This window comes from Eumetopias jubatus, unplaced genomic scaffold, assembly GCF_037043125.1.
Source record: "Eumetopias jubatus isolate StellerSeaLion01/CBP00866 unplaced genomic scaffold, mEumJub1_p1.0 scaffold_3, whole genome shotgun sequence".
Taxonomy (NCBI): domain Eukaryota; kingdom Metazoa; phylum Chordata; class Mammalia; order Carnivora; family Otariidae; genus Eumetopias; species Eumetopias jubatus.
Genome location: NW_028274809.1, coordinates 136,121,042 through 136,192,766, shown reverse-complemented (window position 1 = coordinate 136,192,766; position 71,725 = coordinate 136,121,042). Strand labels below are relative to the sequence as shown.

Below are 71,725 nucleotides of genomic sequence, written 5' to 3'. Positions count from 1 at the left end.
CTATTGGGACTTCATCAAGATAAAAAGCTTTTGCACAGCAAAGGAAATAGTCAACAAAACCAAAAGACATCCAACAGAATGGGGGAAGATATTTGCAAATGACATATCAGATAAAGGGCTAGTATCCGAAATCTATAAAGAACTTATCAAACTCAACACCCAAAGAACAAATAGTCCAGTCAAGAAATGGGCAGAAGACATGAACAAAAACATTTTTCCAAAGAAGACATCCAAATGGCTAACAGACACATGAAAAAGTGCTCAACATCACTCGGCATCAGGGAAATCCAAATCAAAACCTCAATGAGATACCACCTCACACCAGTCAGAATGGCTAAAATTACCAAGTCAGGAAATGACAGATGTTGGTGAGGATGCAGAGAAAGGGGAACTCTCCTACACTGTTGGTGGGAATGCAAGCTGGTGCAGCCACTCTGGAGTTTCCTCAAAAAGTTGAAAATAGAGCTACCCTATGACCCAGCAATTGCACTACTGGGTATTTACCCCCAAAATACAAATGTAGTGATCCAAAGGGGTATGTACACCCCAAGGTTTAAAGCAGAAATGTCCACAATAGCCAAACTATGGAAAGAGCCAAGCTGTCCATCAACAGATGAATGGATAATGAAGATGTGGTACACACACACACACACACACACACACACACACACACACACACAATGGAATATTATGCAGCCATCAAAAAAACCCACAATGAAATCTTGCTATTTGTAAGACTGTGGATGGAACTAGAGGGTATTATGCTAAGCCAAATAAGTCAATCAGAGAAAGACAAGTATCATATGATCTCACTGATAGGAGGAATTCTTTTTTTTTTAAAATATTTTATTTATTTATTTGACAGAGAGAGAGTGAGAGCAGGAAAACAAGCAGAGGAGTGGGAGAGGGAGAAGCAGGCTTCCTGCCGAGCAGGGAGCCCGATGTGGGTCTCGATCCCAGGACCCTGCGATCATGACCTGAGCCCCAGGAGGAATTCTTAATCTCAGGAAACAAACAGCGTTGCTAGAGTGGTGGGGGGTGGGAAGGTTGGGGTGGCTGGGTGATGAACACTGGGGACATTAAAAAAAAAAAAAGAACAGCTTCAACATTAGTACGAAGACAGATGGTGCAAAACATGCTTAGCATTGGAATAATACCTCCACATAATACTTAATACATAATACTTCCACATACCTCCCAAGGAATTCTCATAAGAGATTACATTCCTTCCGATTCCAGATAGATTGTGGGAAAGTTAAAATAAAACTTCTAGGAAAAGAAAATGACAGAAGAGACACTTATTCCCAAGCCAGCTACAAGTCCACAGTGGCTTACTCTAGTTCCTTTGGGATCACTAGGGAAAGCATTATGGAATCGGAATGCTGCCATCAGAATCGAGGTTGAGTTCTGGCTCTGCCAGCTCTTTGTGACTATAGCAGGCTGACTTGTATTATCCCCAAAAGATATGTCCAAGTCTTAAACCCTCGTATCTGTGAATGTGACCTTATTTGGAAATAGAGTCTTTGCAGATGTAATTAAGTTAAAGATCTAGAGATGGCATCAGCCTGGACTTAAGGTGGGACGCAAATCCAATGACTGTCATCCTAATAAGAGAAAGGAGAGGGAGATTTAACACACAAAGAGACATGCAGAGGAAGAGGCCGTACGGCGATGGAGGCAGAGATTGGAGCACTGCAGCTTCAAACCAGACAAGGCCAGGATGGATGCCGTCACCAGGAGCTAGGAAGGAGCAAGGAAGGATTCTCCCCCAAGACGCTCCAGAAGCAGCTAAGTCTGCTGATAATATTATTTCAGATTTCTGGCTTCAAAGACTGAGAGGATGCATTTTTGTTGTTTCAAACTACCAAGTTTGTGGCAATGTTTTATCGCAGTGCCAGGGAGCGAAGACAGTGACCTTGTGCCACTTTCTGAACTTACCTAGTCTGTATCATCTATACGACAGCCATACCTAAATCTTGAGAGGATTAAACAAGATAATGTATAAATAACAGTGAGAAGTCATTCTAATTTGAAATTTCTATCTTCCTAGTAATTCTCAAATGCTTCATGAAGATGCTGCTTTGGGGATTTTGTGGTATAGTTTTATACTTTTTTGGCATTACGATTGTGAACTCAATGGAAGATGTACTTCAGAGCAAGATTCTATGAAATCTCATATGATTTCAGTGCAAAAGAGTGAGAAAAGAGAAACAGGAATTGAAACAAGTGTCAGCTACCCAGGCTGTCCTTTAAGAGATATACATCTCAGGCGCCTGGGTGGCTCAGTTGGTTAAGTGACTGCCTTCCGCTCGGGTCATGATCCTGGAGTTTGCTTCTCCTTCTGACCCTCCCCCATCTCATGTGCTTTCTCTCGCATTCTCTCTCTCTCAAATAAATAAATAAAATCTTTTAAAAAAAAAAGAGAGAGAGATACACATCTCCTAACAATAATGACAGCCATTGCGGAGTGACTTCATCACTTGGAAAGTTAAGTCCTGAGGGCTGGGGGTCCTAGACTGGGAGGCTGCGTCAAGCTACATTCACTGTGTCAGCACAGGGTGGTGAACACGACCACTGCTTCTTTCCTCTGGTTGATGCTGTGCTTTAGCACAAAGTACCAGAGGGCGATGTGGGGCAAGGGCTACATCCTTAATAGGAAAAATTATTCCCAAGTGGACTGAAAAGGCTTATCCCTACAGAAGCCCAGAATCACCATACCTTCCTTCTGTGGGTTTGCCTCTTCATCGTGTTGGCATGGTGGCATGTCATCGCTTACCCACAAGTCTGGAAGAGCAGTCTCTGGTGCAGGTGCTACTGTAGACCTAGATCATTTGTCCCTGTCAGGAGAAGGACTTATGTTAAAGAAGCCCCCCCACCACCACTCCTTCAGGATAATCAAATCCTATACTCATTTGCATCGGTGGTGGGAGGAGTGGATAGAAACTTAATTTATTAGGCACTTATTCTGTGCCAGGAGCATTGTCAGCTGCATTTACATACATTTTTTTCTCATTTAATCCTCATTTGATTAATTTGGAAAGATCCTAGCTTCAATTAGAAATGGGGGATGTGGCCTGCAGATAAACTGAACACAGAATTCAGTCTTCACAATCTATTGGGAGGATTATCTGCCCTTATAAGATATCTTTTGTTAAGGAACCACAGTTTTGTCCCAGCACAATCATTCATTCATTTTCATTCATTATTTCAACAAATATTTACTAAATGCCTTTTATGTGTTAGAAATCTCCACCTTGTGAAGCTTATATTCTAGCTTGGGAAGAAGACAATAAATTGGTAAAATATATGCTATGTGAAAAGGTACTTTGCGAGATGGAAAAAATAGGGAAGAGTAATAAGGTTTGGAAGTGCAGGGGTAAACAGGGTGGTCAAGGTACATCTCACTAAGAAGGTAACACCTGAGCAAAGACTTGAAGCAGGTAAGGGAGGAGCCATGTGGGTGTCTGGGGAAGAGCCTTCTTCTAGGCAGAGGCAGAGGCCCTGCTGTAGGAGCATGCTTGGTTTGTATAAGGAAAAACAGGAACAGCAGCTAGGATAGAGTAAACCAGGGGACATCACGGGGGGTGGGGGGAGGTAGAAGAGCTGAGGATAGGAAGATATCATAGAAGACCTCATCAGCAACTGCAAGGACTGACAGACAGGGTGTTGGAGGGTTTCGACTGAAGGAGTGATCAGATTAGAACTACCCTTTAAAGGGATCACTCTTGGGTCTATGTTGATATCGACTGTAGAGGGGTGTGTCAGTTTCCTAGGACTGCTGTAACAAGTACCACAAATTGGGTGGCTTAAAACAACAAAAATCTATTTTCTAACCATTTTGGAGACTAGAAGTTTGAAATCAAGGTATCGGCAGGGCCACACTCCCTCTAAAGGCTCTGGGGGAGAATCCTTCCTGGCTTCTTCCAATTTCTGATGGTTGAGGGCATTCCTTGGTGTTCCTTGACTTGTGGTAGCATATCTCCAACCCCTGCCTTCATCTCCACATGGCCTTCTTCCCTTTATCTCTGTGTCTCTAAATCATTCTCTCATAAGGACACCAGTCATTAGATTAGGACCCACTCCAATCTGACCTCATCTTAACTTGAAAATGTTTGCCAAGAACTTATATACAAATAAGGTCATACTTACAGATACTGGTGTTAGGACTATGACATCTTTTCTTAGGACACAGTTCAACCCACAGAAAGAATCGAGGGTGGAAGCAAGAAACCCAGCTAAGAAGCAATGACAGCAACCCAGGTAAGAGAGATATTTTTAGCTCGGATCTAAGTTGTAGTAGAAGGGTGGTGAGAAGTGGTCTGACATATTTAGAAATCTGAGTGAAAAGCATTTCTGACATATTGGAAGTCAAAAAGAGAGACATCAAGGATGTCTCAAGGTTTTTCACATGAGTACTTGGAAGATTCGAGATGTTGTTAATTGAAGTGGCAAAGGCTCCAGGAAGAACAGACTTGGGGTATGAAGATCGGGTGTTTGATTTTGAACATGTTTAATTTAAGACGTCCTTTAGACATCCAGTAAAAATGTTGAGAAGGAAATTGAATAATGGAATCTATAGTAGTTCAGGGAGAGGTCCAAGCTAGAGATATAATTGGGAATCATGGGCATGTAGATGGTAAACTCCTTATCTTGGCCGTTCCGTAGACACAGTATTGGGAAAATATTTACATGAAAGCTATAGCTGGATATCTGGAAGTTATTCTGATGTTGAAAAAGGCTGTGAAAGAGTAAAGCATTTGCCCAGCTTCTTAGCAAAACCCTCAAAGTCACTTATTCTTTTGTGGGAAAGGAATATGACAAACTTGGTCACTTAAGACAATAGCTAACATTGAGCTCCTAATATATGCCAGATTTATTTTGTAAGTTCTTTCATTCAATACTTATAATAACCCTTTGAGATTGATTGGTACTGCCAACAGCCTCAATTACAAAGGAGAAAACCTAATTTTAAGGTGGTTAAGTAACTCACTTAGAGATATCCATCTTCCAAGTGGCACAATGGAGAGTCAAACCCAGGTTTGCCTGAAAGTGGAGCTGAACATGTTGAGCACTGTGTTACTTAACCTCACAGTGTTTGTGTGCCTTTTGTAGAGCTGTCTAAGGAAAGCACTTCTTTGGAATACATTTCTCAAATTGCCTCCAATTTCCTATTCTTAATAAGACTTTTGTTTACCCTCAACCCCTAATTTCTACTTTCTTTTTCTTTCTTTCTCTCTCTTTTTTTTTTTTTTTTTTTTTTTTTAAGTAAGGGGCTTGAACTCAACATGGGGCTTGAGATCGAGAGTCGCATGCTCTACTGACTGAGCCCGTTTAGGGCCCCTCAACTCCTCATTTCTGACAGTGTTTCTGAATTTCCCATGGGTGAGGTTAAATAATTTTGTGTTCAGAAAGGAATACTTACTAAGCTGTCACATCAAGGCCCATCGCCTTCCAGCGGGAGATGACTATGGCTGCTAGGACCCAAATAGCTGGAGAGGGGTGGCAGCCTCCAGCCTGCTCACGCTGCCTGCCCGTCCTCAAGGTGTTTCCACAACCTCGCGGCAAGTGTCTGAGCTGCAGGCCAAGTCAGAGTCTCTTGGTCTGGGGCGTGCCTCCATATTCTCTGGAGACAATAAAATGCAGCTGTAAGAGTTCATCAGGCACCTCCTGGTCTACCCACTCCTGACACCCCAGTTCTGGGTCAGGCTAGACACTGCCTTTGCCCTCCATCAACTCCAGGACCTCTTATGGGGAGGCTCAGTTGAATTCCTCAGGCTGACCTTGGCCGCTGGTTCAACTTCGTTCTAGTACTGGTTGTTCCCTCAGTGCTGATTGCCGCCAGCCCCTCCTTTCCCACCACTCTCCTTCCCACTCCCACTCGGTGCCCCTCTACTTTTTAAGGTGATAAAATTATAATTATTATGATAACAATAGCTAAAAGGTATTGTTTATGATGTGCTAGACACTGTGCTCAGGGGTTCACATATGATAACATTCCTAAGTCTCAGAACAATGGAGTGGGTTACATATGACCTTTTTATGATAAGGAATTTGAAGCATAGAGAGAGAAAATAATTTTCCCCTGGTCATAACGCTAGTGGATGGGATTGCTGGCATGTGAACCCAGGCACTCTCCTTCCATCCCCTGTCCCGTGCGGTGTCTTCTTTGGAAATAATACGTATAATGGTAATCAGAATTGTAACCAGGAAATATGTCAAAACTGTCTTAACCACCCCACTCAAATTCAAATAAGGAGGCCCAAGGCAAATGAAATCATATTCTGACTGTTGCTAGATTTAGCTTACTTTTTCTTTCCTTCCTTCCTTTTCCCCCAATAATAGACTTGAGTAATATGGTGGCCCTATGACAGGGATCATGTCACACAGGGGACAGAATGTCAGCTTTGGTGTCATCTCACTGACCAACTCCTGATCGGGGCGACTTGGCAGAGTGGCAGACCCTGGAGAACACATCCTCAGAGGCCACTTGATGTTGATTTTATGACTTCACTCCCTTGAAATTTCCTAGGAAAGTTGGCTGTCCTTCTGTTAACGTAGTAGCTGGAAGGGTCGCTGCTGGTTGGTCAACTACAAGGACAGGGCCAATGAGAGGGAGGAGTGTGAGGTACAGCTGCACAGATTATGCCTCAGGACCAATGTTTTATCCTATTTTTAAATGTTTCTATATATAACCAGTTTATTTAGGCTTCTAAACTCATGTGATTAAAGCAGAAAATGTTTCAAATTTTTATTTAATAATTTTGTCCAACCGGCCTTGTCAAACTTTACCAATGAGTAGCTCATTCATTATTGATATCTTTGTCAAATTTTATAATTCTTTAGGCATTCTTATTTTAGAACAGTCTCATTTTGATATTTAAGGCTCATCCCTGTTCATTTCCAAACTTCTACCTCAAAAGTTGTTCTAAGCTTTTTCCCCCTCACCCTCCTAGTACTAACTAGACCTGTTTTGGTTCTTGGTGTTTATGAGGTTAAATGTGGTTTGTACAAGTGTGGTTGAGAGCAGGTTTGATTCCCCTGAGAAGATCAGATTTGATTTAATAGGCAACATTCCAGACCACATGGCTCTGTAAATTGTACTGGTTTCTCCTTCCCCCCATCTTACTGCCCCTGTCCATACCAAAGATGCTCCATCCCATACCTCTTGATCCTGGCATTATTATTCCCTTCAGGTTAACTGTCTTTGATCTGGTATCAGCAATGTGACCTAAACCTAGTTCTTTTCACCGGAGTCTGCTTGACCTATTGGAAACATACATATCTTTGTTTTGTCAAATGGAATATGAGCTATTCCACTGCGGAGAACTTCCCTCCAGCTTGCCATTATCCTGAAGTTTCTCTTCCTCTTGCTCAACTAACAGGCTCAACATCCTGAAGTTTCTCTTCCTCTTGCTCAACTAACAGGCAATTTAGACCACTACTAGATAAGCAGATGTTCAACCAGGGAATAAAATACAATTCTCCCCCTCTTGTAGTCTTCCCCAACCTTTATTGCTGATTCTCTTGGGGTCTTACACTTGGTTTTAGAGAATGAAAGGAAATAGCTTCTTTTCATAAACACTGTATTAGTTAAAAAGCCAAGGACTCCTTTACCTGTTAAACTTTTTCTTATGGTCACTGGGTGTGGGGTGGAGTGGGAAAGTAGGATTGGCTCTGAACTGGTGCCTCTCATAGGCCCTGAGGTGAAGAGATAACCCCACCTGATGGCAGTTCTCTGAATGTGGGGTGCTTAATGCCTCTGGTTAATTCCAGGACATGGGAAACATTTCACTTCATGTTCTGTTTCGTATAATTGCATGTTTTAATAGTTTAGGGTAGAATTTGCCCAAGTGATTTTTCAGCAATAAAAGCCCACCTTATTAAGATCTGTGTGCTTATTTTGAGGTCCAACATCCATTCTTCCCATTCTCCTTGCGAGCAGAACCTTGATTTTGTTCATGAAGAAAGCCTCCTCTTTCTTCTTTCTCTCTCATTATTTTTGTGGATCATTTAAGAGTAAGACACAGACATGGTGTCTCTTCATTCTTAAATATTTCAGTGTATATTTTCTCAGCTCAAGGAATTTTCTTACAAAAGCACAGGACAATTGTCAAAACCAGGAAATTAACCTTGATAAAATATTCCCTAATGTATAAACCTTATACATATTTTGTCAATGGACCCAAAAATATACTTACAATGAAAGAAAATCCAAGGCATTTGTCCCATTTCTTTAGTTTCCTTTTAATCTACAACTGTTCCTGAGTCTGTCTTTGTATTTCATGACATTGACCTTTTTTAGGAGTTCAGGACAGTGAGTTTGTAGACTGTCCCCAGTTTGAGTTTGGCTGATGTTTCCTGGTGATGAAATTCAGGATTTCACTTTAGGAGGCACCTGTTGATTAGGCCACATGGGCCGAGAATTCTATTTCTTTTTTTTAAGATTTATTTATTTGAGAGAGAGAGAGAGAGAGAGAGAGAGAGAATGATGGGGGGAGGGGCAGAGGGAGAGGGAGAGAGAGAATCTCAAGCCGACTCCATGCCAAGCACGGAGCCCCATACGGGGATCATTCCCACCACCCTGAGATCATGACCTGAGCCAAAATCAAGAGTCGGCTGCTTATCCCACTGAGTCACCCACATGCCCTGAGAATTTGATTTCTAACAGGAACATTTCTGACTCACTGGCCCCTTCTGTCTGTTACTTTGTTACCACACTCAGAATTTGCCATATTCATGGTTTTGTACCACCACACTGACTCCCGCTGCCCTTTCTGTAGCAAGCTGTTAATCATCATCAGAGGACTGACGGAAGGAACTGATCTAGTAAACTCGATCTATTTCTACTCATTTAATCTGGGGGGAAACTTCCTGCAAATATGGTTGGTCCTCCCATGCACTATTCCTGGTACCCACAGCCCTGTTCACAGTTCAGAAGATGACCCAAGATTAGTTTGCTTGATAAACCTCGGGCTTCCAGTGATTGCTTCTGGATAGATTCAAAATGGCATTTTAGTGCCTACTTTTCACTTTTAGGTAGTGAAGAGCTGCAGTCGATTGGCTGATTTTTATTTTTAAAGAACACAGTCTTCTGACCAGGTGCTGTTTGTCCTAGATCTGGCAAAAATAGACTTTATGAGTGTGTACTCAGAAGTCAGCTGCAGTTTACTAGGCTAAGCCTTGCTCCTCTTCAGAGGCAATATTCCTAATACCTTGCTTGCACTTGGTTTTCCCAGGGGAGGAAGGGGCTCCAGTGTGATCCACTGTACTTTCTTCTGAAATTCACAGTGAAAGGAGCAGATACCCCAAGCATATGCGGCCTTCTGTGTGGGTGTGAGATGTGGTCTAGCACCCTCTTTGCAGAGTAACCCTCTCGCCCTTCACCAGGATCTCCCTAAGAGTAGGCAGGTGACTCTGGGGTGTGAGGTGCTGATGGCCTCTTTTGCGGGTTGCCCCAGCACCCAGGAGAGTGTCTCCCACTCAGTGTATCTTCAACAACAGACACACTACCACAGAGCGGTGTCCGCGACGGAAGTGAAACCAGAAGTAGCCAGAGCACATGGCTGAGAGGGTGGTTACAAGAAGGGACTCTGGCTTTTGTGGTTGAGATTGGACTCATGATGAATGACTGTCTACAGCACTCCTCCAGGAAGCTGACATATGGGGAGTTTCATTTTATTTTTTATGGCAGCCAAAAGTATCATTTCATACTAGCCATGTTTGACACTGCAGGTACTAAATAGTGGGGTTTCTTTTTTTTAAAGATTTTTAATTATTTATTTGACAGAGAGAGATATAGCAAGAGAAGAAACACAAGCAGGGGGAGTGGGAGAGGGAGAAGCAGGCTCCCCACTGAGCAGGGAGCCCAATGTGGGACTCGATCCCAGGACCCTGGGATCATGACCTGAGCCGAAGGCAGACGCTCAACCAACTGGGCCACCCAGGCGTCCCTAAATAGTGGGTTTTGACACATGGTTTTGAAAGGGGCTACGTCTCCAGGTTCTTAAATAATGGCAGAGTTTTAAGAATGATAAATCACCTACAAGCATATTTACATGCCAGAAAGAAAAATAGAGAACAGTATTAATATTACTATCCTTATGATTATAAATATGACCCTCATTTAACGATGTCCTTGCTCACACAGTGCAGGTTCTCAGGGGAGTGGTTGGAATGCTGTATGCTCCTCTCAGCTTGAGGCTGCAATCTGCACCATTGCTAGCCCATGAGAGCTCACTTCTTGAGAGCATTTTTTTTGCATTAAAAAAAATAAATATATATAATTTACATACCATAAAGCTCACCACTTAGAAGTGTACAATTCAGTGGCCTTTAGTGTGTATACAAGGTTGTGCAACTATCATCACTAACTGCAGAACACTTTTATCACCCCCAAAAGAATCCCCATACTCATTAGCAGTCACTTACCATTTCCCCATACCCCCAGCTCCTGGCAACCACTAATCTACTTTCTGTCTCTATGGATTTGCCTATTATGGGCCTTTCATGGAAACAGAACATAGAATAAGTGGCCTCATGTGTCTGGCTTCCTTCACCAGCATAATATTTTCAAGGTTCATCGGCATCATAACATGTATTAGTATTTCATCCCTTTCAGTTACCAGATAATACCCTATTGTATGGACATACTATTTTGCTTATCCATTCATCAGCTGATGGACATCTGGGTGACTTCCCACTTTTGACCATTAAGAATAGTGTTGCTATGAAGTTTGGTGCAGAAGTTTTATTGGGGACAGGTTTTCATTTCTCTTCACTTTCCCTTCTCTTCACTTTTAGAAGTGAAATTCTTGGGTCATAGGGTAACTCTACATTTAATTTGCTAAGGGATTGTGAAATTGTTTTTCACAGTAGCTGCACTGTTCCTGCCAGCAAAGTATGAGAGTTCTTACCTTTCCACATCCTTGCCAAATCTTGTTATTGTCTGTTTTTGTGTGTGTGTGCTTCTAGCCCTCCTAGTGGGTGTCTTATTGTGGTTGTGAGCATTTTTAACACAATGTTCTCACACACGTTAGAACTGCAGTTTGCATACAGGAGTGCCCCAGCCCATAGTCTATTGGAGAACCTTAGCCATTCTGTCATTTAACCAAGATTTACTAGCATCTACTACGTGCCCAGTGCTTCTCAGACACAGGGAAAACAAGGCCCATCTGCCCGGCCCTCATGGAATTTATATTCAGTAAAGACACTATAGAAATAGGTGAAATAAGGAATTAAATGGCTGTACGTTGGAACGAGCCTCTGAAGGACATGAACAAAGACTGAGGAAAGGGATAATGATGTGTACGTGCATGGTGTATTAGTCAGGGCTCTCCAGAGAGACAAATGTTTATATAGAGAGACAGAGATTTATTTTAAGGAATTGGCTCACAACTGTGAAGGCTTGGTGAGTCCAACATCTGATGGGGGAGGCCAGCCGGCTGGACACTCAAGTAAGAACTACAGTTTGAGTTCCAAGGCAGTCGGCTGTAGAACCAGAAAGAGCTGATGTTGCAGGCGAAGTCCGAAGGCTGTCTGCCGGCAGAATGCCCTCTTGCCCAGGAGAGGTCAGCCTTTTGTTCTATTCATGCCTTTAATTGATTGGATGAGGCCCACCCACATTAGCGAGGGCAATGTGCTTTACTCAAAGCCTATTGATATAAATGTAAATCTCATTCAAAAACACCTTCAGAAGAACATTGGGAATAGTGTTTGACTACATCTGCGGACCATGGCCCAGCCATTACCCGTCACAGGAGGTATCCACAGTAAACAGGTGATTGGGAAGGCTCTCTGGGAAGGTGATATTTAAACTGAGGTCTAAAGGATGAGAAAAAAATCAGGTATGCAATGAGGAGAATATTCCAGGCAGACGATACTGGCCTCAGTGTCACCTTCTCTAAAGTTCAATCATTCTTTCTTCTATCACCTGCCATCAAAGTCAGTAAATAACAAAAAAGGAATAATGGCTGGAACCAACGTTGTGGCATCAAGTGCCAAAGCTATTTTTCTATTCCAAAGTTAATCCACTAGGCTCCAAAATAGAGAATTTTGTTCACTTCCCGAGCTGGACACCAAGGCAGGTTTCTAAGGAAAGCAGTATAAAAAAGACAAATCTCAAAAGTTCCAGAGAAGACGATTGAGACCTCGAGGAGTAGTCACTTCTTTGGAAGTCTACAATGACAAATTATACTAGATAGGGAGGGATCCCACCCCCTTTTTTTTTTTTTTTTTTTTTGGAGAGAGAGAGAGAGGGGCAGGGACGGGCAGAGGGAGAGGGAGAAGGAAAATCTCAAGCAGCCTCCACGCCCAGCACAGACTCCTATGCAGGGCTCAATCTCACGACCCTGAGACCATAACCTGAACCAAAATCAAGAGTCAGACATTTAACTGACTGAGCCACCCAGGTGCCACCCCAACCTATTTTGAAAAGGCAGAGCCTATTCTCATAGCGAGGAGTCCCCAGATCCAGACCCATTCTTGCTGAAAGGACCCTAGCCTTTGGTGCTACCTTCCACAACTCCCAGAGCCTCTGGCCATGGATTTGCCTTATTGAGGTTTCAGAGTACAAGGCCACACAAAACAAAACAAAAACCCTACCGAACACATTTCTCTTATGCCATGCAATTTGGATTTGAATGTGGACAGTTCTTTCCATCGTGTGGTAGAGACCAGGGTGCAGGGCTTGTGGGCTTTTTCTCCTCAGCTGACTCCCTAGGCTTCAGGCAGGATGTGATGGCCTCTCCAGGACTGACTTTGTATTTTGTAGTCTTCGGGTTTCCTTCTCTCTTGCGGGGAGGGCTGACTGGCCGCTTCCATGCCAACCAATGTGGGCTCATTGTTTGCCTTCTGGTATACTTATGTAGCAAGAATGTGTGTCTTTTTCCTTTGGCTTCCTGCTCTAAGGTCTCTTATTCTCTTTCTCTTCCTGTCAAGGAAGACACAAACCTCCGCTCTGCAAGGAAGTATAAAATGCTCCGCATTGTTTTTCCCTAGTCAGAGTGGGCTCCTTTTGTGCTTTCCTCTATGGAAGGAGTTAAGGCTCCCTTCTCTCCCTTTCCTTGGGCTACGAGTTGACTATTTGATTCTAGTAACTCAACTTTTACATGCAAATGTATTCACCAGCCAGTTTGGAACAGCTTCAGAAACTGGCCCTAAAGCCAGAGAAGCGTGTACGGTTTGAAAAAACTTGTATGAATAATTTAAAGTCTGGCAAAAATTTTAGGTATGTAAATGGATCATAGGGAATAAATTCTCTGGTTGAATGTTAACTCCTATGGATAAGAGAAAGCCAAAGAGGAGGTCATAGGACCTCTTTTACCTTTCCTGAAGTAATAATAATAGTAAGAGCCAACTTACTATGTGCCAGACATTGTTCTCACACTCTGTGAAGGCTGACCCACCCAATCTTCACACAGCCTCAGGAGACAGACTATCAGCGCCCCCTTCCCGTGAGAACACGGAGCCAGAAAGAGCTTGACATCTCCCCCACTCCCCACAAGGAAGTGGTGGAAAGTCTCTCAGAGTCCACTACACAGATATTAAATGTAAGTGTCAAAATACTAACCAGTCTGCCCTCCCAAGTCAGGAAACACACTGGAGAGGGTCGCTGCCACCTTTGTGACGGTAGCCCTGGCTGAGGCCTTCCTTGGCCTGTTCCCGCTGGTGGCCAGGCCGCTCGGTCCCTTTTCTGCATCAGGATGCAGGCAGAGCCACTGAGGCACGTGGACCCAGCCCCTCTCATCTGCAGCAAGCAAATTTTCTTACTTCAAGTAGTGCCTAGAGTGGCGTGTCTCCACGTGTGATGGCAAAAGATCAGCTGGGATGTGGCGACGGGGCAGGGACTGACTCTGGGGGCAGCGGGGAGCTTCCAGGTGATGCTCCCAGGTGATGACCTGCTGCTGGCCCACGGGACTAAGAAGCAAGGGCCTAGAACGCCTGCCTCTTGATTACACTTGCTAACTGCGGGTTTCCGCTGGAACTTTTCTACTAAGTTAGTCCTTCCGTATTTGAACACACATTCGTTATCTCTGTTTTTATTCACTGGGGTCGACATTTTCCATTTGGGAGAATGCTCTGGGCTCAGTTGTGCCCCCCTGCCCCACCATATGTTGAAGCTCTAACCCTCAGGATGTGATGTATTTGGAGAAAGGGCCTTTAAAGAGGTGATTAAGTTACAAGGAGACCTTAAGGGTGTGTCCTAATCCAATTTAACTGGTGCCCTTTTGAATGTGAGGAAATTTGGACGCACAAAGAGACAGCCAGGCACGTACCTCACAAAAGAAAGACCACCTGAGGACAGGCTGACTTGAAGGTGAGAGGCCTCAGGAGAAACAAGCCCGCCCACACTTGGGTCTTGGACTTCCAACTTCCAGAACTGTGAGAAAATAAATTTCTGTAGCTTTGGCCTGCCAGTCTGTGGTATTTTGCTGTGACAGCCCAAGCAGACTGGTACGGAGGGTTCCTATTATCGGAAACCACCCACCACTGGGTGAGTTTGCTGGGCATCAGGCAAGCTGAAAAGACAGGTGATTGTTTTTCCTGGCCCTCAGCAGCCTCAGAAGGGGCGTGAGGCCCGTGGTGGGCTCTTTCAAGGGCTTCCATTTTGGAGTGAGGTGTGAGCGCAAGCGAGGACAGCTCAGAATCAGTGGCCCCTTTTGTCCAAGGGCCCCATGGCCGCGGTGGCAGTGCAGGAGGCCAGTGTCCAGCAATGACGAGGCCACTGCTAGGGTCCGGGGCAGTGTTGTCCGTGCGGGGGCAGCAGCAACAGCGCCCCCACTAGGCTGTCTTGAGGCATGACCCCGCAGGGCTCGGGCCTGGTTCCCTTCGTTCTTTGCCTTCTTCCAAACCTGGGCCTTCAGCCTCCCCAACCGTTTCCCCAGCTCCCCAGCAGCTTTCTAGCAGATTCCCCTTCTGCTTAAGCTTGTAAAGCTGGTTTTTATTATTTGCAATCAACACGTTTGACTAGTATAGTCACGAAGATTTTGAATAATTGACCTTGCTTTGTGGCTTGAACATTCTTCATCTGGAGGGTTTTGTTTTGTTTTGTTTTGCTTTTTTTTCACTCATCTATGTTTCATTGCCTTCCCATCAGCAGCAGACTGATGAGGTTTGCTCCGTTTCCCATGCTATTATATCCAAGAAGAGCCTGGAACCGTGGACTGCTTTGGCCCTCACAGGCTGCCTGAGAGCAATCACGTCCTTTGTTCCAGCCAGGATATGGGGAGGTGTGCTTCAATGCCAAGTGTACATCCTAATCTTCAGCGCCAAACCAGATGTCTCATGCTATCCCTTATAGCAGTGGGTTTGTGCTGAAAATGAAGAGAAAAACAGCAGTTTATGTAAGTATCTTCATAGTATCTTTGAGCATGGCAGAGGTTTGGAGTCAACAGAAGACTACCTGTGTGATTCTGGCAATTATAATTACACCAATCCCCAGATCTCTTTAATTCCCACCCAGTACTTCAATGTCCCAAGTGACCGGTTTTCAAATCTTTTACTACAAAACTGTATGTATTAATTAACAAATTTATTTTTAAAATTAATCAAGGCATCACTGTGGGGCCTTGGGAAAAATCTCTTAGTCCACCCAACCCTCAGTTTTATTATGAGGAGAGAGCAATAGGACCAACCAAAGAAGAGAGCAGGGTCCCATCCGTCACTGAGGGTCCGAACATGTTGAGTGTGTTTGGAGGCCTGGTGGGACAGGCCCATTCCAGGTTTGATTTGCAAGGGGGCTCAGTGAGCCTCCTCAGATAGAACGGCCCTGAGAACCAGGCAGGGTAAGCCTGCACCCAGTCACAAAGACTCTGTCCCAGGGAATGAGACAAAATTCCCATTACAGTGCTGTGTTGTCCCCTGACTTTGCCTCCTATGTCTGGGTCTGATGGAATGATAGGGATGAAGGCAGGACTGGAGGGGAAATGGACATTAAGTTCCAACAGGAGGCAATTTCACTGAAAAACTTGAAGATATTGGGGTATGAACAGTGTCATCTGGTATCCCTCTAATAGAGGATGGAGACAGACATGTTCTCTGAATCTTTGCCAAAGCCCACCACACTGCTCAGCACCTCCAAGCCTCCAGTGCCTGGTAGCTGTTTCTGAAGGGAAGTGGGAAGTGACAGAAGAGTCCACGGGGACAGCTGGCCCTGAGGATGTGACAGTGACCAGCAAAGGGAGCAGGGCGCAGGTAAAGAGACTGGAAATGGCAGCTAATGAGACTTGAATCTCTGTGAGACACACCCTGGGGAATCAGGAAATACCTTGGGGGCCCTTTACTCAGGACTGTGGCCCTGCATTAATAGGTGGGAACAGGGCTCAGTGAAACTTGTATCACATAAGGATTAGGAACAATATAGGGAAAGCTTTGAGCTGGTGCTCAAATTATGGCAGCCACTAGTCTGCACAATATCCACAGAGATCGTGGCTAACCATTAACTTTACTTGTTTGGTGAGGTGAGGGACGTTTTATCTTACGAGGCCCAAGTGTTATAGTTTCCATTTGCCTTTTGGAAATATGAAAAATTTCTCCAGGACTCTTGTTTCTATCTTGATGGGGTCCTGGGGAGGAAGTCTTCCGGTCAGAGACCGTGAAGGATGTGAACAGAGGAAAGCTGTGAATGGGATACGGCATTGACCTCCATGTTTTTTGCTGCAGGCCAATCAGTGATTCCTGAAGAATGCCAGACCCAAGTGTGATGGCTTGCTGGCCCGGCCACATGGACTTTGCTAGTGGTTTTTCATTTGCTTGGTGATGGAACCAGAGATTCTGTAAGGCCTTAGGAGACCTTGGAATAAATAAAAAGGTCCAGGAACTTCTGGGTTAGGGACATAAAACCAAGAAAAGAAAATAAGATTGAATGTTGGGAAAATATCTGAGCCACCCAGGTGCCCCTGCCTTACTGCTTAGATAAACCCCTCTGTACACACTTACTCGAGCCTTCAGTCCTCAAACTTAGCCAAATCTGCGGTTCATGATGTTCTTAAGGATTCTATAAGAGAAGCTTACATGCCCTGTGCATTGTTAATGAATAAATCTAAGGGATTTGACAGCTATATTGGGAGTAAGGAGGGTTGGAAAGGAAAAGGAGGTAGGAAAGAACCGAGCTGGAAGGGACAGCTTCAATGTCTATTGGCAAGATGTAGTATTTCAATTAATCTCAGGGCTTGATGGAATTAGGCAGAGATCATTTATTCTTACTCCCACCCAATACTCTTTCTTGTCTTGTTCCTCAATATGTAATTCAATTAAAAAAAAAAAAAAGGAAGGGGTGCCTGGGTGGCTCAGTCAGTTAAGCATCTGCCTTCGGCTCAGGTCATGATCCCAGGGTCCTGGGCTCAAGCCCCACATCGGGCTCCCTGCTCAGCGGAGAGCCTGCTTCTCCCTCTGCCACTCCCCCTGTTTGTGTTCCCTCTCTCGCTTTCTCTCTCTCAAATAAATAAATAAAATCTTTTTTTAAAAAGTGAAGATTTTCATCCATCTTCCTCAGCAAACGGGATGCTTACCCCCCTACTTTACTGAAAAGTCAAAGAAGACTTTTAAGGGGAATTGGAGGCAACCAAGATGGCAACCTAGAAGGCTTCTGAGCGTCCTCTCCTGTGCATACACTGAATGTTCAGTTACTCACAGAGTGTCCCTCTGAGAGAGATCTAGACACTAGCCGAGTGACTTGTACACATCAGAAGAATGAGAAAATACCCACATCAAAATGGGTACGAAAGGCTGAGACACACCCTTACCATAAACACTACTCCCAACACACATCATACAACTGGGAGGGAAGTCATAACTTTCTGCTTTTCGGGGAAGAGTGAGGGGTTTGGATTCCACATCTAGTGCCCCAACTGTGAAGACTCTCAGTATAGGAACTGGATCTTGAAATACTTGACTTTGAAATCCAGTGCGTTTGTGTCTGAGACCCGCAAAATTATGGCAGACAAAGAGGCAGATCTTAAGGGCCCTGGGAACACTTGCCACAGCTATATACCCCAGGGCTCAATGCAGAGAAAGCAGGCAAAATGGCCATCTCTGTCTTTTCCTGAAAGAGAGGTTTATCTGCATACTTTCAAAGCTGCTGCCAGGCTTCTAATTTATCAGAACCCCCCCCCCCCCAGAAAAAGTTGAACTCAGAGAAACAGAGTAGGAAATTGGTTGCCAGGGGCTGGGGGTGAGATAGAAACAGGGAGAGGTTGGTAAAGGGATGCTAAAAATAGAGACAGAGACAGACAGAGATATGAAAATAACAATTTACATTTTAATCCAGAATTATTGGACATTCTCCCCCCACCCACCCGCATCCCCATGCCTCCATACAGTTTTATATTTGGGAAAGTGGACATCCCACTCTTGGATTGCCAAGTTTATTTAACTCCATAATTGTTTTTCTCATTTTGTCAAAATACCTGGCAATAAGAGTAATAATAATAGTTGGTTTGAGTTTATGATGTGACATTATACTATAAATTATAAATACTTTATATACATTATTTAACTTAATGATCATAACAATTTCATAAAGTAGACATTATTATACCCATTTTTCAGATGAGGCAACTGAGCCTCTCTATCAGATAGGATACTTTCAGCTTAAAGTTCAAAGTGGCTTTGTTGCGGAAAATAAAAATCAGACTGATGAGAAAGCAAGCGACACTTGGTGAACTCGGGTTTATTTTATACCAAAGGACCCAGAAGAGGTTGCCCTCGAGAAATTCTGGCCCTGGGCGGTGCGGTTATAGTGCTTTTATAGGGGAGTGCAGGGGTTCAGGTTCCAAGAGCTATGCTGACTGCTAGTAGGTGGGTTTAAATTTGGCGGGGAGGTTGCTTTAGGTGGGAACAGCGGTTAGTGCGGGGAGCTTGTGGTGGGAAGCCTGTTTACAGAAGCAGAAAAGGCTGGTTATTTCTTGCTCCTAGTGGGGCTTCTGGTTATCCCTTGCTATTTCTAGCAACTTTCCATCTTCTGGGGCCTGCTGGCCTGGGCCTGCTCTGGGAAATTCTCCTCTTCAGCTTGAACAATATAGATTCAGTAACTCATGCTACTGAAAAAGACCAGAAGTTGGTGGGACCAAGCACAATTCAATCAGTGTTCTTGTTCCCTTTCTCTGAGATTCTCTTGGCTTTTTCTTCCTCCAGATGTCAGATTCATCCTCAACCTGGTATCATGATGGCTAGGAGAACTGTGTGTCTTACAGCCACCTAGGACAATATCCAGGATCTCTTCCTGTGGTCCTCTGTGAAGAGTGAGGAAACTTTCCCAGAATCCTTTGACCAACTTCCTCTCACATCTCATGAACCTGAGGTTTTTATCACCTGTCCATGTGTGAACCAGTACCTGTGACTATTTGAATGCCTTGTGTTGACTGGCTTGGGCCTGAGTTTCTAAACGAATCTCTGGCAAGGAGCATGGGGTTACTTTTAGACCAATTGGAGTCAGTTGTGTAAAACAGTTCAGCAATCTAAAAGACACTTTGCAAATAAAAGAAAAATATGAGTGAAAATGCACAGGCTCTAGTCCCGATTCTGCCTCATTGTCAGGGAGTCCGTTGACATTTCATATTCCTCAGGTGTAAAATGATGACTTCCGGGGCACTTGGGTGGCTTAGTGGGTTAAGCGTCTGCCCTCACTCAGGTCATGATCTCAGGGTCCTGGGATCGAGTCCCACATAGCTTGCTTGGTTTCACTGGTTCACAGTGGAGAGGAATTTTGCCTCAGAATGAATCATACCTTGGGTCTCACTTATGCCTGATTTGGATGCTGTTTAGAGCAGACTCTGAACTTGGAGTTGAGGCTGAAATGGGTTAAGACTGTGGGGGCTGTTAGGATGGGAGCAATGTATTTTGCATGTGAGAAAGACATACATTTGGGGGTCCAAATGGTAGAGAGTTTTGGACTGAATTGTGTTCTCCCCAGATTCATATGTTGAAACCCCCAACCCCCAATATGACTATATTTGGAGACAAGGCTTTTAAAGAGGTAAGTTAAGTGAGGTCATAATTGTGGAGCTCTCATGCAATATGACTGATATCTTTAGAAGTGAGAAGACATCAGCGGACACATGTGTGCGTGCAGAGAGAAAAGGCCACATGAGGACACAGCAAGAAGGGGACCATCTGCAAGCCAACGAGAAGCCTCAGGAGAAAGCAAATCTGCTGACTTCTTCTTTTTTTTTTTTTTGACACTGAATATGTTTTTATTGAGCCTTTTAGTTTACAACATGAGGTAAAAGGAAAGTCATTTCTCCTTAACCAATATTTTACACAGCTGTAGTAAAATATTTCAAACTTTAGGGAATTATAATGGAATAGATATATTAAAAGTTGGGGAGTGGGTAAATAATATCGGAGTTCTTGATTTTTCCAGTTGACTCTTCCCTTACGATAGTAACCAGCTCTAATTAGTTACATAAGTTTCTTCAAGGCCATGTTTTGTTGTTGCTGATGTCTTTATATCCGAAGCATTGCTATTTCAGTCAATATCCACTAACTCCACTTCAAAAATGAGTTTTGCAAAAATGAGTGGAATTTTGGCATCAGGCTGTCCTTTCTTTCCCATAAGCCCGTTCTGGTTCAATCTCTAGTCGAGCCTTTTCTCCTTTACTCATAGTTAAGAGTGCTTCATCCCATCCTCTGATAACTTTGCCTATTCCAACCTTAAAACTTAAAGGCTTGGCATTTTTCTTCTTCTTTGAACTCGTTTGAATATTAGTTTCAAACACAGTCCCATCCTGTAGTGTTCCTGTATATCAGCAGTGAACAACACCTCCCTTTTTGGGAGAGTTGGTTTTATCTCCTTCTTTAAGACCAGATTTTATATATTTTGGTGGACCCTCATCCAGAGTCTCTTCAGACTTGGTTTCTTTGGGTTTATCTTCATTAAACTTCACATTTTTCACCTGCTCAGACACTTTATTTATACTTTCAGTACCCTTGAAACGTTTACTTTCAAAAAGATGGTTGTTGGCTGTAACCAAACGGTCCTTGTTAGCTGTCTTGGCCACATTTTTAATGTTTCCTAATAACTTATGTTCTGCAAGAAACGAATCTGAACCGTAGTCCTGTAGAAACTTGATAATGTCCTTCTTGGGTAGCTGCTCCCTGCGCAGCTGCTTCACGGTCCAGGCCCGCTGTGGTACCGCCGCCGCCATCTTTCCCCGCTGCCCACAAATCTGCTGACTTCTTGATCTTGGAATTCTAGCTTCCAGTACTGTGAGAAAATAAATGTCTGTTGATTAAGCCCCCTGGTCTCTGTTGTGGCAGCCTAGCAAACCAATACAGATTTTGCTTCTTCACTCCAGTTCCATTCTTCATTGCCTTGTGGCACTGGAGCTGTAAATTTTGTAAACATTTTTCCTTTGCTGGTTGGCCTGATGTTAGCTTTGTCAGTAGATGGTACTATAGGGATATGAGAGGAAAAAGGAGCTTCTCTTCTTGGTTATGGTTCCCTTTCTCTTCCTCTTGCGCGTACAAGTAACTTCCCAGTAGCATGCATATGGGGCATCCCATGGCCATCACTGTCCAGTTTTGGCCCACAGTTTCCCATCTGCTAGTTTTAATCCACTGGCTGGAATCTCCTCTAAGGTAACTGGCCTAAGCAAACTTCTCCATCTCTAGTGGGATTTGGCATACCTTTTCTAACAACTTCTGAGCCCGTCCCCCTCCCTTTTTTTTTTTTAAAGATTTTATTTATTTGTTTTGAGAGAGAGAGAGAGAGAGAGAGAGAAACAGCATGAGAGGGGAGAGAGGGTCAGAGGGAGAAGCAGGATCCCCGCTGAGCCAGGAGCCCGATGTGGGACTCGATCCCAGGATTCCGGGATCATGACCTGAGCCGAAGGCAGTCACTTAACCAACTGAACCACCCAGGTGCCCTGCCCGTCCCCCCTTTTGAATTTGTTCCTTCCTTGGCTACTCTTGCTTAGCCCTCAAGTATTCTTTAGAGTTTTCTTTTATCCCCTTTTAGTACCCAATTTCCTACAGATAGTTATTAATTCCTTATATTAAATTTTGCCTATTTAAATTCTATCTCCAGAGACGACTGGGTGGCTCAGTCATTAAGCATCTGCCTTCAGCTCAGGTCTGATCCCAGGGTCCTGGTATCAAGCCCCTCATCAGGCTCCCTTTTCAGCAGGGAGCCTGCTTCTTCCTCTCCCTCTGCCCTTCCCCCTCCTTGCTCGCTCACTCTCACACACTCTCTTTCTCAAATAAATAAATACAATCTTAAAAAAAAAAAAATTCTATCTCCAGACTAGACCCTGAATGATCCACATACTAACAACTCACTATTAGGGCATCCTAGGGTGTGAACCTCATCCCCAAAGCAGCCTCTTCCTTCAAGACATCAAAATAGAGAAAGTGATAAAGGAGAGACAAAAAGTGGTCCCTTGACACTTCCATTTACATCCAATTGGTCAGAACCAAGTCCTAGGGCCACAATTAGGTGCAAGGGAAGTGGAGAAGTGCCATCTTTATTCTGGGTGCATGAGTGCCGGGCAAAAGTTCTATACTGTGGAAGAAGAGAAAACACTGGAGCCAAATAGTAGACCCTACATCAGTTAGAAGTGAAATCAAGCAATCAAGGATAACTGCCAGATTCTTAACTGAGCAAAAAATATAGATGGTAGTGTCATTTATTAGGATGGGTAAAGCTGGAAGTTGAGAAGGTTTTGGGGTAGGGGTGGGTGGAGAAAGAATCAAAGATCCTGTTCTGTCACATCAAAATTGATGTTCTCATTAGAAATTTAAGTTAAGCCATCAACCACGGAAAACTGGAACTCAGGAGAGTCATAAACATATAGCTGACATTCAAAGCTCTATGCCTGGATGAGATCACCTAGGGAAGGAGTATAAAAAGAGAAAAGAACAGAGGACACAGCCTGAGACTCCAACATTTAGAGGTCAGGTAGAGGAGGGGAGCCAGCAAAGGAAGCTAAAAGGGAGTAGCCATTGATATTTGATGATATTAAGGATTGTTACTTTTTTTTAGGGGTGACAAGAAAGTGTAGTTATTTTTTTTTAAATAAGAGTCCTTGTTTCGAGAAACAGAAATATTTACGAATGAAGTAATATATCTGGAACTTGTAAATGATTTGGGAGGGGGAAGTGGGTAGACGATAAATGAAACAAGATTGGTCATGAATTGAAGCTGAGATAAGAACATGAGAGTTGATTATATTATACTGTTTACTTTTGTACATATTTAAGACTTTCCATATTAAAGAAAAAAAAAAGGAGTAGCCAATCAAGTAGGATGACAACCAGAATCTTGTGGCATCATGAAACCTGGGGATGAATGTGTTTCATGGACATAGTGGTTAATGGCCAGTGCTTCTGAGGACAGAGAAGATGTGGACAAGAACTGACCACTGGAGTTGACAAAATAGCTGTCACTGGTGGTCTTGTTAAGAGTCTTTGGGCGGGTTGATGAGAACGAAAGCCTGGTTGGGAGGGGGAGTTGTGTAGAGAATGGAGGATGAGGGAGTAGAATGAAAAAGACAATTTCTTTGCTTTAAAGGCAAACAAAGAAATGGAGAACTAGCTAGAGGGGCATGGGGTCAAGGAATCTATTTGAATGGGTCATAATAAGGCATATTAATATGTTGATTGGAATGATCCAGCAAGGAAGAAATTTATGCTGTGGGAACAAGAGCTTGAGTAAGGAGAGATGGTTGGCTGGAGAGCACAGGAGAGCACCTGGCTTTGGAGAAGAGCAGGAATCTATTCCTTTGTATCAGTTGAGAAGGCAAAGAATCCGTGTGGGTCTCCACATAGGTTCTGAGTTTGTTAGTGGGAAGATGAGATAGTTCTCATCTAATTGTATTTTCTCGGTGAAGTCTGAAATGAGATCACAAGCTGAAAGTGCGGGAAGAAGTTTCTTGTAGGTTTGAGGAGGGCGGAGAAGTGGCCAAATAATCTCCTTGAGATGAGGGGACTTGATTTACCAGGGAAATGTGACCATTTAAAACCTGTCATTTAAATCTTTAAAGAAAAAAACAAGCAGCAGGATTGTTTGATTTTCTTCACCCCTTTTCTGGTGCTGGAGTGCAGCCATAGAGTGGGCAGATAGTTGGGTTTAATTAGGGTTGGGGTTTTGCCAGGTGAGTTCAATGGCGGGAGAGGTAGGGGGGCCAAGGGTGTTTGGAAGAGTGAGGCTGGAATGCTGGACCGTGGGCTCTAAGCCTGGGAAGTGTCTGATGTGTGTGTATGCACGTGTGTGAATGCATGCACGTGTGTTCTGGGGGTTAGAGGGCCGGCCGTGTGATTTTGAAGGGTAGCTTGAAGGAGTGAATCAGGAGGTGAGGAGGTGGCAGCCAAGAATGAACAGGATATTGAAATAGAGAATTTGGAGATGGCATGCTTAACAGTGAAGACAAAGTCAAGGCTATGCCAGTGGGGGCAGATGGCAGAGGTGGGCTGCAGAAAGAGACCACTGGAGTTAGAGGCTGAGAAACCAAGAGGCTAGAGTTCTGCTCCTTTCTTTTTCCACCAGGCATCATGCACGGGGCTCTCTATCCTATTGGTTGTTGGTAATTGTTGACCACATGTTGGGCATGAGGCCAGATACAGGTAAACAAGGAGCAGGAATTGCGTAGGTAAGATGGAGGGAGGAGAAGCAAGAGAGGTTAAGAGTAGTTTCTAAATGATCACCTATCCCCCTGGATCTGCCTAGAATGCTGTCACTTGTGGGAGTTTAAGAGACTCTAATGGAGTAATCTGAGGCCCATGGGAGGACATATTCGACTCAATTTAATCCAAGCAATGTTTATTGAGAACCTGTGTGTTTAGAATGGCAGGCTACATGCTGAGAATACCTAGAAAAGCTTATAATCGAGTTGGAGAGAGGACATAAACCATGCATAAAAATGCCAGGCAGCTCCTGCTAAGTGCCAAACAGCGAAAGTAAATTGCTTTGTCTATTCTTTTCAGGTAAGTGAATCCCTTAAGAGGTTTGTGTGGAACTGTAGAGTCTCAAGAAGACCTGCTTTAATACAATGCAGAACTGAGACTGAGGGGGCCACAAAACAGAAACTTGCCAATAGAGAGAGGTAGATGGTTTGTTTTGTAATTATCCCTTTCCCCCCAAGTGCTATGAATCTGTATTCCCCAAAAAGAACAGTTACTAACCGAATCTTTCTCCTTGTGTATAATCCTACTCATTTCTCATAAAATTATGTCCTGTGTTGCAATTTTCCAGCACCATCTCTATTAGAGTTTTCCAGAGAAACAACAAATAGGGTATGCACACACACGCACACCCATATACACTTACACAAATTTATTTTAAGGAATTGGCTCATGCAAATGTGGGGGCCAAGTTCAAAACCCATGGGACAGAAATTCTGGTAAGAATTAATGTTGTCTTGAGTCCAAATTTCATAGGGTAGCAGGCCAGAAACTCAGACAGGGTTTCTATATTGTAGTCTTGAGAATTTCTCCTATTTTGGGGAAACTCACTTAGTCTTTCCCTTAGGACTTCATCTGACTATATGGGGCCTACCTGCATGGACAGAGAACACCCTGCTTTACTGAAAGTCTGCTGATTTAAGTGTTAATCTCATCTAAAAAATACCTTCCTGCAACCTCTAGACTGGTGTTTGACCAAATAACTGACCACCATCACCTAGCCAAATTGACATTGACATAAAATTGACTATTATACCTGCCTAGAAGATAACACTAAAGGAGTTTAATTCATCTGTTTTTTCTGCCGAATGTTTATACTCTATATCGAATGTATAATTTTTGTGAAAGTGTCTCCTCTGAACTAGGATTCTTTCAGCTCCTTAATAGTAGGCTCTATTTTCAATTCATCTTCCCATCCTCTCCCAAAACCTAGCACAATACTGTGTATTACCAGGTCCTGTGCTGAGCACTGCACACGCATTAACTTGGTCATCCTGAAGAACAATCCCATTTAGCTGCTACACTATTATTATCATTTCCTGGGGAGCAAAGAGGCTCAGAGAGGGTAAGTCACGTGCACCCACACACACAGAGCAGGAAAGGGCGAGGCAGGGTGGAGCCGGTGCTGGCCAGCTGCTCCCGACAGAGTCCCTGCTGTTTCTCCCAAGATTCCTTCCACCATGAAGGCCCTCCTTCCACCTGGGGCAGCTGCTTCTGTCCCAGAGCCAGTTCCTGCCCCACAGCCTCTAAGAAGACTTTTTCTGCTGGGCTCTGCCAGAGAAGAAGAGCCTGCCAGAGCCAGTTAGGGCAGCAGCTCCAGCTGTGCCCTGGACCGAGAGGGAGTCGGATGGAAATCCAACCTCTGCTCCCTGGCAACTCTGTAGAGAGTCCTCGGTTGCGGGTAACTGATGGAGCTACGCCTTATTATAATTCTCATATTCAGAAGGGTTGTCACTCATACAGAGGCACCTGTAGTGTTAGCTGGGCCCTAGAACTAACCATTCCTTTCCCCAGGGCCCCACCAGCACAAGTACTGAGGAATGTTCGCTTTCTGCCTCTCTCTACTAGGCAGTGACCCTCCTGAGGGCAGGACCACGTCTTAGGTATCTTTGTGTACTTCCATCCAGCGTGGGGACTGATACAGCTCTGCTTAGTGTCTGCTGAACGAATGGATAAACAAACAACAAAGACTAGATGTATTTTTTGAGGTTGCCAAGATTATTTCATTTCTTTCTTCATCCACACACATATATTTATTGAGCATTTACTATGTGTCAGTCAAAGTATAGACAGTGGGGCTACAAACACATGTGAGATGTTCTAGTTCTGGCCCATTGGAGAAGCACATTTATTCTTTCCTGCTATTTCATACAGAGAGGAAAAACAACAGCCTTACAGCAAGATGGTTCCTTAATGTATCCTACTAGGTTTCCTGGGGTTTCATCCTTCCAGGCTCCTAATTACCTAACATGTTCAAAACAGAAGAGCCTTTTTATATATACCAGGGGAAGGGATTTATAAACACTGACATTCCCGGAGTGTGGAAAATTTGGATTTCAGAATGCCTTCTTCACTGCATGTTTCCCATCTGTTTGTTTTTCTACAGCATCTACTCCTCTCCAAACCCACGTCTCTCCACTCCACTGGGCAAAGCCCAGGCTGGACTGCCAGGCAGAGGTCCTTTCCTTCTGGGGGGATCTCTCCCTCCCTGTTGGAGCAGAGGGTAGTGCTAATTGGGCCCAGAGAAGTCATCAATAGGAGCCTCATGGCTCATCTGCAAAAAGCAAAGTGAATTGGTTTGTACAGTTCCTAAGTGTCTTGGTTCTTTGTCCTCCCTAATGACTCAGATGAAATAATGCAATTTTCTGGGCCCTGTGCAATTCTGAGGTCTCCAGCTATTAAATCAACTGCAAAGTACTCTTTATTTTTTTTGTTTTTTTAATTTAATTTAATTTAATTTTATTATGTTATGTTAGTCACCATACAATACATCATTAGTTTTTTGATGTAGTGATCCACGATTCATTGTTTTTATATAACACCCAGTGCTCCATGCAGTACGTGCCCTCCTTAATACCCATCACCGGCCTAACCCATCCCCCCACCCCCATCCCCTCTAGAACCCTCCGTTTGTTTCTCGGAGTCCAGAGTCTCTCATGGTTCATCTCCCCCTCCGGTCCCCCCCCGCCTTCCTTTTTCCCTTCCTTCTCCTAATGTCCTCCATTCTATTCCTTATGTTCCACAAATAAGTGAAACATATCATATGATAATTGACTTTCTCTGCTTGACCTATTTCACTTAGTACAATCTCCTCCAGTCCCATCCATGTTGTTGTAAAAGTTGGGTCTTCATCCTTTCTGATGGCTGAGTCATATTCCATTGTATATATGGACCACATCTTCTTTATCCATTCATCTGTTGAAGGGCATCTCAGCTCTTTGCACCGGTATAGCTATTCATTGCTGCTATGAACATTGGGGTGCATATGGCCCTTCTTTTCACTACATCTGTGTCTTTGTGCTAAATACCCAGGCGTGCAATTGCTGGATCATAGGGTAGCTCTATTTTTAATTTTTTGAGGAACCTCCACACTGTTTTCCAAAGTGGCTGTAACAACTTGCATTCCCACCAACAGTGTAAGAGGGTTCCCCTTTCTCCACAACCTCTCCAACATTTGTTGCAAAGTACTCTTTAGATACTTGAATATATGACGCATTTTGTGTTAATGTTTTCATGGGCCATCCACTTTGTTCATTCTACTGAGCATACCCAATTGAAGAGGAACACGCTGCCCCCCCTTTTCAGGGCTGTTGAGACAGAGAGAAGCCTGATAAATTAAGAAAGCTGTAATGCCAAATGAATGAGTGCCATGGAAAAGCTCAGTAATGCTAAGAGGAGCCCATCCTTTCTGTAGGTAGAAATCCTCTAATACCGATGGATGGTTTATAATGTCAAAGGGATCTCTGGTGTGTGTCCCAGGCATTTGCTAATGGTAAGAGGATGCATAATTACTTGGCATCTCTGAAATGTGGGCACCTCATTATTTAGGTGATGGCTCATCTGACAATATCTCAAAGGGTCATTACAATGACTACGTGGATATGTGTGGGGCGTGCCTGCATGGGCCAGGCACACGGAGGGTGCCCAGGAGCTGACTGTGGGGGCCTCTGAGTGTGGTGAGCACATGCCCCTCATGGAGCGAGGAGCTTGTCAGAGAAACCCATCCATCCGCTCACATGGGCAGGAGTGGTATAGTTGCCAGAGACCAACCAGGAACACAAAGCCCGCTCTGAGCACTTAAAACACGGAACGTTTAGGCTGTGCTGGAGGAGCTGAGACCAGAGGCAGATACGGTAACACAGAGATTCGCACAGTGGGAAGCTAGTACCATGGAGGCTGCAGGGACAGAGGGAGGACATGGCCTTCCCCAAGCTCAGGGGTCGCTGCGCAGAAGCTGGGGCCATGGTAGGCAGGAGCTGGAGCCACAGAAGAGACACAACTGCCACCGGAAACACCCCCTGAAGAGCAAATGGGGAGAGATACCCTGGCTCCTCACTCCCTTCTTCCACACCCCACCTTCCACGAGCACCAAATCCAGCCCAAAGCTGGGCTGACCTGAGGGACTGAGGTGTGTTGCCTCCAGGGCTGAGCCTGCTGCCCCACCACAGAGAAAGCAGAGCAGAAGGTGGGGTGGTAGTGAGGAACGGGGCTGAGGGTAAGCAAGCCCAGGCTCCAGTTGCCCAGTGGGCTTCAGAGCCTGCCTCAGTGGTAAAGGGACCAGGTGAATGGTCTGGCTCGGAGGTCTTCCTCTGGGGCGACAGTCTATTTCCCACTAGCTCTTGCCCTCTTCTTCTTGTCCCCAACCTTCCCATGCCTCTCTATTTCCTGCTCAAGCTGGGCCGTCCTTCTGTCTGTGGGTGAAGGGAGGAGAGACCACAGGCCCAGGGTGACATCAGACCATCACCATGCTGCCATTGTGCCTATTGTTTAAATGCCTGAACACAGGCAGGACCTGGGGTGGCCAAGCGGAGAGGGGAATCAGGTAACGCCACCACTTCTGCCACTCTGCCCGGAACTGGGCAGAAATTGCTCACAGGACCTCTGGGGGAACCCCAGGTGCTCTAGCACAGAGCCTGGCCATAGGGTGAGAGATCAAGAGAGTCCCCCAGGTAGCCTTAGCTACCTGCATTAATTCTTAAAGCTCTGGCTTCAGACTCAAACTCAACTCAGGGAAGGCAGAGAACAGAACATTCCTTAGGGTTTTCTGGTAGCACATTTGCTATTTTTCTCAAGAGTCTTTCTTCCATCATCCACCACGTTAAACTTCATGTTACAAAATCCCCCCTTACATTCTATTATTGAAACGAACCCAGAGCATCCACAGTGGTCTATCACCCTGAATTTGGGAAAAGTTTATGCATCAGGGGAACAAAAATAACCCTGACAGCAGTTTAATCTCCCAACTACGGTGCATCCTGTTGACGGAATAGAATTCAATCATTAAAATATTTAATCTGAAGTGGGAAAATGCTTTAAGGTGTTAGTGGGAAAAAGCAGGATGCAAATTTACGTCAAACAAAGGAAAAAACAAACGTGCAAATAACAGCACAGAAAAATGCCTAGAAGGGAATGTACTACAATATTGTCTTTTAGGGGATGGCACTATGATTGTTTTTTGTGCAAAGAAACTAAGTTTAGCCCAGAAATTCCTTGTATTACTTATCTTTGTGCCCTCCTTCCTTCCCTCCACTATGGAGAGGGTCTCAGTGTGTTTCTAAGACCATATAACTAACCTGCCAAGATTGGACCAGACTATCTCTTGACTCTCTTCAGGATTCTTGCTTGGCCACCTGCCACCTCAGGCCAAGGTGGGAATGAAGAAGGCCCTCACTGCCTGGACCAAAACCATGGAGGGTAGGGAGGGAGTGTTGAGATCCCATTAAGCAGGGCTCATGACACCTGTTGTGATTTGGAAGAAACCAGAAGGGACTGATGAGCAATTACAGATTTGAAACTAAACTAGCAAGTTTCATCGAATTCTCTTCTATACCATGCATTTTGTTGAGGCTCTAATTCTCTGTTGTTGGTGTTTTTTTTTTTTTCTTTTAGGATGCTACATTGGTAGGCACTAATTTATCCCAAGTGACTTGATTATTTGTGATTTCTTCTGAAAGGCATAGGATAAACAGCAAGAGACTTTACGGGTCTTGGTGAAGGGTAGCCGAAAAGGAGAAGAAGGGGTCTGATGGGGGAATGAGGGTGTAAAGATAACTTTGCCTCCCTCCACACAGAAAGCTCAGCCTGAACCCAGTTGTAAGAGCTGTACCATGGGAAATGGACCTGCTCCTTCCCAAAGGCTGTTGACTGGATCTCTGAAAGTTGGAGTCTATTGACTCTCATTCTTATGGAAATTCTGCAAGGGAAATTCACCTCCTGTTAGAATTTCTAACTTGGCAACTCATCACCAAAGTGTTCAAAAGCACTTTGCAAAGGGGAGGTGTGAGGGTTGGAGGCTGTGCGTCACATGACCAACACACAGCACATTTCTCTCCATCTCCTCCCTGCCCCTCTGATTAAACTGGACTGGAGTGGCCATTAACGCTCACTCCAGCCCAACTGCCTCTCCAGAGAGCTGATCCCACTCCGGAAGCTAAGTTGTTCCTTTGAAGGGAGAATCAAATATGAGAGGTTAAAAATCAAAACATTAAAATAGAAGGATTTTTATTTTAGTAAAAAAAAAATCCACTGTGAATTAGTTAAACCTATTGGTCAACTGATCCCTTTCTCCTTGCATTTCAGGTCTTCATGGTTGGGGAAGGTTAGGTGTATGAGTTCCCCAGGGCTGCCGGAACAAATTACCATCACCTTGGTGGTTTAAAACAACAGAAATTAATTCTCTCACAGTTCTGGAGGCTAGAAGTCTGAAATCAAGGTGCTCCGTCTAGAGGCTCTGGGGAAATCGTTCCTCACCTTTTCCAGTTTCAGGTGGCTTCAGGAACTCCTTGGTGGTGGTTGCACATCTGTAACCACTTTACATGGCCTTCTCCTCTGGGTGGCTCTGTCACATGTCCTTCAGCCTCTCTGTTACCGGCATAACTGCAACTGCATTTTGGGCCCATCTGGATAATCCAGGAGAGCCCCTCGGGATTTTTTTCTTTTTTTTTTTAACAATCTGCCTTTTTTAAAAAAAAAAGATTTTATTTATTAATTTGACAGAGAGAGACACACAGAGAGAGGGAACACAAGCAGGGGGAGTGGGAGAGGGAGAAGCAGGCTTCCTGCCAAGCAGGGAGTCTGATACGGGGCTCAAAGCCCAGCAGGGAGCCCAATGCAGGGCTCAATCCCAGGACCCTGGGATCATGACCTGAGCTGAAGGCAGATGCTTAATGACTGAGCCACCCAGGCATCCATCTTCTCAGGATTCTTCACTTAGTCACAGCTTTTGCCATACAAGGGCCATATTTGTTAATTTTTCCAAGTACCAGAGAGCCCACACTGGGGAAGGGCAGTACTTTAACTCTCATGGATGCTCTGTGGGTGTTTTGGTTTGGTTTGGGTTGGGTTTTTAAACTTTGAAAACATGAATGCTAGGGAGCAGCCAAGTAATTAGTAATTGCAATAGTAAACTAGTAAAGTCCCGGGTAGGCTTTGTTTCACTCAACATCAAGCAATGCCTGAGGAGTGATTGCTCAAAGGATGGCCCAGAGGGAAGGAGGTCCTAGAGGGTAGGGTGTAGGTGGATTTATCCCTGGAAAGCTGCCGGGGCTGTCACCACACTTCCGGTCCTAGTAAACCAGGCTGGCTTTGCCTTTGTATACTTAAACTTCTGTTTATCCAGTGTAAGTAAGGAATAAACATTAAAACTGTTTAACTGTGTTAACATTTATCCAAGGATTATGATTTGTAAGAAATTGAGCCACTGCAAACACAAATTTACTCTGATTCAGAATACTCTGGGTTTAGGATGAGGACATAGCTTTGGTGTCACCATTCAGCCCACTACACTGGGTAATTTTTTTTTATCTGTTTGTCTTATCATCTGTCCCATGCATAAACTTTGGTGCTTTCTAAATTCCCTGAGCTTCGCTTCTATCTTTTCCCTTTGTTATTGACCTAAATAGAAACATGACTCCCACAGACTTCTTCCTTGGTGTTTAATCTTGCATCATGAAAATAAGCTACGTTCTCTGATGCCCTAGCATTTTAACAGTAGTTCTGACTTTGTAGGAATCCCAGGTTTGTGTTTACAAGAACATACCTGCTAGATTCAAGCTTACGTCTCTACAGCTCTGAGTAAAAGGTTCTGTGACTGGTGCATCAGTGTAATCAGCAAGAAATTGACCCTGAATTTCCCTGATTCACTTTGTCCTCCAGGATCAACTATCTCCTCAAAATCAGAGCTGATTTCTACCTTTCCTGCAGGAGTTCTGCAGGCCCTGAAGAGTTCCAGACAAGTTCTCTGTGCACTGAAACATGCTGCGCATGAAACAGGCTGACTTTTTTGTTGTTTTTTCTCAAGGTTGTCAGGAACAACAAATTAGAAAAATATGTTGATTTATTTCTCTGTTCTCTCAGGATTTTATTTTTCTGTTTAAAGAAATGAATCTTTTCCGTTTCTACTCTAAACAAATGCCTTCATTCGCCGTCCTGGAAATCTTGTATTACAGTGAGATTTCATCTCTATGTTATCAGGCCAAGTGGTACAAAGAAAGACTTTCTAATGGGTCCTTTGCAGTGAAGTGACTGCCTGCTTTTGGAATGCTTAGAAATTCCAGACTGGTCTAAAAATAAAAGAAAGTCTTGGGGCGCCTGGGAGGCTCAGTTGGTAAGTGTCTGCCTTCGGCTCAGGTCATGATCCCAGGGTCGTGGGATCGAGCCCCGCATCGGGCTCCCTGCTCTGCAGAAGCCTGCTTCTCCCTCTCCCACTCCCCCTGCTTGTGTTCCCTCTCTCGCTGTGTCTCTCTCTGTCAAATAAATAAAATCTTAAAAATAAATAAATAAAAATAAAAGAAAGTCTTGATGAGATTTCTCCTCTACCAGAGGTTTACAGAATTAGAGGTAGAGGGGAAAAAAAAGAGGTTTTCCTTCCTTGTCTTTCTAACCATTGAAGAGAGTCTTATTCTGCTCCTTGGAAAAGGAGAAGTCTACACAAACATATTATAGGAATTCAACAACTTACAAACAAATATATGGTATTAAAGAAGTAGAGATGGTGATGAACACTATATAGCAAAATAAAGCAGGTTAAGGTGGGGATAGAGTGTGTGGAGTGGGGAGCTCTTTTAGAAAGGGAGATCAGGAGGGGCGCCTGGGTGGCTCAGTAGGTTCATCGATTGGCTCAGGTCATGATCCTAGGGTCCTGGGATCGAGCCCCGCATCAGGCTCCCTGCTCGGCAGGGAATCTGCTTCTCTCTCTCTCTCCCTCTGCCCCTCCCCCCTGCTCATTTTCTCTTTCTTTCTCCCAAATAAATAAAGAAAGTCTTAAAAAAAGAAAAAGAAAAGAAAGGGAGATCGGGAAAGTCATCTCTGGGATGGTGGCATTTAAGGAGAGACCCAAATGAAGTGAGGGAGCCAAGGGGCAGAAACATTCTGGCCCAGGTGCCTGGAATGGCAGTAGGAAACGGACAGAGATGAAGTTGTACAGATATGTAGGACTACGGGCTGATAGGTCAGGCCTTTGTAGACTGGAAGGATTTTTTTTTTTTTTTTTTTTTGATTAAGAGGATTTTTATTCTGAGAATTTTGGGAAATCATTGCAGAGTTCTGAGCAGGAGACTGCCTTGATTTGATTTACTGTTAAAAAACTTGACAGTAGGGGGCGCCAGTGTGGCTCAGATGTTAAGCGTCTGCCTTTGGCTCAGGTCATGATCCCAGGGTCGTCTGATCTAGCCCCACATGGGGCTCCCTGCTCCTCAGAGAGTCTGCTTCTCCATCTCCCTCCACCTGTCGCTCCCACTGCTTGTGTGCTCTCTCTCCCTCTATCAAATAAATAAATAAAATCTTAAAAAAAAAAAAAAAAAACCCAGCTTAGGGTAGCATAACAAGAGTGGAAATGGGAAGACAGGTAGGATGTTAGCATTCTTTTTTTAAAGACTTATCCAATTTATTTAAAAAATTACTTATTTTTAAAAATGTGGTAAAACATACATAACAAAATTTACTATTTTTTAAAAGATTTTATTTATTTATTTGAGAGAGAGAGAGAATGAGAGAGAGAGAGCACAAGAGGGAAGAGGGTCAGAGGGAGAAGCAGACTCCCTGCTGAGCAGGGAGCCCGATGTGGGGACTCGATCCCGGGACTCCAGGATCATGACCTGAGCCGAAGGCAGTTGCTTAACCAACTGCCACCCAGGCGCCCTAAAATTTACCATTTTTAAGTGTACAGTTCTGTGGCATCGAGTCCGTTCACATTGTTGTGCAATCACTATCCATCTCCAAAACATTTTTCATCTTATAAGACTGAAACTCTGCACCCATTAAATAACGCCTCACTTCCCCCTTCATTTAGCTGCTGGCAACCACCCTTCTACTTTCTGTCTCTATGAATTTGACTACTTTAATTTTTTTAATTTTATTTATTTTTTAAGAATATGAAAGTATTTTCATTTTTTCATTTAATGATGCAAAACACAAATGCTGATTTGACATCCATTCCTGGATCACTTTTTCTGTCACATTTACGACTCAACAGATTGGTGGATCCGAAGGAACTGGTATAATCACTGTATGGAGCATACTGCGTTAGTGTTTCCATAGTTTATTCCAACCCATTTCTTCTTTGGTACGCTAAACCATCTTCATCATGTTGTTTGATGAGATAGATCTGCAAGAAGATGGAGGTGGCCAAGGTCAGTCCAACTCTCAGCCAGTCGGGTCTGTCATGTGGTGGTCCCCCAACTTTGTTCTTTTTCAAGATTGTTTTGGCTATTTGGGAGTCCCTTTAGACTCCATATGAATTTTAGAAAAGATTTTTCTATGTCTGAGAAAAACATCTTTAGGATTTTGATAGGGATTGTATTGCATTTGTAGATTGATTTGGGTAGTACTGACGTCTTAATAATATTAAGTCTTCCAAACCATGAACATGGGATGTCTTTCCATTTATTTATGTCTTCTTTAATTTCTTTCAGCAACATTTTGTAGTTTTCAGTGTACAAGTCTTTCGTCTCCTAAGTTAATTCTTAAGTATTGTTTCTGTTTATTCTTGATGTTATTGTAATTAGAATTTTTTTAAAATTTCCTTTTGAATTGTCCATTGTTAGTATATAGAAATGCAACTGATTTTTATGTGTTAATTTTGTATCCTGCAACTGATGAATTTGTTTATTAGTTCCAACAGTTTTTTGTGTGTGGAATCTTAAGGATTTTCTACATATAAGATACATCATCAGCAAACAGACATAGTTTTACCTCTTTCTTTCCAATTTGGATGTCTTTTAGTTCTTGTTTAATGTTACTGCAGCATTCTATCCAGGAAATGATGAAGATTTTAATGGGGGTGGGGGAAGTAAGAAATGGTTGGATTTAGGACACATTTTGCAGGTAGAATGAATAGAATTGGTTGGGCTTGGATATTGGTTGTGGGAGAAAAAGAGGAGTTAAGAATGACTTCTAGGCTTACAGATGGAATAACTTGCTGAAGGATTGTGGTGCCATTTGATTAGATGGGGTAGATGCTGCTGTGTATGCTTGGGCAGGCCATGTTAAATATATCCATGGATATGGACCATATAAATAAAAGCAAGACGATATGGTAGGAAAGGTCAGAAGACAGACTTCTGAGGCAAACTCACATTTAGAAAAGGAGTAGAAGAAAAGCATCAGAAAGGAAGGCAAGAAGAAGCAGCCCAAGGGGTAGAAAAAGAATGAGGAGAGTCAGAGAAACAAAAAGGAGAAAGTTTAAAGAAAGTGGCCTTTAATTGCACAATGAATTGGGGAAGGAAGATGAGAACTGAGCAAGGACCTTTTATGTGAGCAGTGTGGAGGTCATTGGTGACCTCCAACAGAGCATTTGTAGCAGAATGGGGAAAGTCTCTGCCCATGTGCAAGTAAGTCGGAAAAGCAAGTCGGTGATGGGAAGTGCTCTAAACAGCTCTAAAGTGCTATACCTATAAGGCATATAAGGCCACATTGCTGTTACTGTTACAGACACAAAAACCTTTTAGGAGAACTAATAACCACTTAATACCCCTGAGTCTAGCCCATCACATTCCCAAGATCTGTTATGAAAGATGCTAATAAAAACAGTCGTCAGAGGGACAGGGTTAATCCAGGCTTCTTCCTTTTAGATATAGTCCCTAAGTGAAATAATTCTCCTTCTTCTTAAGAAGGAAGCCAGACCAACACCCACACCAAGTTCTATAAAGCCCAGACAGGCCAGCTGACCAAAGTTCCTTATTCTCTTGCTGTTAGCTGAAACTTTTTATAAAATAAATTTGCTGTTTCACTTTTCTTTTAAAAAGCAAGCTGAATTACTTGGAGGAGGAAAGCAGGAGTAATAGAGGAGACAGAGCGAAGCCAGCTGGAACACAGAGACCTTCGGGTGAGCATTTTTATCTTTGTTTTGTTCATTCGTTATTGAGAATTGGACCTTGCTGATCACTTCATGGTCAGAAGCATGCCTTCTGAAAAGTAAGTTTATTTTGTTCTACTGTAAATTTTTTTCTACCATATATATGGCCATTTAAAACATATTGGGAAAGTACAAAAACAAGAGAAGAAAGCAAAACCACCACTGAGCTAGTCTATTGACATTTGGGGGTGGGTATTTCTTTCCATTCTTTTTTGCATGTCTGCATATAATTTTAGTTTGATTTCCACAGTTGTGTCCATACAGCATGGATTACTTGATGTTCATTTTTTCCATTAGAGCATAAACTGTTTCTACATTGCTGTAAATTCTTCACAATCCTAATTTTAAATAGCTGGATACTGTTGCGTTGAGATTTACCATACCTCACGCAAGCATTCCCCTGGTTTTCACCAGATAGCATCTTTACTATTTTTCATAGATTAGGTCATTTTATTATGTAAAATGTATTTTTTCCTATTCAGGGGAGAGAAGGTTTTTTGGGGGAGAGGAGGTTAAATTTGAGAATGTAAGTGTGAGTGGTTTTGCTCGGAGGTTAAATGAGAGGGAGAGCATGTGTGAGAGCGTATGTGTGTATCTGTTTATTACGCCTTTGGGACCTGAATTTTGTTCAGCTGCATATTCAGCCAGAATCACCTGATTCTGAGGAAATTAAAAAGTATCCCTAGAATAACTGAAACTTTGTTTTTGGAGATAAGCCAGTCATCTGTAGTAGTTTTTGTTCTGTTTTGTTTTTTTCAAAATATTTCCCAGGTTGTTCTAATTGGTGGCCAGCATAATAATAGCTGTCATTTATACCTAGGTCATTTGAAATATTTTCCTGTCTCTGACACATACCTGAGATCAATACATATTAAGGGAAGGAGAGGTACAATTTCAGGCAAGCCACCCAAATCTCCCTTTGTATACTATATTAATAATGCAAAAATAATTTGTGGGAAACATAAAATGAACAAAACCTCTAGAAATTTTTAAAAAGATTTTATTTATTTATATGAGAGAGAGAAAGTGAGTGAGAGAGAGAGAGAGTGTGTGTGCACGAGTTGGGGGGAGGGGCAGAAGAAGAAGCAGACCCCTGGCTGGGCAGGGAGCGCAACGCCCTATCCCAGGAACCCAAGGCTCCATCCCAGGACCCTGGGGTCATGACCTGAGCTGAAGGCAGACAGACACTTAACCGATTGAGCCACGCAGGCACCCCAAAACCTCTAGAAATTTCTATCATCCACCTTAACCACATAAACTCTTGCGATGAGAATCTACAAATTTCAATTTACTAATGCTTTAAAGAGATGGATTTGTTTCCAGTGCATTGGTTAAAAGTTAGAGAGGTTGGGGCTCCAGAATGCTCCAAATGAATCAAAATTATGCCCAGCATCTGTTAGTATTCTGCCTTCCTACTGGCCTGGGGTCATAAGGGGTACAACATAACATAAACAACACCTGTTCTGGAAGAAAAATAACATCTTTTTGCAATGTGCTCATTGCTATGTGTCAGGATCACCTTGGGCATTTTTAGTATATCATGTGTATTCCAGACTCAGGGACTCCCATTTTTCAAGTTTTTCTTACACACCAGACATCTGAGGCACACTAGTCCTCCAAGGCTAAGCCTGGAAGATAAAAGCCAAACAAGGGCTTGTACCATTACCCAGGGGGCTCTCCTTAATGCAGTAGCCAAGCTGGGTAATGCAGAGAAAGGCAAGCATTTGTATGGGTTGCTCAGCTTTGCTATAGCGCCTTATCAAATGATTGTCAGAACCTCCAGCACTGCATCCGTGATTTTCTGGGGGCACTGACCATTGCCTTCTTTGTACTGGAGTTACTTATGTGCAGGTCTCAATCCCTCTGCTGACCAAGAATGCTTGAGGACGGAGTCCTTGCGCAAAACCTAGCACATGGGTTCCGTTAAGAATAGACGGAAAGGTATAAATAAATTAATTCATCAATAAATGTGAAGGTTAGTTAACAGCTTATGTTTATCACTGCTGAAACTATTAACTTCTTTATATTAACTCATCCGTGGAGAAAACGGTACAATGTCAGGCAATATTTAAAGGAAAATTTCTATTGAAATGATGACTTTGTGCTGGTATGGGCTGACGCCCTTGACAAAGAAAGAAACGGAAGCTTGGAGCAGTGAGTTGGAACCAAAGAATCACAAAGGTGGAAGGGTCTTTAGGAAGAGCCAGGGTCAGGAAAGAAAGCTTTTTGAATCTCTAGTGTTTTGAAGAGAGATTTTAAGGAAAGGAGGAAGCAGATTTGAAGAAGAACAAGAAGGAAGAAAAGAGGAGAAGGGAGGGAGGACAGGCCAGGGAAGGGACAGAGAGAAGAAGCAGGTGGAGGGAAAGAGAGGGGAGTGGAGCCTATTTGCTCTAGAGCTTTAAAGATTAAGCTGAAAGAATTTAAAAGGATCCAGTCCACATACCTTTACTGTACATTATAGAAGCAAGAATTTTTTGTCATTAAAGAAAAACTATGTCCCACATAAGGGTCTTTCTCTGAGGCTGTAGAGATAGCATTTTACCTTGTTTGCACCTCTAGTACAGAAAACGTGATTGTCTACAGAGTACTTGGGGGCATCACAGAATCTTTAAAGGAAGTTGGTTTCTTTTTATTTTGCGTTTTACCTTGACAATAATTTTGTTCTCTTATAAATTCTCTGAGAGAACTGAAGGCAGTTTTCCTTGTTAGCTGTAGCAGACACAAAAAGCAGCTGTCAACACTCAGATACATAAATAGTGTCCCTTTCTACAGTGTTTAGCACAGAGCACCATTTGGGTCTTTTCTGTCAGCACCCCATTACCCTCATTCTGTTGATTCTGTATTCTTGTCCCCAGAACCTATATTTAAAGAAACAGTAAGTTTGTGAGGAAAAATATGCAAACATCATTTTGCTGCAGAAGACCATTGGGAGTTTTTTTCCTTAGAAGATATTTATTGTGAAACATAAAATGAGGGAGGTGAATAATACCGTCCCCAGCTCATTCATTGGTCGCTTATTGGAGCACATTTATGTGCCACAAGCTGTGCTAGGGCCTGAGAATGCAGCAGTAGAGAGTTAGTTAAGAGCTTATGTTTATCGCTGCTGAAACTATTAACTTCTTTATATTAACTCATCCATGGAGAAAATGGTGAGACCCCATTCCTGCCATTAATGGAGAACAATCTGGTGGGTGGGGATAGACAGGAACTATGGCTGCCCCAAGGGGTAAGTGCTGGGACAGGAAGCCCATAGCGCTGCAGGGCCAGCTGGGGTGGCAGCCAGTCAGGACCTGGAGGGGCCAGAGAAGGCTTTTTCTGGAAGAAGTGATGTCTAGAAAGAAACCTGAGGTGGGGTAAGAGATGGCCAGAGGAGCTGGAGCTCGGAGTGAATAGGCAAGAGAGAGCCAGGTGTGTTTCGGGCATTGAAATAAGTTCCATGAGGCTAGAAATGGATTTTAGTGAGGGAAGTTGTGGGGAGAGAATATGCTGGCTGACAAGATCCTCATTGTGATATGCCTGGTGTTGAACTTCATTCTGATGTGATAGTGGGTTTTAAGCAGAAGTCATATGGTCAGATACGCATTTTGGAAAGTTTACTCTAGCCACTGTGTAGAGAATGGACTGAGAATAGCAAGAGTGGAGGCAGGAGACCGTGTCCTTTGTGCAGGGGAAAGATGACAACCTATACCGGGACCACCATCAGCTGGTCCCTGTGATGGAAAAGAGGTGTTGGTGGAGACAGGTGCATAATGAGGCCAGGTCTGTCTCGGAGGAGACACTGGGCAGCAAGGCAGGCCGGGGAAGTTTAGGAAAGCCCATGGTTTGCTTTTGTTCCATACTCTCTCTTCTTTAGGTTACAGATGCCTGCTGCCCACATGCTACTGGCAGCTTCCTAGGACGCTTTCCTGGGCAATTCCCCTGGTTTTCCATTTTTCCAGACATATCAGAACATTGTCTCCTTATCTGTTGGTTTCTTACTCTCCTATACAGATAGCCTACACCCGGCATACAAAAAGTTCTCGGGCTCTTCGTACCTTGGCAACAGACAGGGTTGTGTCAAGCATGATAATGCATCGACTGTGTATGAGTGCCAGGCTCGGTGCAGCTGTGTTGGAGGCTTTAACCTGTGTCGCCTCCTTTGGCCTTCTGGATAACTCTAAGAGGTTGAGTACTTGCTAATGCTCACACAGTTCTCAAGGGGTAGAGCTAGGATTTTGCTCTTGTTGTGATTTAAAGCTTTTCTATGATATCACAATACCTCTATATCATTCCAGGAAGCAAAGGATGTTTAACAAGCTACTTTTGTAAATAACGTCTTGGCTCTTAGAAGTGTATTTAATGGCGGAATATGAAATGCCTCGGTAGGAGGGAAGAGAAAGAGAGGCGGTTTTAATTTGAATGAGTAGGTGTGGGGGAGCCCCTGAGTCATGTCATATAGTCACTTTGATTGTGGGCAAGGATAATCCCAAGGTTGACACAATTCCTAGGAAATTATTGGACTGTGTTGGGTGATGGCTTCTGAGATGACACTTGCTGACCTTCTCTTCTCCTTCTGTCTTTGCCATGAGAAGACTGGAGGATTAGAGGCAGATGTAGAGTGGCCCTGTGGCCTTCCTGAGGTCAGAAAATGGGTTAGTCGCAGATACCGCCAATCTTCCCAGATACACTGGTGAAGTGCACTCGGGGACAAAAAGTTGTTGAGATATTTTTATAAAATTAAGTCCATAATCAGTGTCATAAGTTCATATGTTCTATTAACAAACAAGGACTGAGACGTTACAAGAGCCAGAGAAAAGACAGCACTTAGTCAAAATAATTCTTAAAGAAAATGAAGTCATATCTTCAAGGGGGCTCAGGGCGGTCCTTACACACTCAGTTCTTTGCATTCAATTTGTGTTTGTTGTACTGGCTGAGTGTTACCGGTAAGGAAGAACACGGAAGAAAAGCTAGCTTTGGGAGAACATTAGAGAATGAAACAAGGAGATTAAGAAGACAGAGGTGGAAAGAAGGATGTGAGAGATAATGCCATGCATCTCACTCTTGCGGGCAGAGAGAGGCCCCCTCACATGCTCGGATGCCAACATTCTGCTAGGGTTCAGCTACTGCTATGCCCCTGGGGATAAATTGTTCTCTGGAAGCATTTGTATCCTCAAAATACACAGGAAAGGATGAAATTGTGAAAAGAGTCCAATTTTAAGGGGCAGTTATCCCCAAATATGTCCAAAATACATCGGCACTTTTTTGCACAGGAAAATTATCCAGGAAGGAACTTCACAGGGAGAATGTACAAACAAGAGGAGAAGAGCAAGCAAGTAAACAGTGGAAGAAAGCTTGTCAGCAAAGGGTAGAAAAAAGGCAAATCTTGCTAACCCGTAAGTCTAATGCTGATATCTGACCTCTGACACTTTTGACATGGTCACTTTTCATCCACGCAGACCTTTGCCCAAATGGCGGCTGTGGCAATACACATTATGTTCTTAAGGTGCCTCTTCTTCTGTCTGTCCATGTACGTCAGTGGTGGTGGATGTCATTTTACCATACATTCTGTGGTCTGAACAAGGTTCTCCTTTTGGTGGAAGAAGGCCACAGCCAGTGGGTGCTGCATGTCCAGCCCCACCCCCAAACCAGGCCTAACAGTCAACATTTCAAGAAGGCCCAGCAGCTTTAGGCAGAGCCCAGGCCAGGAAGGCTCTGGTGGCTTCCCTGAGCTCTCAGAAGTCGGGGAAAGTGCTAGAAGGAGAGGAAGGCAAATGCAAACCGAAGGGCACATGAGGATCAGCAGCTGGGCGAAATCATCGAAAAGCTGACAACCCAACTGCTGTGATTTTAAGAAAATGTTCTAATTAGGAAAGTTAATACGATAAGGTGTCTGGTCTTTAGAACTAAAATAAGAAACCAAATTAATGAAATGCAGAATTTATTTTGGAGGTTTCTGAACTTTCTTGGAACATTCTGGAATTTAGTCAGCAGGCAGTTCAGGGAGACGGACCAATCAATCGGCAATATCCTCCTTTCTGATCCCGGCGGGTTGCTGAAGAATCTGAGGAGAGATGGCAATGGGGGCAGGAAAGTCTGGTTACAAAAGAAACCACTTAGGTCAGACAATTACAAGGGAGAAAGTGCTCAGTGCACTCGGGAGCCCACAGAGATCCCGACCTATTGCGACAACTGCTTGTGAAAGCTTTCCCATCCTTGCAGTAAGGGCTCACTCAGGTCTTCCCCAGTTGGGAAATGGGCCAGATCCAAAGACTCTTGCTCGGGGGTTTCAAGTTACTCCAGAAACCCGCAGCAATCCTATGAACAACCACATGTTGAATTTTCTGCCAGCGGAGCTCCAGGGTGAGTCAAGCACGGGTTGGTGGGATCTGGGAGGACAGAGCTCTGTGAGCTTTGCAACTTCCAAATGTGGAGTCCTAACTAGAGGACGAAAACTAGACAGTAAGACTCTGCATCGGCCATGGAGCAGAAACCAATTATCCCTCAGGGTGAATTATCAGGCCTTAGGACTCTGGCTGAAAAGTCCCCCTGGTCCCAAAGCTATTAAGGAGAATCTCAGCAGTACAGAGAAAGTGAATGAGAGAATTTCCTCCTCAGGGAACTTGCAGATCCATAAACACTATTCAACGTTTACTGGTTTACAGCAGATCTGGGCCAAAGTGTTGACTTCTTGGTGGCTATAAGGCATGGGGAAGTAAATGGCATTTGGAAGACAGTGGGCTGTTAGCTTGGTGGTTCGTGAATTGACTTGCACTTTGGGGCACTTTGAGGCACTTTGGGAGAGACAGGGCGGAGGAAGGATGGGAGCAGCAGAATGTTCCAAAGTGTTGACTCCTTGGAAACGGGGCCCTGTGTGGTTCACCCCTCCTCCCCGCCCCCCCTTTATTCTGGAAGTCTGGGGACGAGCTCAGTTCCTCATTCAAAAGATGTTGTAATCTCAGTTCTTTTTGTCCCTATTTCTATTTTGGTCTCTAAAACTTAATTTACTTTATCCCTTTGGAAAAATTCTGAAAGCATAAAACTGTTCTGAGGAGGCAAGAAAGTATATGAAGCTTTACGTGTCTGCCGTGACATCTGGGGCCAGTTTCAAGTAAGGACTAAGCTAACAGTCTTGCATTTCAAGAATCAGGCACTCGATGATACTTCCCTGTTTGGGGGGTTGTATCAGTTCAGCACTCTGGGCCCTCTGGGATTTTGAGGGACAAACATGTTGTAGAATCTTCTGATCCAAAGGGTTGCATCCTCTCTGCACAACTTGGGGAGCTCAGTCTGTGATCCACACGGGGCTTTCTCTCATCCCAGCCCTGGTCTGGGTGCCATTCAAGCATCATTGCCCTTCAACCTCATAGTAACCCTGTCAAGGAGTGACTAGTATTATCACTGCCCCCATTTTACTGAGGAGGAGTGGAGGCACAGGGAGATGCAGTTACTTGCTAGTAACTTGCTAGTAACTAGTCACAGCTCTAGTGAGGGAAAGAACCAGTGCTCACCCCGGAGTCTCTGCCCGCACCTGCTGTCCTCCACTGCTTCCCCGCAGCACAGACACCATATTTATTTACTTTTAAATCAAATCGTCTCTCAGGCTCGCTTTCATATTTTTATTAATACTCTGAGAGCCGTTTCGCCTTTTAAATCTTTTCTCTAGGCCCCAAATTTGAAGTTTAATCATAATAGTTAACATTGTTGAGTGCTCAAACTGTGTGAAATACTTCACACTCATGCCATTTACAGACAAGATAAAACGCTTGCAAAAAGATCCCCACGCTCGTAAGTGGCAGATCTGGCTCCAGACCTTACCCCAACTCCCTCCTCTGAATATTTCTGTGAGCTATATAAAGAATATCCTGTTTGCCATTCCACAGTATACCAGTAGCTCTGGGGGCTAAAATCTAAGTTATACTCTAAAGTCATCAGAGAAAATGAAGAGCATTTGTGGGGGGTGGTTGTGAACTGCAGGGTGATTATTAAAGCAGAAGTCTCATACTGTGGAGAACTTCAAACTCACGGTGACATAGGGGGAGGATGTAGACATAAGTAAGGGGGTAAGGGAGAGTTCTGACGGGGCCGAGAATTCCCCCGGACCATCAAATCTCATGGTTCTGTGATGTTTTAACTGGTTTACTCTTGCAATGGTATACAGGTCAGGAGATGCTAATGGTTTCTAGGCATCAGCTAACAAAACCCAAGGTTACAGTGGTGACTTTGTACGTAAAGAGGAAGGATAGAATTCAAGGCACATCATATAGAAATAATGGAGATAACTCTGTCCATTGATTGGATGTGAGATATAAAAGAAAGAGAAAAATGAAAGAAAACATCCCCCAAATGGTCACCAGCTATATTGGTGGTGGCACACAAACATTCGGTCCCAACGCCAGCTGAGTGGGATTGATTTGAGAGGGAAGATAGACCCAAGTGAGATCTGAGCTAGAGACAGAATCTCCAAATAAGGCCATCCTGTAGAGTATAGCTTAGGTTAGAATTCAGGAGAAACCACTTGCATTTTCTAGATCTCAGAGTTCTTTTTCTTTATTTGTAAAATTGAGATAAAAATGCCAACTCAGCCTATCTCAAAAGAATAGTCAAGTGGAACAAATGAGGTAACTGAGAAAAAAAATTCTTTGTAAATCTTAAGATGAAAATATGGTATTTTCATATGTAAGAGACCTCTGGGAGTCGGAGGCAGAGAGATAGGGTAATGTCCCCATGGTGGGGGAGTTCTTGGGGGGTTATAGAGAGTGGTGAGCTGAGGACCCCGGTGGGGCTCCAGTGGTGGTCCACAATTGGGTAAAGAAGAGATAACAGTGGATTTGGAAGGGCTGAACAATCGGGAAATGGAAAACCACAAGTACTCAGGACCACAGAAGACAGAGAAGGAGTGGAGGTTTCACTGATAAGACCTGAAGATCAAATAACTGAGAAGGAAGTTTGAGAAAGAGCAGTAGAACCAGCTGTTGATCAAGAACAGATGACCGTCTCCCAGTCCTGTATGATTCACAGGCAGCTCCCATGAGATGGTGGGGATGAGGGCAGGGCAGCTATTGCCATAAATATAAAAGAGGAAGATGAGAAAGAAACGACAACAGGGAGCCCAGGAGTTCAGGAAGTTTAAGTGTGAGAGGACAAGCAAAAACAAAAAGTCGAATAGGTTGCAGAATCAGGTAGAAGAGAACACTGGCATTTGCTGGACCACCCGCTGTGTGGAGTGAGCACATTCTTGATTTACAACTCAGACCAATCCTACAGGCTCTCTTGAAGAGCCACACTTTGAGGGTGAGGAAGCTGAAGGGCAGAGAGTAAGAGTTATGCAGCTAGAAAGTGGGAGGGTTGGGAGTCAGACCAGGTCTGCTAGCCTTCAGGTACAGTACCTTCTAGTCTAGAAGTTCAGGTGGATGAAGTTGGAAGAGAGAAGGAGAAATGAAGAGAGGAAGAGACCCAAGTCACTGGAAGGAGTTTGGCTAAGAGTCACAATCAAGGTGTCTCCAGAGAAAAGAAGACATGCAGCTTCCCTCCTGGACTCAAAATCTTCCTCCAGCAAACATGCCCTTCACAGCTGCAGAACTGGAAAGTGTCCTCTCCCAGGTCAGCAGTCATGTTCTCCACTGATGCACTTGTCCTTGGGCTTCCACCCCACCCCTCTGGTCACTGATAGCTTTCTTATTGCAGAGTCCCCTGAGACTTTTTGTCCCCACTGACCACCTGCTCCTTCAACCAGTCTTTCTCCTGGCCTCCTTAACATTGTATTCTTGATTCGTCTCTCCTGGTTTGGGGTTGGACCAGCCTTTGTCAACCATCTTTCCAGCCTCCTGTTCTCTGCCTGTCTCTTAATTGGTGATGTCCCCCCAGGGTCTTGTCTCTGGCCCTCTTTCCTTCTCTGTTCTCATGTCCCTGTGTGAGGTCTTCCAACTTTTCTGGCTTCAGTCACCATCAAGTGCTGATGAGCCATAAATTCAGCAGGCTCCCTTAGCCCCTCCACCCCAGCTCTAGACTGCAAGGGGACGGTTCCATTTACAGGCGTCATAAAAGCCTCAAATTCAAACTCATTCCCCCTCAAACTCAAATTGAACTCATCCCCCCCCGCAAAACAGCATCTTCCTCTTACGTTCTTTTTATTAGTGGAAGGCACCATTCTCCCAGCAAAGACCTGAGAAGATCCACACGGCCCACCCCCACCCACTTTCCTTGACATTCCATAACTGGTCCATCCACAACTCTGGCCACCTCTTATTTTTCTTTATATCTCTCAGTCCCATCCAGCTATGTCCACCCCCTCTGCCCTGGACAGGCACAGGAGCATCCCTTGCAGTCTCTCCGAACCTAGGCTCGACTCCTTCCCAACTGTCCTCCACCTGCTACCAGAATCACCCTTCTAAAAAATACACATCTGCTTTCTGCAATTCAAGGGCCCTCATTGCCCTCAGAATAAAACCCAAACTCCTTTAGTGTGGATGTAGGTCACTCTCAAACCACCCTCTGCCCACCCTCTCCCTTTCATGCATCACCTAGACTGTTATCACTTGCCATTCCCCAAACTTGCCCTGTGTTCTCAACAACCAGTCTCTTCATACAGCCTGGTCCTCTGTCTGGAACCCCTGGCCCCTCTCCCTAGCCAACCTTTCCCCTTAGTACCTTAAAAACGTCCTTGTTCCCCAAGGCCGTTTCCTATGCCATTTCATTCTGATGGCCCTTCTCACCCGGCTTTGTCTGTTACATTGTCTGGTTTATTCACCACTCTGGAGGTTCCTTTAGGTCTGAGGTTGTATTTTCTTCCCTGTCAGGTACCCAGGACCCAGTATTTGCTGCGCAGAGAGAGGCAGAGGAGCTTTGTGACAGAGAGCTGGAGCTGGGTTTAAGCCCCATCCCACCACTAAGTGACAAGTGAACTTGGGCACACAAGCTATTCCGTATCTTTGCACTGTAATCTTCCTCAGCTATAAAATAGCCAATTCAGATTACCTAGGGCTGTTTGGGGACTAATTGAGCTAACACACAGAAGGAGCTTTGCAGAGCGCCGGCCGCATGCTGCTCATTTTGAATGGGCAAACATCTGTGGCTGATAGAGGACGTGTGCTTTCCCAGAACCCTCAGGCAGGCCTGGCCAAGGCGGGTAGCTTGAAGTGAGGGAAGTGAGGGTAGCTGATGAAATCAGACGGCCAAGGGCCTGCTGTTAACCTGCCAGAAGGATTCTCAGTGTGGGAGTTAGAAGTCCCAGAGACAGTGGCCAAACGGAGGACCCAGAACGTCACCTAGTGGTAATCTGGGAGGCTGCCGGCCGTCTTTGCTCTCCTGTCCTGGTGCTGACAGCTTAGGTGCTGCACAAAAATCCCATCATTAATTCCTTGTAAAGATGATGCCGACTGCACCGACCTTTATTCTCCAGAAGATTCTCTGTTCTTTAGCCGTTTATCGTAATCTCACAGCCTCTGGTCGTGTAATGCTTATCACTTGTTGCTCCCCGGGGCATGTCCGTGTCAGTGTGTCTGAGTGCCTCGGGCTTCAGGTTCTGAGACCAGTCACAGGCCCAGATCTCAGCACTGAAGGTGAGCACACCTGTGGGCGCACAGTCCCAGCCAGGGCTGATGGGGGTGGCGGAGGGGTGGCAGGTAGGGGGAGGGACTCTGTGACAGGAGATCCTTAGGCCCTGTCCAAAAATGTATTTTTCTTAAAAAAAAAAAAAAAAAAAAGGTATTTTTCTAAGTACACATGAAAATAGTCTCTGCGATGTTCTGGATGGTCGCAGCTTTGCTCTGACCGTGCAAACATTCCAAGCATCAATGGAAGTTATTCGTCCACAGCAGATTCTAACTGGCCATGCAACACATTTGGTTTTCTTCATAACTGAAATATGGAATCCCCATCTCCTGCTGCTTCTTGCTGTTTCTTCTTTGTTGTTTCGTCACCAGTAAAGCAGCAGGAGACAAAGCCTTAATTAGGCTGTCCATTTAGTTCCAGTTTTCCTTGAATTTACCTCTTCATGTATTTCTCAGCTTCCTGTCACGTACTTAATTGGTCTGGCTGATTTCTACAGCCACATGTAGCAGGCAATTTCTTTTTCTTTTTCTTTTTGAAAACAGTCTAAAATGTTGAAGTGTGATGTGGTCAGATGTATTTTATATGGTCGGGAAAGAACAATCAAAATGTTTTAAAGGATTCTCCAGAGAAAGTATTGAGCTAAATGGAATTTTGCAACTGAGCTAGTCCTGCTTTTAGCGTGTGGCTGTTAGTTAGACGAGGCTTCTAGGAAGGGAATCTGTATTTTCTTTCTTAAGCTTTCCAGGGATTAAGATGCTCTTGGAATCAAAGCTCCAGCTTCTGTAGGGTATCCTTCCCCTGCAACTGAGGCTGTTTGTCAGCCATCGACCACTCCCACTCCAGTCCCCTCCAGGGCCCAGAACTAATCCCAATCTCAGGTAGAGGCATAGAAGCAGCTCTGGAACTTAGTTACCCTAGGGAGTGATCTGATCCTGACTTTGTGCCTTGACTCTAAAGTTGGGCATCTCTCTTTTTCCTGAGATTTGGTCTCCACCTCATTAGGGAAAATGGACCCCTGTCTTGGCATCCCTGAGTCTCTGTGCCCAAGCCCTTGGGCTCTCCAAGACCCAGGGCCTCCAGACTCAGGGCCTCTAGGACTCAAAGCCTCCAAAACCCAGGGCCTCTAGGACTCAGGGTCTCTAAAACCCAGGGCCTCCAGATTCCAGGATTCAGGGCCTCCAAAACCCAGGGCCTCTAGGACTCAGGGATCTCAGGACTCAGGACCTCTAGGACCAGGGCCTCCAGGACTCAGGGCCTCTAGAATTCAGGAATCTCAGGACTCAGGGCCTCCAGGATTCAGGCCTCCAGATTCAGGGCCTCCAAAACCCAGGGCCTCCAGGAATCAAGGACATCAGGACTCAGGATCTTCAGAACTCAGGGCCTCCAGGATTCAGGGCCTGCCTATACTGACCCTCTTCTTGCACTGTGGTCTGGCTCTAAATGGTCTTGCAGCTTACAGACGAACTTCCCCATGAGTTCTGCCTTGCTGCCCGGTTGCTCAAGGAGGCCCTGTTGCTAGGGTGTGGTTTGGGTTCCCCCACACCCCTCAACTTCCTGGTGGAACACCTGTTACCATCTCTTCTGATGACCTTTTATCTGTGGTCATACCTGCTGGATTCCATGCTCTGCCTATGATAAGGGACTTTCCTCAGCACCCATAGCCGACAGTGTCCCTGAAGGCTTGCTACACCCTAGTCAGGGAGGAGTGCAGGCTGCTCCCCAACCTTCACAGGCTGCGCTTCTCATTGCAGTTCACAAGTCCTATGGGTCTTGAGATAGGAGAAGTGGTCTTCATGGTCAAAAAGTCTAAGGACTTTGTTGTTTTTAGGTCTATTTTTACTTTTTTCAGATTCTTCCCTGCTCTGTTAGATATGAGCTTTCCCTAAGATTCTATCAGAATCCTAGCTCCAAAGTCAGTGTCTTTAAGACTAGAGTAGGTTCTCTGGGGCCATATGGATAGGACTCCATCCCTTAAAAAAAAAAAGGCCACTTGTAACGAAACCCATGGGAACATGAAAATTCCTCTGGCTGGTCACGTACCAGTCTTATTTTTCTCATGCCTTGTCTTTTTGTCCCCTGAGGCTCTGTGTGTTGACCCTGGCTCTAGTGCTCCACCCTTCGAGATACATAACTGTGGCATTTAATCCAGCTCCACGCTTGCTTCACGGACTTGGGTTGCGCTGCTTGTACTACCTCTAGCATTTCTGACTCGGAGTTTGATCCTTCTGTCCTAGCCCTGCCAACCAATAGAAATTTTAAATCTCTATAAGACTGAGTTAAAACACTACCTCCAAGTTCCTCATTTTGCTATATTCCCTTTCCTGTTAGGCTTACAGACTTCCAGCCTCTGCGTGACCATCTTTCTGACCTGCTTCTATACCCCTGACCTTTCTCGTGAGCTCTAGCGTGTGTGCTCCTCATCCCAGCTATGGCCTCACCATTCTCCCTATAGCCCAAGCAAGAAAACCCCGACTTACTGTTGAGACAGATCAAAAGCAGAGAGCCATTATTCATGTCATCAGAACTAAGGCTCCGTAGTCATCTCTGAAATAAGAGGTGGTCCTCAGCTCTGCATTAGGAGAACTCTCATCTTGTCAGTCTACTCCCAGGCCTAGAGAGATCAATTTACACAAGTCAAACTCACCGGGAAATAATTTTTAACCCAGAATTCTGGTTATTCTGGTTTGAATATTTATAATGGGGGGTTCTACATTCTCTTTATTGTAATCTTTCAGTTCACGATTCAAAGTCCACCCTTCCAGAGAGGGCTGTTGAAACAGATGGGTTATTAGAAGGTTGCCTGGTAGAAATAGACTGAAAGCAAAAGAGTGGAGTGGTTTTGAGAGATTTTCATCATAAACATGTCAGAATAATCCAAGAGTTATCAGTATTTCTGTACAGTATGCCCTTCTAGCAAACACGAAGAGGAGTCTACTTTTTATACTTCATATGAACATGAGAACTGATTTCATCATCCTCATGGTCAGTGGGATGACAGATTGAAGCGAGGTCATTTCTACCTACATTCCTGAGGGTGGAGGAGCTGGGGACATTTACTCAGTACCAAGGACTGTGTGAAGCTCTCTCTCTCTTTCTCATTTAATGCTTACAACAACCCCATGAAATCGATGTTATATATCCTTGTTGTGGGTTGAATTATGTCCCCCCAAGAAGACATATCCAAGTCCTAATCCCAGGTACCTGTGAATGTGACCTTATTTGGAAATAGGATCTTTATAGATGGATTTAGTTAAGATGAGGTCATACTGGATTAAGATGGGCCCTAAGCTGAATGACCTGTGTTCTTGTAAGAAGAGGAGAAGACACAGAAATGCAGAATACATAGTAGGAAGATGATGTGAAGACAAGAAAATACTATGGGAAAGTCAAAAGATTGGAGTGATGCATCCACAAGCCAAGGAATGCCAAAGATTGCTGGTAACCACTAGAAGCTAGAAAAGGCAAGGGAGAGTTCTTCTCTAGGGGCTTCTAAGGGAGCATGGTCCTACTGATGCCTGGATTTCAGACTTCTAGCCTCCAGAACTGTGAGAGAATAAATTTCTTTTGTTTAAGCCTCCAGGTTTGTGGTACTTTGTTAAGGCAGCCCTAGGAAATGAATGCACTCTCCATTTTATAAATGAAGTAATGGATGCTCAGAAATGCTAATTTACCCAAAAGTAAGTGCTTAGAACTCCCTGACTCCAAACACTTGAACACTTGCTGGTTGAACTGGCCCATTACGTGGGGGTTCTCTTTCTCTTCTATCAAAATTCTGTTCCAGAAAATTTATATAATAACATCAGCATTTCCCAAGTAAGATTGTGTAGAACATTAGTTCTATGGGGTATTAGAATGTGTTAATGTGCACAAGAGTTTTTAGGATCAAAAAAAGGGAGGGATACTGTGTGTAAATCAGGCTTTTTTTTTTTTTTTTCTGTCTTCCTGCAGGAACCCCATAGAGCCTTTAACATGCATTATGAGTCTCCAAGAGAGGAATACTAGAGCTTACAGTATTTCTCAAGCTGATTTAAACATGGAAGGCTTGTCTTTTACAGAGCATCTTATGGAATTCATATTCTGTGGAAGATACTTTGGGAAGTGCTGAATTAAAGAAAAAAGTTTTTCTTTTTTGACATCATTTACATGTCAACCATGTTTTCTGAGTTACACCTTCACATAAGTGTCTGAAGGAGAATTGAAAAACATCCTTGCTGCATCAGAAATATATTAACAAGCCATCTCTTTGGGTAGGTTAATTTAACTAATGTTTTACCCTACCTTTTTTATTGTTTAGATCATTATGTGGATTCTCAGAGTCAGTGTCTTCTAGTCAAAGGCCATTGGGAACATACCTGTAGTTGAACAAAGTTGGGTCTATTGACTTGTGTCAAGGGGGAATGCACATGAAGGGAAACTGGGGCATCTCAGAAAGAGGATGTTAGGAATTATAATAGGATTTATGCTCGCATTAGATAATTTGGGGGTAAGATTCAAGGAAGCAGGACTTTGCAGGAACAAAAATGGTTATTAGTTCATATAACAGACTCTGAAAAACAGGGACCCATACTATCATACTCTGATAATGAAAACATGTCCCCTGCAATCCTCCTGTTCTTTTCTAGACATCCAGGAAGCTTCCCTCCACCCGTACCTCAAGTCATAGGCTGTTATGTAATATTTATCCAGGTGTAGTAATAAGTGTTTACTCTAGCAGAAAATTCTCTTTGGCTAGGTAAGGAGAAATTAAGGACTGTGTTATTATCCATGACAATTCTGCCTAACGAATTTACATTTAAACCTGGGCTTTGTCAAAGATAAACAAAGTCAGATGCTAGTTAAAGGAAGGAGAGATTTTAATTGGTAATATACTATTGCAGTAGAGAAGTGTCCAACATGACCTGAACTCAGCTTCATTTTTTACAGAGGTGAGTGGATGTTCTTAAGGAAGAATGAAGGAATAGAGAGGGGGTAAACAGGTGCTCGGCAGAGTCAGGGAAGTGAAAAATTACAAAAAACGGGAAGGGGAGGTTGGCCCATGTGAATTGCATCTGGGTTTGCTAACTGACACTTTTGAAGCTTAGGATCCTACCCTCCCACAGAGGCTGGGAGACAGGAGCCCTATCTTCAGGTGTTGTCTGGAACAAACAGTAAGTTCTTTTGTTGGCCTTGAGTTGTTTCAGGCTCTACAAGAAGGGGAGGTTTTGGTCATCCTAGAGATGTAGCCCTGATCTGTTAAAAAAAAAAAAACTGTTAGTCCTTCATTAAGGAAGGCATGTGGTGTAATGAGCCCTGGGTGTAAGACCAATGAATCACAGGCCTGTACCTCTCAAACCAATAATACATTATATGTTAATTAATTGAATTTAAATGAAAAAATGTTTAAAAAAAAAAAGAAAGACTGTGGCAAACACAGGTTGAGAAGCCCTCATAAACTGGATGAACAGTTGTTGCATATTTATGTGGTTAGGCTAGGCCATCTACCCCTTCAGAAATGTTTTCTCCTCCATCCTACCATTAATCCTTATGTGTTTGGGCATGAGGCAGAGTTCTCTGGCTTAGAGTCATGTTATATCCTTACCGTTTACATAAGCAATCTTTTTTTATCTTGTAGAAAATCTATTGAATGGGAAAATGATCATGACATTTTGTTTATAGAAAAATTGTTTATAGACTACAAAACAGCATTTACAATCTACTGTCATGTTTATAATTAAAAAAATGTTAACACTGAAAAACAAAAAACTGTTAATCCTTTATTAAGTCTTTATAGACCAGGTTGGGAGCCTATCAGAGAGAGGGCCCAGAGGAGCCTAGCTAGAGTTTGATCAAGGAGCGAGTCTTTGTCAGCTTCCAGAGCAGAAGTTGTACACTTTAAATAAATAAGACTCTTGCCAGGGTCAGAGATAAGCTATGAGTGATTCTTTCCAGTTGCATTATTCCAACTCTGGTAGTTGCTGCTTCCACAGTATGCACACCAGGCAATTGGTTATCTCTCCTGAGAGAGACTTCTCTCAATTAGCCTGTACCTGCCTCTCTCAGATGTCTCTGTGTGTTCTTTTTAGGGAAACACGATTCCTGGAGGGGTGGTAATTTTAAACATCTGACATCCTCTAACAATGACCTTGAGTACACAGGGTAAGTTAGTGTGTGGCAGGTAGGTGTAAGCCCGATGTCCACATAAGAAGTAGACAAGTGGTAACTGGGAATTTAAGAATCATTTCTCACAATAGCCCTTTTCTTTATTTGAGCATCTGTGGGTGGAGAGTCATTTGAGGTGGACAGATGCCTTCAGTGGAGTCAAACAGGTCCTGCAAAGCAGGCTGGAAGGTTTTTGAAGAAAATAAAGTAATGATTTCTATCCGGGTTAGACCCAATCTTTGTTCCCACTACCAAAGTGTTAGGTTTTGCTGATAGGGTTGTAAGGACTTCAGCAGAAGCATTTTGTTGGTATGGGGTCAATATACAATTTTTATAAGACTGAAATTGGCGTTAATTATGTGAGGGGAAACTTAACTATCAGAAGGGATATGGAGAAGAAAATTTACATCTTGAAGTGTTTTTTTATTTATTTGTTTTTGTTTGGTTGGTTTTAGTTATTAAATTTTGTCAGCGATCAGTTAAATTCAGAACAGTAGCTATGATCTAAGAGAAAACAAACAACCCAGAAGGGTGCCTGGGTGGCTCAGTCAGTTAAGTATCTGACTCTTGAGCTCAGGTGTTGGTCTCAGGGTTGTGAGTTCAAGCCCCACATTGGGCCCCATACTGGGTGTGGTGCCTACTTGAAAAAAAAAAAAGAAAAAACAACTCAGAGAATTTTGTTTTCTCTTAAGTGGCAAAGATGGTAATGGGTCCCAGGATGAAGATAAGGGAGATCATATTAGTTAATAGATAGAGGGAAAGTACAATGGTGAACGAAATGAGTAGTAAGGAGAAAGAAAAAGTTGCTAAAGAATTAGAAAATTAATTTTGTTCTGTCTTGTGTGAAAGCTATCTGCTTCTGTAGTCAATAATCTGCCCTTCTTTTTTATATATATATATTTTTTATTTTTTATTATTATTATTTTTTTTTGGCAGAGGGAGAAGGAGAAGCAGAGGCAGAAAGAGAGGGAGAAGCAGAGGCAGAGGGAGAAGCAGACTCCTCGCTGAGCAGGAAGCCTGATGCAGGGCTCGATCCCAGGACCCTGAGATCATGACCTGAGCCGAAGGGAGATACTTAATGAACTGAGCCACCCAGGTGCCCCAATAATCTGCCCTTCTATAAATCAACAGCTTCTGGAGAATTTCTAAAAATCTTCAGTTTGAGGTCTTTCAAAGGAATGGACTTCCAGTAGTTGGGGGAAAGTTCTGTGTGTCTTTTTAGTTGGGAGACATGAGTCCAAAAGTTAAAATATTGGAGTGTTAATACAGTGTCCGTTGTTAAAGATAGCAATAGGGTCCTCTCCATCTAGGGTCAAGAGAAGTTTTCCTCTGATGTCTTTTCTGGAAGACCAAATATCTACGTTTCAGATCACACGGAGACTGCTTTGGAGAATATTTTGGAAAAGCAACTTCCCTGTAGTCATCCATTAGATCACAATAGAATGGGATCAAGGATTGGAAGTAATCCCCAAATGCACAAGGGCAGCTTGTTATGAACTCGGGAGGAGATAATTTGTGGGTTCCAGGGGGGATTGATCTCATTGCCTATAATCAAGGCCAATGGAAATACTTCAATCCTTAGAAGTTTGAGGGTGTTAGAATTCCATTAGTTCTTGTTACATTCCCTGTTGTCTGTGGATAAGGACAGCGACGTTTCTAAGTAAAAGTTAAAGCTTTACTGTTCTTCGATGACTCCATCAGTGAAATGTGTGTCTGTTACAGAAGAGACAAGCTGGGATTCCCAAATTAAGCAATTTTTTTTCCTACCATAAAGACAGAGCTCTGTAGCAAAGAAAAGCCTTAACACACTCTGAGAATAAACAATAACCAGAACACATTCATAGACCTTCTGGAGATGTTCAAAGGAGCCTTGGGACTGTGGTTGTCCATGTTCTACCTTTACAGACTTGCTAGCATTGTGTTGACGGCAGATAGGGCATGCATGGGAGCATCCTTAGCAGTAGCCTTCAGATTACCCTGCCAGTGTTGGTTTAATACCATCACCAGTTTATCCCGGCTGTTGTAGGTAATATCATGAAACAGACTTGCTAAACTCTACTTTTATTATGGCTGTTTCTTTGGGTAGTAGCAAAGCATCTCAAGGTTCTTTGATTCATTGTTTACTTTACAGGGAGTCTTGTAGTGTCAGGAAATCTCTATTTCTAACGTATTTTGAATTCATGGATGAATCCAAAATCATATTCCATGTATCAGTATAAATATTTGTTCTTTCATTCTTTTGTCAGCAAGTCTGGGTAAAGGCAATTAACTTAGTCATCTGACTTTATTTTATTTCAAGGTAAAGCTTATATTTCAAGGGTAAATTCAAATCAGAGATAGCATAGCCTGCTTGGCAATTTTCTTTTTCTTTCTAAGTATGAACCAACAAAATTAAATCAGGGATATGCAAGGGAGAATCTAGAAGGTCCATGCAAGGTATGGACACCTCGGTTACTAAGATAACCAGTCATGGGCTTTTACACACACACACACACACACACACACACACACACACGAGGAAATTAGGGTAGCTTGGTTCAATGTTACAGTAATGGATCATGATGTTTTAAGGGAAACCAACAGAATTGTATAGGAGGTTATGTGATTGGCTGAGAAGTCCCAAGTCATATCTAATCAAAGGAACAAGGGGAAACTATTTATTTCTTTTAAGTAATCCCTACACCCAATGTGGGGTTTGAACTCAGAACCCAGAGATCAAGAGTCCCACACCCTGCCTACTGAGCCAGCCAGGTGCCCCCAACAGGGAGACTATTAAGTTTAGTGGAGACCATAGAACTAAGTTGACAAAGTTGACTTAAGGCTTCTAGAAGCCTTGCTGGAGCTGCTATAGCTCTTAAACAAGATGGTTTCATGTGGCTACTAGGTCTAATGAAAGACTGAAATCAAAAGTTGACCTCTGACGATTCCCATGTAACTGAATCAGAAAGTCTAGTGCTTGTTCAGATTGGTCATGACCAAAAAGGAGAAAGGGTTCATGAATCTAGAAACCTGGGAAAAAATCTTTTTATCTCAGTTATAGTAATCTTTGCATTTAAACGCAAACATGCTTCTTTTAACTTAAAAAGTATGTAATCCCTGAAAGATATTTGTATTAGCATATTTTACCTAAGTATAATCAACTTTTTGGGGGTAACTTATCGGCTTTTTTATTACTTGTTTGGCAAACCAAAACGCTCTCGCAATAGTTTTAGATTAATTAAAATTCAGAGGATTTTTAGAAATCTAATTATTCCCATTGTTCCTTCCTTTAACAAAGCTTGTATTACCCCTTGGCCATTTTAGTAAAACCCCAAGATGGTTTGGGCACAAAAAACAAATTAATGGCTTTATCCTGAATTTGGGAAAGAAAGAATCAGGAATAGTTGCTTAAGGAGAGAAGATATTACTCGTAAGTAGAGTCAAGAAATAATTATAGGAAACATTGTAAAAACACTGAGAAATTAACAATAGTTATGAAAAACTTTATTTTGAAAGCAAGGAACCTTTTAAAAAAATGACTTAAAAGTATATCAGAAGCACTGAAATTTAACAGAATATTTTATTGACAAAAAAATCTTTACTACTGAGTATAAAATAACCTAATTATTTTATGTTAAAAAGACTATAATTCTAATTTTACTCTTTTTGTACATTATTCATGTTTAACAACCTACAGTAAAGGATTTATTAATATGTCCTCATATGTTTGCATTTAGGTATTCACAAATGTATAAATACACTAATAAGTAATGAATTTAAAGTATTAAACTATAGCCTTAAAATTAAATCTATTAAAAAAATAAAATTAAATTAAATCTATTAAATAAAACGTGTGTATACATTAAATTTGCCCTGTGAATAAACTATTTCAGCCTTCTTAATAAACAAACAGAAAATCATATTCATTATCTTGTATACATACTTGTATTTCTCTGTATTAATTATATTAATTATCATCTTGACCAAAGTAATCAACCTTCCTTTTCATCAAGCATAAGAACAGTTAGAGGAGAGAAAATAAAGACTAATTTAGATATTTTTCTGTCTACTAGCATTTGTCATACAATCTAAACAATTTTAAAGTATAATATAATTAAAAAGTATAATCCAAAGGCATTTACACATTTTGTTCATCTATTACCCTTGTAAAAAATAAAGTAAAAATTTATATTCGTTCAATTCATTATATTGAATAACCACTGTTTTGTATCTATTTCTTATTTAGAAATTGTTTAGGCACCCAAAGATTATTTATTAACTATTTGTCTAAGGTCTTTAAGTTAGTTAAGGATCAGGAAATTATAGTTTTAGTTAAAAAATTAAATTCTTATGATTTGTCCCAAAGTAAGAATGTCATAAAATTAAATCTTTAAAAAGGATTCATTGTTATCATTCATTTTAAATACAATTTTATATGTATAATTTTAAATTTTAAACAAGTTATGGAAATAGTGGAATATTGCTTAATTCATAAATCCCATGCAGGAAATTCAATTTAATCAAAGGAAATTTAACCCTGGCCTTGTTCAGATCAAATATTGTGCTGACACTTGTTATCATATAATAAATTAGTTTTTTAGAGACTTTGAAACATGCCAAAATTGGTATCTTCTTTTATCTTGAAAAGAATGCCCTTTCTTTTTTTCTTACAACTGTAATAATAAAAGCTATTATGTAAATACACTTTTAGTTTCCACAAAGTGAAATACATCTTAATAACTTTGTCTTCCATTATTTCAGACATTGTGCCTGTTTATTTAGACCATACATCCCTAGAATGTGCACATAAAGAGTGAAGGACTCTTTTGATCAGGTAATCATTCATTTCCTAAGAGAGGGAAAAAGAGAAAGAGGAAAGAAGGAAAGAAAGGAAGAGGAAACTGCTCTAGATGAATATGACATTAACACTAAAAAAAGACAATTTTTACGTGAACTATATTGAATATTGAACCAGACTTGAATGCATGAAATAAACCCTACTTCGTTGTGGTGCATAATTCTTTTTGTAATATTGCTAAATTTTATTTGCTAATATTTTGCTAAGAGATTTTGTGTCTATATTCATAAGGAATATTGGTTTGTAGTCTTTTGTTTTATACTGTGTCTGGTTTTAGTATCAAGGTAATACTAGCTTCATAAAATAAATTGGGATGTGTATCCTCCTCTCCTATTTTCTGGAAGAGATTATATGGAATTGCTGTTAATTCTTATTTAAATATGGTGGAATTTGGTAGAATTCGCCAGTGATACCACCTGGACTTGGAGATTCCTTTTTAGAGTTTTAAATTGTAATTTTCTCTGTAGTTCTAATTATCATTTTGTATGTGGTGAGTTGGGGTAGTTTTTGTTTTTTTTTAAGGAATTACTCCATTTCCCTTTAGTTATCAAATTTATGCGTGTAGAGGTGTTCATAGTATTCCCTTATACTATTGATGTCTGCAGTGTCTATAATTACGTCCCCTGTTTCATTCCTGATAATGGCAATTTGTGTCTGCTCTAGTTTTACTTTTGTCTGTATTGCCACAGGTTTGTCAATTGTACTGATCTTTTCAGAGAACAGTTCTTTCTTTCATTGATTTTTCTCTGTTTTGTTTTGTTTTGTTTTTAATTTCCTTGATTTCTGCTTTTACCTTTATTATTTCCCTTCTTTTGCTTGCTTTGGGTTTATTTCACCTTTTTTTTTTTTTTTTAAGTTGGCTCCATGCTCAGTGTGGAGCCCCATGCAGGGCTTGAACTTATAACCCTGAGATCAAGACCTGAGCTGAGATCAAGATTCAAGCACCTAACCAACTGAACCACCCAGGTTACCCAAGTTTATTTGACTTTTAAAGGATTTTTTTTTTTTAGCTTCTTGAGATGGTAGCTTAGATGACTGATTTAAAACTTTTTCTTTGCTAATGTATGCATTTAGTATTACACAGTTTCCTCTCAGCACTGCTTTTGCTATACCCCACAAGTTTTGATATGGTGCATTTTCATTTTTATTCAGTTCAATATATTATTTGGTTTCCCTTGAAACTTCCTCTTTGACCCATGGAATATGTAGAAGTGTGTTGTTTAGTTTCCAAGCATTTGGGGATTTTCTATATTTCTGCTATTGATTTCTAGTTTGATTCCATAGTAGTTATAGAGCACACTCTGTATGATTTCAATTCTTTTAAATCTGTTCAGGTTTGTTTTATGGCCCAGGATGTGGTTTATTTGGGTATATGTTCTGTGGGCACTTGAAAAGAGTGTGTCTTCTGCTTTTGTTGAATAGAGTATTTTGTAAATGTCAATTGGTTCCTGTTGGTAGATGTTGTATTTGAGGTTTTCCATATTCCTACTGAGTTTTGTCTATTTGCTCTATCAGTTATTGAGACAAGGTTTTGAAATTACCAACTATAACTGTGGACTTGTGTATTTCTCCTTTCAATTCTATCAGTTTTTCCTTCACATAGTTTGCAACTCTGTTGTTTGGTGCATACACATTTAGAACTGGTGTGTCTTTTTGGCAGATAAACTATTTTATCATTACATAATGTCCCTCTCTCAGAATTTTCTCTGTTCTGAAGTTTACTTTATTTGATATTAAGAGCCATCCCTGATTTCCTTTGATTAATGTTTGTATGACATATATGTTTTTCATCCTTTTACTTTCAACCTGCCAGTACTGTTATTTGAAGTGAATTTCTTATATATAGTATATAATTTATATATATAATATATATATATTCCAGTCTGCCAATCTGTATTTTAGTTGGTATATTTAGACTTTTACATTTAATGTAATTATTTATATTTTAATGTAATTATTGATTTGTTAGGGATAAGTCTGCCATTTTATTATATTTTTCTGTTTGCATTATCTATTTTCTTTTTCCTATCTTCCTGTTGGTGACTTGAACACTTTTCAGAAGTACATTTTGATTTATCTCTAGTGTTTTTGAGCATATCTCTTTGTATAGCTTTTTAATGGCTGCTCTAGGCATTACATTACACATACATCACTTAAAGTCTATTGGTGTCATCATTTTACCAAGTCAAGTAAAGTGTGGAAACCTTACCTCCTTTGTGTCCCTTTACCCTCCCCCATTTACAATATAATTATCTTTAAAACTTCCCCTACATCGTATCAAATCACTGGCAATGTTGGAGTTCTTGTTTCAGTCATCAAACATAACTTAGACTCAAAAAGAGAAGAAAATCCTATTGTACTTACCCATATTTTTGCTTTTCATGATCTACGTCTTTTTTGATGTTCCTATGTTCCTTCTTTTATTGATTCCTTTCTGTCTAGAGGACTTCTTTTAGCCATTCGTTTAGGGTAGGTTTGTTGCTGGCAACAAATTCTCTTAGTTTTCTATCATCTGAGAATGTCTTGACTTCTTCATATTTGAAGGGTATTTTTGCTGGATAAAGAGCTCCGGGTTGGTAGACTTTTGTTTTAGCACTTGAAAAAGTTGTGTCACTTCCTTTTGTCTTCCATACATTCTGATGAGACATCTGCTGTCCGGTAGATTTAGACTGCAGTATTTACATAAGCACTGGGCCAAAGGTCTCCCAAGTTTGAGGCTTCCGCTTCAGTCAGATAAAAGTAATGTTTAGTTTGCACTCTAGAAATTTACCGTGAAATATAATGGAGCATACAGTAAAGAATTTTCTGGTATTTTTTGACTCAAGTAGCAAAGAAAAGCTAGTATTTCTCCGTTTCATTAAAATCTGGAAAGATGTAGGTAGTGAGCAAGAAGTAACTTCTTATGTCTGTTTTCTTTTTAATCCAGCATGGAGAGAAAACTTATGTCCTTGCCTCCATCCATCTCCATACCAGAAATGGAACCCAATGGCACCTTCAGCAGTAACAACAGCAACGGGAACTGTACAATTGAAAACTTCAAAAGGGATTTTTACCCCACTGTGTACCTGATAATATTTGTCTGGGGAACGTTGGGAAATGGCTTTTCCATCTACGTTTTCCTGCAGTCTTATAAGAAGTCCACATCTGTGAATGTTTTCATGCTAAACCTGGCCATTTCAGATTTCTTATTCACAAGTACACTACCCTTCAGAGCTGACTATTACCTCAGAGGCTCCAATTGGATATTTGGGGACCTGGCCTGCAGGATTATGTCTTATTCTATGTATGTTAACATGTACAGCAGCATTTATTTCCTGACTGTGCTGAGCATCGTGCGTTTCCTGGCAACTGTTCATCCCTTCCGGCTCCTCCATGTCACCAGCATCAGGAATGCCTGGACTCTGTGTGGGATCATATGGATCCTTATCATGGCTTCCTCGGTATTGCTTCTGAAAAATGGCTCTGAGCAGAGGGGCAGTGCTGTATCATGCTTAGAGTTGAATATCAGTAAAATTGTTAAACTGCAGACCATGAACTACATTGCCTTGGTGTTGGGCTTCCTGCTGCCATTCTTCATGCTCAGCATTTGTTACCTGCTGATCATTCGAGCTCTGTTAAAGGTGGAGGTCCCAGAATCAAGTCTGCGGGTTTCTCACAAGAAGGCACTTATCACCATCGTCATTGCCTTGATCATCTTCCTCCTGTGTTTCCTGCCCTATCACGTACTGAGAACCCTCCACCTGCTTGTGTGGAAAGTGAATAAATGTGAAGAGAAGCTGCATAAAGCAGTGGTCATCACACTGGCCTTGGCAGCAGCCAATAGCTGCCTCAATCCTTTGCTCTATTACTTTGCTGGGGAAAATTTTAAGGACAGACTAAGGTCCACACTCAGAAAAGATCACCTACAGAAGGCAAAGTGCAGCATTCCTGTATGCATGTGGTTGAAAAAGGAAACACAAGTTTAAGGGGTTAGGAGGTGAGGCCTGTTCTTGTATCCTTGTGCTGACCTTCATTCACACATAGTCTCAAATGACCATGTATTTACACCATTTCCAACGAAGGTCAATCAAGTCCTACTCCAAACATTTTATTAGGTGTGTTTTCAGTGGTTGAGTCTAGATGAGAAATGTAGCAGGCAAAATCTCCACTAGTCTTGCAACCTAAAATGTTAGACTGGGAAAAAATACTTAGCACATTGTGTGCTTCTTTTCATCGGATTCTGTACCAGATCTTGGTCCCACCAGGCATTCTAAATTAACTTTAAGATAACCTCAGATTCCCCAGCTTCTCCAGTTCCTCTTGCATCTTCAATCCCCTAAGATATAGCCAGTTTACAAAGCTAACGGAGGTTCCAGAGCAGATAAGAAAAGCATCCTCAGAATTCACTGAAAAGACTTTGTGAAGAAGGCTGCCCTTTGACGAAGCAGAGTCAAGGTCCCAAACAAGAACAGTGAGAGAAAAAGGGAGAGAAGGACTGGGGCAAGAAAGAGCTGGTGAAAAGTAGGGAGAAGGAGAAATTTCATTTTGCACTAGGAAGGAGGCTCTAGTCCACTGAAGGCAAGAAGGTTCTCTTTGCCTCTCTCTTGCCAGGGGGCTAGAAAGGATAGGAAGAGTAAGAGAAGGAACTGGGCCATTGCCTAGGGGTGGAGGGATTACGTGTGAAATAGCCGAGAAGACGGGGTTACTCTTGGGATTTGGGTTTGGACTGACTTCACTGCAGTTCTGAGTCTTGCACATTAATCTATCGGGATGGGAGCCAGAATAGAGGAGGTTGCTCTAAGTGTTCGGCAGGGCACTGAGAGAGAGGGTGGGGTAGAGGATAAGTTGCAAAGGTGGTTGTATCCCTGAAATTCTATTAATATTTTGGCAAAATATGCATAGGGTGGCTTTCCTTTGAGGGAGTATAGAAAAGAACTGGATAGTGGGATGGGGTTCTTTCTGGCCACTGAAACAAAGCTAAAGAGACTACCAACTTCTACCTCCAGACCCCAGACCACTGTACCACCAACAATTGAATGCCCTCTCCATGCTGGGCAGACTGTGCCAGACACTTCACATTCAGTAAACCCCATTTAACCCTCACACCAAAGTCTTATGTTTCTATTTTACGAATGAAGAACCTGAAGCTCAGAGAAATTAAGAAGCTTGTTCAAGTTCACACAGCTTGTAAGGGTTTAAAAAATATCTGTGAAGAAGGGTTAGCTGGTGCTTATGCCACCACTCTCCCTACAAATCTCCGGGAAGATTGGTAGAAAGTGAATAAAAGTTCCCTTTCCTCACCAGGCACCTACCTCTCCTCATTCTCACAAGATTTTCTCTTTGGAGTTATTGACCTCAGGCAGAGTGGAGTGTGGGAGGGAGTTGGTGACCTCAAGCTAGGGAGAAAGGGAATATCTTCATAGTAAACAAGAGCCCCAGGGCCCTTCCCTTACTCAGCTGTCAGAATGCTGATAGACTCATATCCCGTCAAACACGAGCCCGCAGGATCCCCCTGTGGGGAAACTGTCCAACCCAAGAAAAAGACTAACAGATACAGACTGTTGAGGATTTCCCAACACAAAAGCCAGCACCTGCCCTATTACCTACCTGAAAGGGAAGCTCACACTGCAACTAATCCCTTCCATTCAGAGAGCATCTAGTCAACCTGTTAGAGTCTCACTCTTAACTATGAACAGTCAATGACCACTACACTTTGGGGGCAGGGGGTGAGGGCCCAAACATGAAAAACACCTACAAATAAATGAGAGGGTAGATAGAGACATTTTCAGTATGAAAGGTCTCAACACTTTTATCACCCTTGCACTTTTTATCAGAAACCCACTGGAGGATGTGCTCCTCCAAAATAAGCGATTAAGCCAAGATAGAAGAAAACATGGCATCTAGGAAACAAGGAATCCAACACAGGAGAAAGGTGAACGACATAAGATGTTGGTGGTAGCAGAAAAACAAGAAACTAATCGATTTGCATGCATTGGAGGGATTTGTAGTTTTCTTGAAGAACTTGGGATGAACTAGTGAAAATACATAGAAAAATAAGCAAAGGAAAAGACACTGTGATCATTGAATGCTAGCAGAAAGAAACAGTTGTTTAAGAACAGAAATATAATCATAGTACACTACATGGCTCAGCTGTGAATAATGTTTACACAGAGAATAATGTAAATAACAAAATACTATGATATAACTTTTTTAAGAAATGAGAGGATATGTATGTGGGGGAAGGGTGTAAGAAGTCTAGGTCTCCATCTGCCATCACAGAAAATTCATAACAACTAAAGCTAGAGAATGATAAAAGCTGTAGATAAATCTTATTTAGCAATAAGAGCTGCAGTCCAGAAGAAACCATGAAAAGGACGGGCAGGGATGGCCTCTGGAGAGTTTGGGGTGGGACAATAGGGTGGAAATTTCTCTTTTCCTTTTAAGAACTTTTTAGCCATCTAACTTGTAAATATGTATTGTTGAAATAAAAATTAAGTTTAAATTAAACTTTAAAAGTCAAATTAATTCTGTGGGTTTTGTTTCTTTGTATGTTTGTTTTTTAAGAAATGAGACAGAAAATAAAGGTCACCAGAAATGGGCACTGAACATTGACAGGAGAAAGGAAAGCAGGAAATGGCTAGACTTGGATTTGGGCCTTTGAGGGAGGCCCACCCAGCCCAGCCATGGGAAGGGAGGCCCCTCTTGGGATGATTGGAGTCACTTCCTAGGATCAGAGATGATTTAGTATATCAGCATATTTATTAGTCACAAGCAGCAGAAAACCCAAGTCCAAGTGGCTTAAACAATCACTATCTCACGTAACATCCCAAGAGAAGTTGGACTTCAAGCTACTGAGCAGGGGCTTCTGTGAGCCTTCTCCAGGTATTGGCTTGGTCTGATGGCTGAATACCCTCATGGGAACAAGCTGATTACAAGCAGCCTAAGGCTACATGCTTCCTTACTTATATCCAGGAGAAGAAACAGGGTATCTCCTGCTCTAAGCATTTAACCAAAGTCATTGGGCTTCCTTTTGACCAGAACTACACAGATTACACCCTGGCTCCTAAACTAGACCAAGGAAGGGATTGCTCTGATGGAGCAAGGATGGTCAGAGTCTACATCAGCAGGAGGGTTAAACCCACTGAAATCTCAGCTGGGAGAAGGGGTGAAATGGAACCTGCAGAGGCCCCATATCTTGCACTGCAAGTGAAGTGGAAAAGAACTGCCAGCCAGCCAGGCATCCGAGCCTAGCGTGGCTGGTACCTACGCAGCAGCCCCGGCAGCTCAGGAGTGTGAAGGAATGATGTGTTAGAGGAAGGATGAAAGCTAAAATATTAGTTTATATTGTAAACTCATAAGGATCTTCAAAGGGTGATTAGAAATCTCGACAACTCTCCAAGGGTAGTTGGGAATAAAGATAAAGATAAAGTTGGGGTACCTGAGAACAACCCACATCCTTGGGGTGAATGGTAATGGAGGGTGTGAGTCGCTGTGTCTTTAAATCTGTGGTGCCTGGGCGTGTGTGTATGTGTGTGTGAGAGGGAGAGTGCACGCTTAATGACTTGCTTTTTCTTTTTCCAAGACTTTCCCTTTCTCCAGTCAGGGTGAAGCATCTCATCTGGTAAAGAATGTTGTCCTTGAGGAAGAAAATAAAATAGAATTATTTACCAAAGTGAAAGGCAAGAGTGTCCCGAAGTTTTAGATACAGTTTTTTGTTTGAGAGATTAGATAGCCCCTCAAGCAGTACATAAATTGTTCAACTGGGAGAAAGGATGTTTGTTGTGTCAGCTTTAGAGGAATTATGATACTGCAACCCTGCTTTTTCAGTGGGGACCTAAGAAGCAAATGGCATTAAGTTTTGTAACTATTTTGAATGACCGATTCTCTGTGTTGGATTTAATTAAGATGACTTACAATTTATTCTGCAGCAAAAATGATGTCAAACTGGCCAAAAACAAGTGGGGAGGGGAGATTGACAAGGGAGATGGCTTTCTGTAGAGATTTCATTTTTCTTCCTGGAAAAGGGCTTGAAAATACAGACCTCGTCAGGGGAGAATGGGGGTGAGGTGGGGACGGGGTAACCCTCTGGTGGTGATAGGAGATCCTTTCTCTGAGACATTTTTGTCCCCAAGTAGATAGGGGCAGCTACTCAAGGCTAATAAAAGCCACAAGGAGAATTTTAACAACAGAGAACTTGTTAAAAAGTTAGTGTGTATTTGAAAGCTTGCACTGATGTGAGAATCCACAGAGAGTTCAAAGATACACAGCCAGGAATGGAGGCTAATTTACATGGGGAGTTGGAAAGGTCTCAGAAGGTTTAGCTGCATGATATGCTGAGGAAGCTAAATTCTAAGCCCAGGGACCCCTGGCCCCTCCCCTGCTCCCATGTCCCCAAAGATCCTTGCATGCCAAGCGTGGGGCAGACATAGCAGGGCCTGTGGGACATGGAAGGAAGCTACTACGTCCTGGGCCAAAGGGGACTCCTCGATGTGTTGGCTCATGTAGAACATCGGGACCTTTGGATAACCCTCAAGTTAGGGAAAAACAAACTGTTGTATAACTCTCAAATTGGAGAGCCCGTATAACAGCCAAGGTGGAATTTTCTATTAGCCTTGTGGGATAGATGCTTCAAGTCTGATGTAAATTAATTTTCTTCAAACGAAACATGAGGCTTTCTTTATTCACAAGATCTTTCATACAAACAAAAATGTTTGAATTAAGAAAGAATAAAACTGTTGCCTCAGTTCTTACTCCTTAGCCTAAGAATTAGAATTTTTTAAAAGATTTTATTTTTAAGTAATCTTTATACCCAACATGGGGCTCAAACTCACAACCCCCGAGATCAAGAGTCACATGCTCCGCCAACTGAGCCAGCCAGGCACCCCAGAAATAGAATCTTATTAATACCACCACACTTATTTATGTACCCCTGATCCTGGAGGTAACCATTATTCTGAATTTTGTGTTAATAATTCCTTTACCATATAAATGTATCTCCAAGCAACACTTAAACAGCATAGGTTTGAACCACGTGGGTCCACTTATATGTGGAGTTTTTTCTATAAGGACAGTACAGTACTGGAAATGTATTTTTCTTTTCCTTATGATTTTCTTAATAAGATTTTCTTTTCTCTCACTTACTTTATTGTGAGAATTCAGTATGTAATACATATAATATACAAAATATGTATTACACACCATTTATATTTTATCAGTAAGACTTCTGGTCAAGAGTAGGCTATTAGTTAAGTTTTGAGGGAGTCAAAAGTTATACATGGATTTTCAGCTGTGTGAGAGGTCAGCGCCCCCAGTACTCACATTGTTCATGGGTCAACTGAATTTAGTTTTGCATGTTTTTGCACTTTCTAGATATGGAATCATGTGGTAACTTTTTTTTTCCATTCAGCTTTATCTTTTTGAAGTTCAATCATGATAGTGCTGCTGGTACGAGCATAACATTTTAATTATCCATACTTCTGTTAATGGAGACAGATTATTGTCAGATTTTGTCTATTAGAAACAATGCTTCGAAGAATATTCTCATACATGTCTATCGGTGCACACATGTAAAAACGTGTCTAGATTATATACTTAGGAATGTATTCATAATCAACAATTCTATGTAATACCCAACTTTTTTCCAAACTGGCTTTACCGATTCAAACCCCTGTCAGTACTGTATGAGAACTTCCACATATCTCTCTTTGGAAGCATTTGAGATGGTTAGACTTTTAACCTGTTAAAACCTGGTGAGTTTCAAATGACTTTCACTGTGGTGTTCATGTTTCACTGTGATTTTCATATACTATTTACACTTAAGGGAGTTAACAACCAATAAACCCTCACAAAAGGAAATTTAAAGATTGTACTTTTGGCAAAAGAAAAACGGTAACAGATGGGCATTCTGAAATGCAAGAAGGAATAGTGAACAAAGATACAGATAAATAATGGATAAATCAAGAGTTCTAGGTTGACAGCTAGATTGACTGTCTTCTGCTTTTTGTTGTTGCTAATGAGAAGTCAGCTGTCCAATTCCTTTAATAATAATAGCTACCATTTTTAAATGCTAGATACTCTTCTAGGAAATATGTGTGCATTTTTCATGTAGCACAAAAAAATTGAAAATGGTATTAATCATATTTTGTAGATGAAAAAACTAAGCCATAGAGAGGTAACTTGCCAAAATGTACTTGCAAAGGATAGAATGGGCACTGAAACTCAGTCAGCGCATTCCAGAGCTCATGCCCTTAGCCACAGCACTTGCCACTTAGACCTTATTTGCTTATGTACTGCACTAAACTATAGTGTGATATTGCTTCATAAGTGAGTTGACTTTCTTTCTGGTTGGTCTTGAGATCTTCTATCTCTTGTATTCTGAATTATTTTGATGCATATCATTTTTGCTGCCTCTCATCCATGGTGATTTGGTGTGTTTTGTGATCTTTGATTCCAGGCCCCTCTTCTTCAGAGCTTGATGAGTGGGAATTTTTTGAGGCTTATGTGGCTTTCCTCCAGAGAGGTTTTATGTTTATTTCTGCCAGGTTCCTGGATACATTCCAATCCTGGGACCACATTAAATTAAATTCACTACTTGACTTTTTTTATACCACATAACACCAAGACATAAGTCAGAAACTGATGGGTGTTATAAGCAAGGAACAGACAGAGGAACCACCAACAGAACACAAAGAAGAAAGAATTCTAGTTCAAGTGATGGTTTTATGGAAAATGAGCTGTTTATCTTAACCCTTAAAGAAAAGGCACAGTTTAACAGACAGACATTGAGGAAGGGAAAAGGGAAGGGCATTTCAGTTGAGGGACATGGATAAAGACCCAACCTAACAAAATCTAGTGCTTTTTGAAAATTGTAAGCACTCTGATGTGAACTGAGGCGCATATAGCTTCCTGAGGTGGGGGGCGGTGGTAGTGCATAAAGCCTGTAAAAGCAGGTTGGGTGGGATCATGGATGATTGTGAACATGATTTGAGAGGCACTGGCAAGTGATGGAAGACTTCTGAGGAAGACTATATAATGACTAGAGTCATCTGCGTGTGAGAAACATTACTCTATAAGGAACATGTAGACTAGATCTTCAATATAAATATAGAACAATGCCCTACAGCCAAGCGGAATTTATTCTTGATTATCTTCAATTGTATATGATTCATTCTGTCTTTTCTGCTGGAGGAGATAAGTACAAATTAATTTTATTAAGTTTGCCTGCAAGGAAATGGCATAAGTCTTTTTTTTTTTTTTTTAAGATTTTTCTTATTTGAGAGAGTGTACAAGCAGGGAAAGGGGCAGAGGGAGAGGGAGAAGCAGACTCCTCCCACCCACCCCAACAGGGAGCCCAACACAGAGCTCAATCCCAGAATGCCAGAATCATGACCCAAGTGGAAGGCAGACACTTAACTGACTGAGCCACTCAGGCGCCCCATGAAATGGCATAAGTCTTTGAGCACGCTTTGAAAATCGATGACTCTCTTCACTAGTCCTCAGATTGTCTAACGTTGGCCACATTTGAACTTGTGCTTGTTAGTTTGGGCTGAATCAACTCTTCAGCTTTTAAAACAAACAAACAAACAAACAAACAAACAGACAAACAAACCCACACCTGGAAATTCTTATTGAACATATTTGTAGTCATGCTTGATTATCTGTGGTTTTTAAAAGCTTCGCTAGGGCTCCTGATGGTGTGTATCTTCAGATACTCTTTTCAGAATGTTGCAGACCTCCAAGTGTCCTCTTTGGAAAAAATCAAATCATTTCTTAGAAACAGTTCTCCATTTCAGATTTGAATATATGCCAAAATATCTCCTGAGTATCTGAGTTCTATTTCAAAGGAAAATGCAAATCTGAAAAAGAAGCATGTTTATAAAGGATAGAGTGTTTTAACCCTGAGTTAAATGAGCTGAGACCCAGCCTCAGCTCGGACACTTTCCAGCTCTGTGACCCTGGGCAAAGAACTTAGCTATCTTTGCCTTAGTTTTCTCATCTGTAACATGGGAGTGACACACTTGCCCCATCTTGCAAAGTAGTGGTGAGGACAAAATAAAATATGAAAACACATGGCAATCCTCTTGGAATCTATAAAACCCTACAGAAACGCAAGGTATCATGTGCTACTAGATGTTTTGTGTAAACTGAGCTTTTATTAATTATTTACTTTTAATTAATTATGAGTTGGTCCCTAATTTGTTCTTCATAGTTGAATTTTGTTATTTTGAGTGTTCTGAAAACACATACTCATGTTCCTGCTTAAAAGAATGCAGTGA

General features: G+C 42.5%; 1 protein-coding gene, 1 long non-coding RNA gene and 1 pseudogene across 8 annotated transcripts; 1 reads left to right on the top strand and 2 right to left on the bottom strand.

The window, feature by feature from the left end:
• Positions 1–20,464: 20,464 nt before the first annotated feature.
• On the bottom strand, positions 20,465–21,149 carry LOC114209211 (peptidyl-prolyl cis-trans isomerase FKBP3 pseudogene; annotated as a pseudogene).
• A 15,631-nt stretch (positions 21,150–36,780) lies between these two features.
• Positions 36,781–65,975, top strand: CYSLTR2 (cysteinyl leukotriene receptor 2). Of its 7 annotated transcripts, none has more exons than XM_088021837.1 (4): positions 36,781–36,937; positions 55,571–55,730; positions 59,375–59,447; positions 62,398–65,975. In XM_088021837.1, the coding sequence occupies exon 4, from the start codon at positions 62,399–62,401 to the stop codon at positions 63,434–63,436; it is 1,038 nt and encodes a 345-aa protein (XP_087877963.1). In that variant the 5' UTR covers positions 36,781–36,937; positions 55,571–55,730; positions 59,375–59,447; position 62,398; the 3' UTR covers positions 63,437–65,975. The 7 variants fall into 7 exon arrangements, with proteins under 7 accessions (XP_087877963.1, XP_027963334.1, XP_027963305.1 ...); XM_028107533.2 differs by lacking the exon at positions 55,571–55,730 and adding an exon at positions 52,552–52,743; XM_028107504.2 differs by lacking the exons at positions 55,571–55,730; positions 59,375–59,447 and adding exons at positions 52,552–52,743; positions 54,559–54,631.
• Positions 42,868–62,090, bottom strand: LOC114212618 (uncharacterized). The gene is made up of 3 exons (XR_003610021.2): positions 61,836–62,090; positions 50,974–51,107; positions 42,868–43,007 (listed from the first exon to the last, which is right to left on the bottom strand). It is a non-coding gene; the product is annotated as an uncharacterized LOC114212618 (long non-coding RNA).
• Positions 65,976–71,725: the final 5,750 nt, after the last annotated feature.

Bases quoted from the DNA above. Each gene is read 5' to 3' on its own strand.
- CYSLTR2 (XM_028107511.2), top strand. From the start codon at position 62,399: ATGGAGAGAAAACTTATGTCCTTGCCTCCATCCATCTCCATACCAGAA.